The 72,089-nt window shown below is 44.0% G+C and overlaps 1 long non-coding RNA gene across 1 annotated transcript; it reads left to right on the top strand.

The window, feature by feature from the left end:
• Nucleotides 1-29,243: 29,243 nt before the first annotated feature.
• Nucleotides 29,244-48,560, top strand: LOC138511003 (uncharacterized). Its single transcript, XR_011280528.1, has 3 exons — nt 29,244-29,390; nt 48,090-48,184; nt 48,433-48,560. It is a non-coding gene; the product is annotated as an uncharacterized lncRNA (long non-coding RNA).
• The last annotated feature ends 23,529 nt before the right edge of the window (nt 48,561-72,089 follow it).

The raw sequence follows: 72,089 nt of genomic DNA, 5'->3' as shown, positions 1-72,089 counted from the left end.
GACCAACACCCGGGTCTCAAACTTGGACCGATCTGCTATTCTGTTTTGAAGTCTGTGATGCAATTGGACCACTAAGTCTATATATTCTGTGCATTCTTGGGGCGGATTTACAACTTGGGCCAGGACATCTTTAAGTTCTCCGCGTAGACCTCGATAAAATAACGTGATTCTTTTATCCTCTGGCCACCCAGTTTCCACAATTAGTCTATTAAAGGTTGCAATGTGGGATAGGAGGTCCTGATTGCCCTGTCGCAGGGATAGGAGTTCGTCATTCAGAGCCTGCCCCTGAGAGTGTCGAGCAAATAACCTTTTCATGCTTGCTTGAAATCCTTGAAAATCACGGAGAATCGGGTCATCTTGAGTAACCAGTGGAACTGACCAATCGGCAGCACAGCCGCTGAAATATGACAATACAAAGGCTACCTTGGTCTGGTCAGTAGGGAAGGCCCCAGGTCTGCATAGGAAGTGCAAACAAAACTGATTAATGAAATCGGCGAATCATTTGGGGTCCCCAGCAAAGCGTTCGGGTGGGGCCAGCGGCATGTTTCCAGGTAGATTAATCTGCACAGGGTCACTGGGAACCACAGGAGCAGGGTTCCCCCCGGAACCGGGTAGAGGAGTGTGTCCGGCTTGACCTTGCAAAAACTGTCTAGCCAGGTCATCAGTTCTTTCCTTTGATACAATCACTTCCCTCCTGAGAGCATTAGTCTCTTGGCGAGTGGGGTGTACTTTGGCCCGTGATTCCCCCAGTAGTTGGTCCAACTGATCAGTCTCAGAAGTTTCCCTAGCGCCTGGGTGGGAATTTGTAGGAAGGCTTTGCGTTCTGTAACGCTCACCTGACTCCCACGGAGGCGCTGGACTAGTCTGGGTTGCTGTGGCCTCTTCGAGCGTGATGTGCAGAACTCGGAACACCGACTGAACAGGTCCCTTAAATCTTGCTTGTCTGGCCCGTAGGAATATCCTTCTGCAGATGAGAAAGGGGATTAATAGTCTGCAGAATAGTGTGCTTGCTCCCCCCTTATCCCCTTCGTTCTTCTCTAACTTCCTCCGAAATCCCCGGTTGAAGCTCACCTTATGGTTTGAAAGGATGAACTCTCCATCCTGCTTCTGGTGCAGGGGCGCGTGTTTGTCCAGTTACTTCACTGGTTTTCAGAATGGCGCTGGCAAAATCCACTTGACTTTTCCGAGCGGAATGCCGTAAGTATGAAGATTACAAAAGTTCAAGTGTTGATCCTCCTTTTCTGTTGCCTTCCTAACCTGTGATCTGTCCTTTATTTCAGGTGCAGAATGAAGGCGATGCGTTGAGGGATTGACTTGCCGATGGTAAACTCAGGTGAGTTAGCAATGGGGGCGATCCCTCTTAATGTCTTTATATTCCTCCAGTAATGTCTTTTGTCCTTTCCCCATAGGGGCCGGGGTGCGGTACCTGCCAACGTAGCGGAGCCGACCCGAAATGAGGAATGATCCACCAACAGAAGACCGGTAAGTGTTATGGCGGAAAATTAGGCTTTCCTCATATGTTCCTTCTGCTCACCTTTTGTCTCTTCTTCTCTCCCCTAGGCGCAGAGATGTGGCGACCGGTGCAGACTGTCGCGGTGGAGCCAGAAGAACTCCTGAGGACAGGTGAGTGAAGCGCGGCGCTGCAGCGAGCAACGCGGTGCTTTTAAATGAAAGTCTTTTCTCAGGAACTCTGGCGTGAATGTTCCGGATGCAGGTAAGCAGTTTCATAAAATTCTTGGTTTTCACCTTTCTCTTCTCTTCTTTCCTTACAGGTTTTCCAGGATTGAGGCGGGCGTGGCTGGAGACCAGATGCAGGAGCAGACACGGTGAGCGTTCAGCTGCTTGGATGCAGAACAACGCGAAGAGTGAGCTACTGTCTGGGCGTGGCTTAAATAGCCCCCAAAGTAGTTCCAGGTAAGTATCCTTCCCTGGCCACGCCCGAGTGGCAAAATAGTCCCAATGAAAAAATAGTCCCTTTCAGGTCTCAGGGAGGCCTGAATCTTGCAGCATGGTCTGCATCAGTTAAGTGCACAAAACACCTTCCTTTATGAGCCTGGCGCCTATGGCGCCAGGACTGATGTCCAACATGAGCCTGGCGCCAAAGGCGCCAGAACAGAGTTCAAAGAGCCCCTATAAGGGGCCGCTCGGCTTTTACCCGGGGGCATGATGCCTGCTCCCGGGTGTGCTGGGCCTGGCCTGGTGCTCCGGGGGTAGGCATCATGACAAACATCAACCCTGGGTGTAACTAATACCTTGCCAGAGGAATACTGCGATTTCCAGGATGTATTGCAGAAGGACCAAGCAAACACCCTGCCGTCGCACAGGCCCTATGACTTTCAAATCGACCTTGTTCCTGGTGCTCAAGTCCCTTGTTGTAGAATCTATGCTCTTACGGAACCTGAAAATCTTCATCTGAGGTCTTATTTAGACCAATACCTTGCAAACAGATTCATCCGTCCATCGAAGTCCCCTGCAGCCAGTCCTTTGTTCTTCGTGCCGAAAAAAGAAGGGGACTTAAGGACCTGTATTGACTACCGCGCATTGAACCAGATCACTGTAAAGAACCGTTACCCCTTGCCACTTATCCCGGAAATGCTGGACCAGGTCAAAGATGCTCAGACTTACACCAAATTGGATCTTCGAGGAGCGTACCACCTGGGTCAGAAGCGGAGATGAATGGAAAACTGCTTTCCGTACCAAATATGGTTTATTCGAATATCAAGTCATGCCCTTTGGGTTATGCGACGCGCCGGCAGCATTCCAATATTTCATGAATGACGTCTTGAGAGAGTTAATTGATGCCTGCGCCCTAGTGTACATAGATGATATCCTAGTGTACTCAACCTCAAAACAGGATCATATCAAGCACATCCGTTCAGTAATCGCTAAACTCTGTGAAAATCATTTAGATGCAAAGCTTGAAAAGTGCTTGTTTCACGTAACCGAAGTAGAGTTTCTAGGCTTTATCCTTACTCCCAGAGGCATCAGGATGGACCTGCACAAAGTTGACGCCATTCTGAAGTGGCCATCACCACCGTCAGTAAAAGGAGTACAGAGTATGTTGGGCTTTGCGAACTTCTATCGCCGGTTCATACCAGACTTCTCCCAAGTTGTACACCCGATCACCGTATTGCTACGAAAAAATAACAAAAATAAAAATTTTCCTGGACCGAAGAAGCAGAAAAAGCTTTTCAGGAACTCAAGAAAAGGTTCACCTCAGCGCCAATCATGCAACATCCACGTCCAGATCTTCCTTATATCGTGGAAATGGACGCTTCCAGTACAGCAATGGGAGCTGTCCTCTCACAAAGAGATCCTGAAACCGGCCAGCTACATCCAGTGGCCTTCTTGTCGAAGAAGTTCTCACCTCCAGAAATGAATTACGCCATCACAGACAAAGAACTCTTGGCAATCAAATCCACCTTTAAAGCCTGGCGACACTACCTTCTGGTGGCCAGACACACCATTACAGTTATCACGTACCATGAAACCTGCAATATCTTAAAACAGGTAAAGCCCAGTCTTCACGCCAGTTGCGATGGGCTCTTTTCTTCACCGAATATGATTATGTCATTACATTTCGACCAGGGGTCAAGAATGGAAAAGCTGACGCACTCACTCGTACTGGCACTGATGACATAGTTTATGCGACCACAGACCCAGTCCCCATCATACCCGAAGACAAACTCTTGTCCTCAATATGGCCTTAACCCAAATGGATCTGAGAAAAGAAATTCAACAAACCATGAATCCGGATACCCTCCTTGCATGGCAAGCGCAGGGGGAACAATATTCCATCGAAGATCACTTACCCTTTTTTAAGGGTCGTCTGTACATACCCACCAAGGACTTACAACAACAAGTCATTTCAGGTTATCACGATTCTCTGATCGAAGGGCACCCTCGAATTACCAAGACCTTAGCCAAGGTGAAACAGAACTTCTGGTGGCCTACCTGGCGTAGAGATATCATCCAATACATTCAGTGTTGTGGAGTCTGCGCACAAAATAAGTCGCAAAAACAAAAAGCATCTGGCCTTCTGAAACCTTTGGACATACCTCCTGCACCATGGCACACTCTTTCCCTCGACTTCATCACTGATCTGCATTCCAGTCAAGGGTTTAACACCATTCTTGTAGTCGTAGACCTATTCTCAAAGATGGCACACTTTATTCCGCTCAAAGGCCACCCTGACGCATGCACTCTAGCCAATGTATTTCTGGACGGTATTGTTAAACTACATGGCTTCCCATCAGTCCATATCTCCGATCGAGGTAGCCAGTTCGTCTCCAACATTTGGAGAAAGTGTTGTGCAATGGCACAAATTGATGTCCGGCTATCGACTAGCCAATACCCCCAAACGGACGGTCAGACCGAGAGGACCAACCAGACCCTTGAGCAATACCTATGATGCATGTTGCACCATGAACTAAGAGAGTGGAAGGACTTACTCTGGATATCCGAGTACGCATATAACAACTCCTTGCACTCCAGTACCGGACAAACACCCCTTTAGACCCTATATGGTAGCCACCCACATACCTCAGAACTGGATCTCCCAACCAGCTTGGAAATGCCAGCAGTAAAAATCCTTCACACCAACATCACTCAGGCTTTCAAAAAGGCCAAAGAACATCTAATTCACACCAAAGACAAGCAAAAACAATTTGCCGACCATCAAAGGAAAAAGGCCCCAGACTATCAAGTAGGGGACAAGGTTTGGCTTGCCGTCAGCTTTATACCCATCAAAGGAACCCGGACCTTTCAACCAAGGTACTTAGGGCCCTACACCATCAAGGCTATTATTAATCCAGCGGCCGTCAAATTAGATTTACCATCCAATCTACACATCCACCCGGTATTTCATGTGTCCCTTTTAAAACCAATGCAGCCTGGTACACGGATTGGAACACCACCGAAACCCATACTTGTTGACGGAGAACCAGAATTCGAAGTTAAAGCCATACTGGATTCTAAGTACTCAAGGGGGAAGTTATACTATCTAATTGATTGGAAAGGATTTGGACCCCAAGATAGATCCTGGGTTACCCTGTGAAAATGTTCATGTGCCACGTCTGATCAAAAACTATCATCGAAACTTCCCAACTAAACCTGGGCCGGACAGAAGGAACACCTTGAGAGGGGCCTTGGGGGGAGTGCTGTCATGACCCACATCCAGAAGACCCCCTGGCAAGCCCATGGTCCAGGAAGGGTCTTGACTCGGGTCTCCACTAAACCCAGGCATCCTTGGCCTTGGCCTTCTTGGGGCAAGTCCTGGCACCTTTGGCGCCAGGCTCATACTTGATAAAGGACTTGTGTTGGGAACTACTTTACTTCAGTGCCAGTCAACATGGTGTGGTACCATAGGAACTATTTAACCGGGACTACTTTCTTGAAACTATTTAAACCACACCCGACTGGGATAACACGCTTTGCGTTACTTTGCATTCTGCAACGTGACCCTCACCCTGTTCAGATGTACCCGCGAACCTCGGAAGAACAGCATCTGTTAAGAAGGAAAGGAACATCGTTAGCAGCAGCAGCTTACCTGTAATTTCATCGTTAGCTGTCTAAACCTCTTGCAATCAGCATCCCGGAACCAGCGCTCCTCCCGGACCATCGGATCTGCAAAAAAAGGAAGAAACAAGGCATTAGACATTTTACAATTTAACAAACGGTGCCGAAAAGCTTACCTCGCAAGCTGCTCCTCGACCAGCATCGCCTCAGGAATTCCATGCACCGGGTGAACACCTCGACATGTGGGGAAGAAAAGACAACAGGTTAGCAAAAGGCAAGGCATCATAGCGCTGCGCATAGCGCCAACTCACCGCATCAAGGTGCTCTAAATACGCCATTACTTACCGGCGAGACCCAATTCAGTTTATGCCACATATTGGACTTCCGTGCACCAAAGAAGGAGAAAAAGACATTAGTTAGACCAAAAAAGGCATGCAAGGACAACAATATACCACAGCAATAAGACCAACCTGAAAGACTCAAAGCGGGCCGGCATCAGTGAAGTAACTTGATCGCAATCGCCCACCAAGCACAACGCGCGCCTGCCAGGAAGGCAGAACCCAGAGCACACCTGCATAAAAAACAAGGTGAGGAGAGGGCCAGAGAGGCCGCTGGTATACGGGGTGGTGGGGGGCTGTTTACCCCAGTTGCCCAGTCTTGAAAATTGCCCACCTGTATTCCAGGCTGAATCCTCCCGCTGGTCAACCTGGGAATCGCAGAGAAGGATACCTGAGTCCCAACTGCTGGGTGGCATCCCCGTGGAACCAGGTGAGCGTAACACACGTAGGCAGAATGGGACGGTGCAGAGCTTTGCTGGGGAAACAAAGACTGGGGGAAAGGCAGTTCATTTTTGCTGGGTTCGAGAGACAGATGATCTTGGTGTCGGCACTGGCTTGTAACTTTTGCCGTGCATATCAGACACCGAGATTACCGAGGCAACCCCTGCTGACTGGGCCTGCTCTTCTGAATGGAGGTCGTCTGGGGGAGAAAAACTACAAATCTTTGGTAAGCAGCCAAGTTGAAGTGAGGGGGTCGCTGTGTACTTTCGTGCAAATGAGCAATAGCAATCTAAAAATGTCATGTAGGCAGAATGGACAAAAGAAAGCCCTTGCATTTAATTTGTCATATGATAATGTTGCAAAGTGAATTTTGCTCTGTCTCTGTATTGTTTCTTTTCTTGTTTTTTATTACAGATAACAATGCGATGTACATGGTAAGATGTTTATTTTGAATTGGAACTGTTTATAATAGAAAAATATAAAAGCAGATCGTGTAGAAAGTTTCTTTTCTCGTCTTGGTGCATTTGGAATAGCATTTGTGACACGGGGAAGTTTTTTCTTTTACGTAGTACATTTGTCATTTTTCCCAGGTAGATAAAATAACAGACAGATTAAGTTGAGATAAAATAAGACATAGCAGTGATAAATAGATGTATGCGTGTTCTCCCCCAGTGCATGTTGTCTGGGGGGGATCTAATATAATATATAGATTACTGGGGTTCTATGAACCAGTAATGAGGCCCATGGACTCATAGTTCACTGGGGTAGATAAATCAGTGATAACGTCCACAGGTTATAGGTGGCACTCTACGTGAAAGTGTGGTGTCCCTGAATGTAGGTCCAAGGCTCTCTATAGATCACAAGAATATTATAAGAATAAGGAAGGTTTTGTGTATGATGGGGCTATAAATAGGGGAGGAAAATTATGCTCACTACTAAGTAATTTACCACCAGAAAATACTGCCAATAGTGTATATTACTAAATTCTCCAATATAGTGTATCAAAATATGGTCACTAGAACGAGGTAAGGCCAAACCCAATCTAAATGCAAGGATGTGTTATCACCAAATTACCACTCTTCTTTTGGCGGTAAGAAAATACTGCCAGACCCCAAATTTACACAAAATATCCTACAGTTACATTGAGAAAAAGTTGGGGCAGCAGCCTGGCAAATTAATTGTTTATAAATAACTCTCTGTAAGTGTCCATAAATGTACATATGTTAATTAATATTCTGTTTTCCAAAATAATGATATATTACATGACTTCTAGGTGTTATTACTTTGGTTATTTTAATGATTAGCTGGAGGACAATGTGTCCGTTGTTGGTGATTGGAGAGAGAACGTCCTGCACATATTTTCTCTGCCCATTATACTAAGCCAGCAGGAGCACAGTATATCACACTTTGTCTCAGGTCTAGCACCCTTTGAATGTTAAGATAAGTGCTAATCATATGTAAGTCAACGTTGCAGACATATGCTCTTTCAACTGTCACAAATCATTTAAGTACAGTGTAGGTCTCGATTGTTGAACACTTAGAGTGAGTGTGTTAATGTTATCATTGATGCTGGAACATAGCACTTGATTTGTAAACAGAAAAGTTGATATTAATTTCTTTAGATTTTGTGCAGATTGAGAAAATTCACTCTGATAGTGTGTAAGAGGATTCAATTCAGCACTACAGCCAAGTCAACGCCTAGTCTAGAATACTGAATGAAAACCCTTATTTATATATCTTTATATCCAGTTCATGCGTTCTGGATGACTACCCCTATATAACACCCCTCTCTCAGAATCCCCCTGACCCCACTGAGCCAAGAAGTAGTTCTGTTTTGCAAATTTAAAAGATTTATTTGATAAATTAAACAATATATATATATATATATATCACGTTTTATAATAAATTAATAATTGAATATCACACTTAATCTGATATGATAAAGATTAACAACAGAGAATCTGGCACTAGCACACTTCTTGATAATCACTAAGGAGTTGACATGAAATGGATGAGATAGCAACAATACTTTTATGGTTTCCAATGGATGCAATGTGGAATGAAATGCAGTAAAGAAAATAACTTGATAGGATTTCAGCAAAAGACAATGTAATCACTTTCTTGGACAATTCACCCCCCCCCTTTATGCTATGCAAGGAAATGGAAGGAAGGCACACAATTCTCAGAAATGCAATTCAAATGTAATTCAGTTCACCCAGCAACTTAGACTACAGAAGTTGAAAACACAGGCAAAATGCTTTGATATGTGCTGGCAATGGAGTGAAAATATGTTAAAATGCTTTTAATTCCCTCTAGAGGTTCAGGGTGAGTGGTATCTACTTAATATTAGTCCAGGCTCACACTAGCAATGATTCAGGGATAATTAGCAGGTTTAAACGAATTTCTGGCAAATGGAAGGCAAGCAGCAGCAGATTTTTACACGTGAAGAAATTTGCAAATCGCGGTAAAATGTCAAATCGCGGCTAAATTTGCGAATGCGCCGAGCGCGATTACAGAGGAACTACAAGGACGATCACTATCGTTTTGGGGTCCTAGGAAAGCCTAGGATCTCAGCTTCCTGATGAAAGTTACTGCAAGTCTCTAGCACAAACGGTCACGGAGATATGAGCGATTAAATAAAGGTTGTTTTTCAGATTTGAAATTTTAAAGTTCAAAAAGACAAGTGCAGCTTGCAACTAGAAAATGACAGGTGACCGCTTTACTCAAGTTAAAATAGCTTGCATTAGATTATTTTAACTAAGAGATTGGGTTCTGCACAGCTTTGCTATGTACTCACAATATATTTAGAAATATGCCTTCCCACGGATCTGGTCAGGTTTTGGACTGGACTCCGGTTCAGCTCTCTCTGGTTTTGGATACTGCTCTGCTTTCTCTGGGTCTTTCTGCACAGCTTTCTCTGGAGATTGATGGAGGTAAAGTATGGATTTTCCCGGCAGAGCTTCCAGCTGCAAATGGATTTGAAGGTCCCTATCTGTCCTGTCTCTCTGCTTTTATGTGTTTTTAAAATGGGTGTGTGTGAGCAGCATCACTAGCCAGCCCCTCTCCACTTATCATTGGCGAAGCTTTCATTTCTCCCCTGATTGGGGGAGCTAAGTTGTGTCAGAGTGATGTCATTTTACAGCCTGCAGAAAGTCCACTCCTCCTGTCAACTTACACACAAATCTAGATTTGAACCAAATACATATTTGCAGAGGTACATATTGTTTTAAAATCATATGCACCCCTCACATATCACAGGATGTATCTCCTGTTCAAACTCTGCTCTTCCTGGGAGCTTGCATTCAGAAATGGCAATATTTTGCACTTTTTAACTGGTTTGCAATACCGGACATTACCCCAAATTTACACACATGTGCGCAAGGAGTATGGACATTAGTTGATGAAGTGTCAGATTTTTCACATGCACACATTTTGAGCAATATCCTCTTTTCCGCTAAAACCCCCCTGAACATGCCACCGGTTCTAAAAACCTCTTAAAATGTGGGCAGAAAAATCACAAGAATTATGCTGTCATTTAAATAATTTTCACAAGTCCGTACTATGAGTTATTCATCTTTTTAGAGTTATGTTCTGGCCCCAAAGGGGTGTGGTTTTCCTCCAGCACAAGGTTGAATTTCTGGTTTTTCCAGTTCTGCCAAGCCAGCTTGCTCTCACAGGCAGTGCCCCTCCCCTTTGCTTCAGGAGGAAGCTACTTTTACGACATCTGCAATAAACCATCTGCCTGAGTCAGGAGAGGGCTTTGTTCAGAGCTCCTGTATTCTGTGGGGGCTCCCCTTAATTCAATTATCAGAGAGATGGCATATCCTTAGTGTGGCCAGTAAAAGGCAGATAGGCCTGGGAACACAGCTGTGACTCAAGTTTCACTCCTGATGGGGGGTAGATGCCAGGCAGAATTCAGTTCCTTAAGCCAGGTTTCAGATAAAATGTCACTTTTTGTTACCCAGTTTAAGTCAAGACAATGTTTACATATGCAGCTAAAATGCTGATTCTAAGTTTAAAACTATGACATTTAAACAATTGAAACCTATGTGACACACAGAAATAGGTCACTCATTTCTTTTAAACATTTAGATTTTTTTTAGTGTCTTTCAGTCCAAATTTACTTAAACTGCTGAAATCCACAGCTCAGCCAGTCTTGTTATAAACCTTCAAGTCACTTCAGAATATAACTTTACATTGGATCCACCTCTCAGTAAGTCTTTCTTTGGCATGTTTTGGGTTCATTTATTCAGTTTTCTACAAAAAAATCTGGTGTTGTTTTAAAACGCCGGCTTTTTGATAGTGGTGAGTACCGGTACTGCACCCCTTTTTGGGATTTAAGAAAATGAATTCCCAACAGTTATGGGTTGGCCTTTGGCAATCAGCATTGCCATTCCCAATGGTTTCAGACTACTGTGTGGGTAGTCCAATGGGGTTTTTAGGCAGTGTCCTTCTGTGCCCATAACATCGGCAAAAATGAGTGGCAGCCTATTCTTCATGCATTTCCCTGTGCATTTTCTGGGAAGCTCTGGCCATCATGATGTTTTCATGTCAGTACTGCACAGTTTTGAGGTAGGGCTCGGATGCATGGGTAAATACATCCCACAAGCCCCCCTTCTTGCGGTGGCCATCTGATCCTTCACTGGTGGGAACCGCAAGATCTGGGATGTAGTTCTCATCTTCTTCCGGTGGATGGCCAGTTCAGCATCTCTTCCTCCATCCGGTACTGGTCGATCGGTTCTCCTCGCCGGTCCTGATGGGAATATTGGGCGGTACCCCGGGCCCCCTTGCGTCATCCTCCCAGTCTCCGGATCATCCTCCTTCGCCCGTCTCCAGGTTTTCTTTCTCCTAGGACGACAAAGGAAGAGCGGCAATACCTATTCATAGACATTTTTCCACCACTGTTGAGATAGTGGGGCAGCATATGCATTTCATCATAACAAAACATTACATTCTTATTTTGAAAAAAAAACAGTATAACTAAGAGACAGTTTCATGCAAATCACAATATTTTAGAGACTAGATGTGGTATGTTTTATGGTTGGAACTGAATTAATCTGAGACAGTACCCGCTAGGATTCCAGAGGATTCCTCCAGTTGTTGCAGAGTGTGCCTGGGATGGCAACATTTCAACTGGTTTATGTGGACCCACTTGTCTTCCCCCACTGCCAAAGGACCTTTGGGGATGTGGATTTTGTAGGCCACAGGGGAGATTTTGTCGATGATCTCAAAGGGTCCCTTCCATGTAGGCAAGAATTTCCGCTGTTTTGCCTGGTTTCTTTGGAAGTTGTATAGATAGACCCGGTCCCCCTCCTGATATTCCTTCCTGGAAGTCTTCAGGTCATAATGGGTCTTCATGCTATCAGCCGATCTTTCTAGATTCCGCTGAGCATAAGCAAAAGCATGTTGGAGGTGTTTCCTTAAATTCTCCACATACTCATGAGTTGTGGAGGCATTTATCAGTGTCTGCTCTTGGGTCCTGTAGAGCAAATGCTGCGGAAGCACCATTTTGCGCCCAGTCATCAACTCAAATGGTGACATTTTGGTTGCAGATGAAGGGGTAGATCTGATGGCCATTAGGACCAGAGGTAATCGGATATCCCAACTTGGCCCAGAATCTGCCACAAACTTCTTTAATATGCTCACAATGGTTCATTTATATCTCTCTACTGCCCCAGAAGAAGCTGGCCTGTAAGCAATGTGTAGCTTTCTCTTGACCCCCAGTATCTCCCACATCTTTGTCATTACTTCACTGGTGAAGTGGCTACCCCTGTCTGACTCAATCCTTTGAGGTAGACCAAAACGGGAAAAGATGTGGTTAATCATCAGGGCAGCTGCTGTTTCTGCCTTGCAATTTGGGGCTGGGAGACATTCCACCCACTTGGTAAACAAGCATGTCACAGTCAAAATGTACTTATTCCCCCTAGCAGAGCGAATCACGGGGCCTACAAAGTCGATTTGTAAATCTGACCATGGCAGTGTCATCCCCCTCTTTTGGAGAGGCGCGCGGTGCGTGAGGGATGATGGCTGAAATTGTGCACACACAAGACACCCCTTCAAATATTGGTCGAGGTCCTGCCCCATGTGTGGCCAGTATGCAACCTCTCTTAAGATTTCCAGTGTTGTGTGAAACCCCCTATGACCGGCGGTGGCCGCATCATGGCCGTGACTTAACATCAGGCTTCGGAATGAGGTAGGAACCACCCACTGATCGTGGCCAGCTTTGGATTTCCTTACCAACAAACCATCTTGGATCCGGAACATTTTTGGACATTTCATCAACACTCTTAGGTCCTCTTTCCCAATGAATTCGGTATCCGTCAGGGGAAAGTTCTCAGGGTCCTCAAGGTGCTGGTAAAATTTACCAATTATTGGATCCCCCTTCTGAGCTGTAATCAAATCAGCATCAGGGGTCTCCTTACTCCATTGTGCAATTGAAAGGTCGTTGTGAGCATTTGTCTGGGACCTAGTGATAGCAGTGACCTGGATTTCCCCCCACAGGGACTCAATCTCAATTAGATCCCCTTGGATGGCCCCGGTTTTGGCCAGCTGATCAGCTAAGTCATTTCCAGTTTTGTCTGGTCCCTCTACTTTGGAATGACCCTTGATCTTTTTCCAATAGATGGTCATCTCATTCGAGGTGACCAGATCATCAATGTTTTGGATCAACTTCCCATGTTTCAAGGGTTTGTTGTTAGCACATGACATGCCTCTGGTTTTCCAATTAACCAGGTGCTCCACGAACCCGTTCCGTACATAATCCGAATCTGTGATTATGACCAGTTCGTGGAGTTGATGCTGGACAGCAGTGAGGATGGCCTGATGCACAGCCATCAATTCTGCCACCTGACTACGTCGGGGACCAATTTTGTATCCAGCGGAGCGTTCTGGGGACTCATTCACCCATGCATTCCCTACGCCAGCCACCAGTTCTTTTTCCCCGTTGTTGTCAACATGGTAAGAGCATCCATCCACATAGACAGTGGGCATTCCCTCACACTTGTCCTCTTCAAAGACTTTGTGTGGGGAATTAAGGTATGCCTCCGTGTTGTCCTTGATTTTTAGACTTTCGTCCTCGAGACAGTTTTCTCTGGCACAATCATGCAAGTCAGCCAGACCTTGCGCGAGGGGACTCTTCTTGTTTTGGCCATATCGGACCTCCACAGGAAAGCCTTGCATTGACAGAATCCAGGAAGTAATTCGGGAATTACTCACATTTCCGGTCCGGATTCTATCACTTTGGAGATATTGCAGAGGCTGGTGTGGAGTCTCCACTATGATGTGCTCCCCCTGGATAAACGGGCGGTAATTCTTCAATGCCCACACCGTTGCCAGGAGTGCCTTCTCACAATCGTTGAATTTTTCCTCCACAGAGGATAAAGTTTTGCTCGCATAGGAGATTACTTTATTGACCTTGTCATGCTTTTGGTATAATACTGCCGTCAAGCACGTATTAGAGAACCCCGTCTCCAGGAAGAACTCCTTGTTTCTGACACAGTAAGCTAGGCAAGGCGCTTGTGAGAGGCTTCTTTTGAGTTGTTTTACTGCCTCGGCTTGTTCTGGACCCCATTCCCACTTGACCCCCCCTTCAGGAGATGAATCAGGGGTCTGGTGATCTCTGCGTAGCCCTCAATGAACTTTCTGCTGTAATTAGTCAGTCCAAGGAGGCTCCTTAGTTCTCGCAGAGTTGTGGGGTCTTTCAGTTTCTGAAGTGCTTCCACTTTCTTTTCATGGGGACAGAGACCCTGAGGAGTAATCTCATGCCCCAAGAAATTAACACGGGTTCTACACCACTGTGCTTTCTGAAAGGAAAGTTTTGCTCCGGCGGCCCTCAACTGGGTCAGAACATAACGGATCTCCGCTATGTGTTCCTCCACAGATGAACTTTTGATGAGGACATCATCTACATAAGCCAGGTTACCCCTCGCACCCAGGTCGGGCATGGCCTTATGTAGAAAAATGTTGAATTCATTGCCGGAGTTAAGGTATCCGAAGGGAGTCCGGGTCCATGTGTACTGCTGGCCCCCAAAGGTAAAAGCCAGTTTGTATTGGTCCTCCCTGCTGACAGGCACAGTCCAGTATCCATTGGTCAGGTCTATTGCAGTGAATACCTGTGACCCCTGGATCTGGGCCAGCCCTTGGTCAATGTAGGGCAGAGGCCATCGGGAGGTATGGACCCGTTTGTTGAGCTCCCTAAGGTCAGCGCAGAGTCTCCACTGGCCGTTTGGCTTTAATATTCCCAGCACCGGATTATTGAAGGTGCTGTGGATGGGACGGATTATTCCCCTGGACTCAAGGTTCTTAATTATTTCAGTAAGGGACTCCATTGATGCGAGAGGCAAGCGATATTGCTTCACAAACACAGGAGTCATGCCCGGGTCTGTGGGGATTGTTGTTTTGTGGATGTCAGTGCGACCACAGTCATATGAGTCTACCGCAAAGAGATCTTGGAAATCCAAGAAAACTTGTTTCAACTTTTGCTTTTGTTCCAGAGTCACACAGGCATCAGCTAGGTTGACTCTCTCTTCCACCATCTGCCTGAAGCCTGGAAAGACTTCTGGTTTGGCTATTTCAGCGGCCTCCTCCAGCTGGGTGGAGAAGTCCCTGGTCAGAGTGCTGATTTGGACTGGAGGCTTCAGGTGGGAAAGGCAGCCCTCATGGACCTGGAAAATCACCTCATCCCTCCTGAAGTCACAAGTCACATCTTCCTTACCATAAGGGCAAGAAGTGTACACCAGGAAGTTCCCCCCATGCCGGGTAAAAATCCTGTCTGGTGTTGTATTGTCCTCACTGTCACTGTCAAAACAGTCCTTGGGGATTGGTCCTAACAGTTCATTTACTAAATCGATAGAAAAATGTCGGTCATCAACCGCCATTCCAATAATGGTGCCTGCGGCTAGAGTAATACTCTTTAAGTCGCTGTTATCCACCTGGTGTCATGTTCTATGTTGACTAATGGAGTTGGGTTTACCCCCAACCCTTGCTGTTGGAGAGAAGCGTTTAGATGTATGTAAGCATCAGGGTTTTTCAAATGTTGTCCTCTTTTAATTTTCACTTCCAGGGAGAATTGTCGGGTCCTTTCTGGGATGGTGACTTTCTCTTTAACCTGAATTTCAACTGCATAAGGTAGCAATTGAGCTGACCTAAATGCTTTTTCTGGATCATCAAAGCCCATGGGATTATCCGCTAATCGGGACCAAGCTTTGAAGTTTATTAGGTCCAAACTAATGGCAAAGCGATTGAGAAGGTCACTGCCTAAGTAAAAGGCGGCAGGGACGTCTCGCACGACCCAACAATTGTGGACTATGCTCTTGTTGCCAATGGAGATTTTGAGCATACACCTGCTTGTCAGGAGATGTTTGGAATTAGGTGCTTCCAGGTCTATTTCCCATTTGTCTATCAGTTTGAATGTGGGAACGGCTGGGTCTTTTGGGAGTTGGCGGAACATGGCTTTGCTGATGAAGCTCTTACCATTGTTCATGCACACTCGAGCGAGAACAGAGTCCTTCCCATCATTTAACTGAACAGGGATGAACAACTGCTCTCCAATTTGCAGAATATCAGCCAGGCTCTGAGCTGATTTCACATCTTTCTGGACTATAGGAGTGGGAGTTTCTGATTGTGGATTAGTAAAGAATCTCAGAGTGTTTCCTTCCAGCGTGGAGTACCACTTTAGACTGGAAGGAAGGTTGATTTTCAGAAATAGAGAGGACCTTCCATCACCAGTCTGTTGTCCTACTGCTATTACTGTCACGTCTGGAATTTGGCTGTTCTGGAAGTGGAATTCTACTTGGTCAGATTTTTGTTCAACCACGTGGCATGTGCCGTTTAAACTAACATGGTTGACACTCTGTTTTAATTTTATTGGTCGGCTATTCTGGGTCCAGAGGACCTTGTTTACGCAATCTATTAGGGGTGACAACCTTCTCAGGAGGTCATTCCCTAGTAAACAAGGGGTGCCCTCTTGGGTCACAACTATGACCGGGTATTTCAACTTGTGTCGCCCAATTTTAATGTCCAAGTCTGCAGTCCCCTCAACGGGAATTTCCTTCCCGTCAAAGTTCTGGAGTTGTCCAGGAAGAGAGGTGAGAGGAATTTGGTAATTCTCTCCCCTTCCTGCATTCAGTTCATCAAAGGCCCTTCTGGACAGAAGGGTAGCTTGAGATCCCGTGTCCACCAACGCTGAAATCGTACCCTGCCCCTGTACTTGCACCGGGGCATAATATCTTCCCTCCTTCTCCTCAAGGGGGCACAGATAATGCACATTTTTGGACAACTGGTGGGCTAACTTTCTGGTTTTGGACATCGCTAGCGAAGAGATTTGGGCAGAATTCTGTGGAGAGCCTTGGGAATCTGAAAGAAAAAGTTGGCAACTGGAGATCAGAGCCATTGTGGGTTCCCCTGGCTCCGGTTTTAGGCCGCCCCCCCCTTTTTGGAGGCAGTCACCAGGATGGGTTTGAACCAGGGGATTTTCTTGCTGTTGGTTCTGGGATGAGATGGTGGGCGGCGGTAGCTCAGTCTCCACATCTCCCCAGTCTGGATTTGCATCCCTAGGGACCCATTTTTCTTTGGGAGGAGTTCCCCCCTCTCTGAAGGAGAAGATCATTTTCCCAGGATCCTCTGAGGATCCCTCTCCCTCAAATTGGAAGATCTGTACCTCCTCCTCAAACTGAGTCTGTTTGGGTCTTTTGTTTCTCCTACCCCCCCTCTGCTCCTTAGGAGGCAGACTTTCAGGGGCAAGAGATTTTGTTTCCGGTTCCTGGGTTTCCAGGGGCTTTTTACAAGTGAGGAAGGAAGCTTCCTCCAAGGCTTTACACGCCCCTTCCCCTTGTGCCTCCTCCCTGGGAACCGGTGAGTTATCGGGGTGCTGCCCCCGTCATTGTTCTGGAGCACCAGGTCCAGAGTTGGGTGCATTCTGCGCCGGCATGCCGATCTGAGGGTTCTGCTGAGCCCTCAGTATGTGACCCAGATCCCGCGCCATGTTTTGAACCTGGCGCTCTAACTGGGAAACCCGCTCAGGCTGATACGGGGCCCTGTTTTCTCCCCTGGGCTGATCCCGGGAAGGGTAGCTGTCCCTCCTCTGGTAATACCCCGGGTTGGGAAGATTTGGGTACCCCTCCACCCTTGGCCTCCCCTCTCCCGGATTCAGTGGTCTGGGCTCAGGGAATTGGGGAAAGAAGGATGGATGGTTTTGGGGCTGAAAGTCGGGTGGATATCTGGGGAAAAAGTTCTGCCCAGGATTTGGAGAGTTTCTGCCCTCCGGTGGGAAGTTAGGAGGGAAGTTCCCTGGGTTAGGTGCTTGGCTGGATCCCCCCCTTGGGCTGGAGGAGTCCACACATAACCCAGGATGGGTCTGTTTCCCTTGTAACGGGGACTTACATAATCAGGAGAGCGAGGGACCCCATTTGTGGGGCTGCCTCCCTGGCTCCCTGTCTGTGACTGGCCCGAGGACCTTCTGGGCCTAGCATTATTAGGTGCAGGTAGGTTTTTAGGCCCCCCCATCTCCAAATCTAAAACGGGGGTGACCTTTACCTCTGCCACCTTGGCAGCAGCAGGGGTGCTGTTGGCTTTGGGGTTTTTCTGGGCATTACTTTTGCTATCTACCGGTTTCTGCACCTCATAGATCCGGGTAGCCTGTTCAATGACCCAGTCTAAAGATCTTTTCTCGTGAAAATCCCTCACGAGCTGGGTCATTATGTATTTGGGCAAGGCATGAAAAAATGTATTAATGAATTCTCTACTGTCTGCGCACCCTTCTGGTGGTCTGCGCAAAAGCACGTTTCAGTTCTTGCACAAATTCTTGTGGGGCCTGATCCTCCCCACATTGCAAATTGTAGGCTGCCTTGCGAGCCTCTTGAGGATTTCTATGAATGGAAAAATGTTTCAAGATGGCCGCCTTATAGGTGGACCATCTTAAATGATTTTGGTCCTCCAGCCCCGCAAAGAAACTGGAGTATTCCGGGGAGAAGGTCCACTTTACATATTGAATACAGCTTTGGCTGTCCTTCAAATGGAAAGTCTCCATCATTTGCTCAAACAACTCTAAGTGCTCCCAAACAGAATACTTAGCGTTCTTATGGTAAGGCGTGATGACGCTCCTGATCGCCTTAATCTGCTTTAAGGGGTCCTTAAGCAAGGCCCTTTTTGCCTTATTGGCCTTTTTGGTTCGGGTAACCCTTGTCCATTCATCCTCTGACTCAGAGGCACTGCTCCCAGAGGTTCCTGTCTGCTCTTCCAGGTTTTCCCGGATTCTGCGAGCCTGGGAATGGCTGGAAGAATGTGGGGACCTGGTCTCCTGTGTCCTGCGCAGTTCAGAGGAGTCTTCAGATTCCTCCTTGCTGCCAGGATTTGATGGGTACCCCCTCCACTGACCTAACTGGGCAGAGGTTTTCAGGATGCCCTTAATGGGCCTACTCTCCTGGGGTTCCCCATTAAATTGCACTGTGCTTGGGTGCCCATACCCGGATGCCCGCCCCTCCATTCCTGGGTGGTACTGGCCTATGAGCCCCATGCTTCTGGCTGGATAGTAATCTGCCATCCCTGTGGCCCTGTGCTCATGTGCGCCAGGGGACATGGGGGTGGCAGAGTCCAGGGACTGAAAGGTATGAGGGCCTCTGGTACTAGGGCTCCTGAGGTTATGCTCCGGAGTTTCCATTTCCCAGCGAACCTCATCTCTATCCGCCCCGGCTCCCTGTTGCAATGCATGAGCCTGCATTTGTGCCTTCAGTTCCTCAGTTAAGGCCTTACTAGACTCTATCAGTCTCTCCTGCATCGCTACCTGTTGTTGGAGCCTATCATTGTGTTGACAGAGGGCCTCATTTTCCCTCTGTGCTTCCTGATTGGTCCTGGAGCACTGGGCCAGTCTTTGCTGCAGGAGGGTTACCTCCTGATTCCCATCCCTACTGGCCTGCTCCTTTCTTGCCAGAGCATCTTCCACCCTTCTGGTGTGCTCTAACAAGTTTGCATGCTCTTTTTGGAGATCACCCAGCCCCTGGAGGGCCAAGTGATTTTCTTCCGTTTTTCTTTTTAACTGGCAGACTTCCTGGCCTAAGGTGTCCCTTTACTGACTAAGAGCCTGCATCTGTGCTGCCAGGTCATCCCTCTGCCTTTGAAGGGCACCAGCTTTCCGGCGCTCTTCATCAAACTCTGCCTGGGTATCCAGGTCTTTCAGAATCAGTTTATTGCTTTCTGCCTTTTCCCTATCTAGGTGGCCTTGCAGGGTAACTACCTGCTCAGCACATACCCTGTTGAAGTCCAGTTGTTGCTCCAGCTTTTTCTGGCGCTGCAGTAAGGAGTCCAAACTGTCTTGGTACTCCTTCTGCAGGGCCAGAAATCTGGTATCCTGGTCTGTCTTTTCCTGTTGTAGGATGCCCATATCCTCTTTTATTTTAATGATATATTGCCTACTATCATTTTCTGACTCCTGGCTCCTCTGCAGCCTCTGCTCAGAAGAGGCCAGATCAGATTGGGCCTTCTCTGCTGCCATCTGTTGCCTATTTGCCAGATCTTGGCTTTCAGTGCATTTATCCTGCATGTCTCCCATATATAGGTACAGGTATGCTGCTATCCTGGCAATCTTATTGTGTTCATCTTTGGCTTTAGGAGCCATATATAGTTCACTCAGGGCCACATGTAATGGACCCTGATCTCTCCATAGGTCTGACCCTGTTTCAGTGACCTGTCGCGTGATGGCCTGCAACCAGGCATCCTGGCCCTGTTCAGTCCATTCACCTCTCACAAATAGTTTATGTAAGAGGTGCTCTCTGGCTATTTTCATGTCTACTAAGGTCGTCATTCTAGAGATTGGTCTCTGTCCTGACTTACAGAAATTAGTATTTTATTTTTGCAAAACATACCTTTTTCTTAGAGCGTTCCTATGAGGAGTGCTTTACAGCGTAACACAGCGTGGTGATCCGACCGGATATGTGTATCTGGTCAGCTGGCATGCTGTATTAATCTGCACAAATGGTAGATCTAACCCAAACGTCCGGCATGAGCCCCCAATTTGTAAGAGGATTCAATTCAGCACTACAGCCAAGTCAACGCCTAGTCTAGAATACTGAATGAAAACCCTTATTTATATATCTTTATGTCCAGTTCATGCGTTCTGGATGACTACCCCTATATAACACCCCTCTCTCAGAATCCCCCTGACCCCACTGAGCCAAGAAGTAATTCTGTTTTGCAAATTTAAAAGATTTATTTGATAAATTAAACAATATATATATATATATATATATATCACGTTTTATAATAAATTAATAATTGAATATCACACTTAATCTGATATGATAAAGATTAACAACAGAGAATCTGGCACTAGCACACTTCTTGATAATCACTAAGGAGTTGACATGAAATGGATAAGATAGCAACAATACTTTTATGGTTTCCAATGGATGCAATGTGGAATGAAATGCAGTAAAGAAAATAACTTGATAGGATTTCAGCAAAAGACAATGTAATCACTTTCTTGGACAATTCACCCCCCCCCCCTTTTATGCTATGCAAGGAAATGGAAGGAAGGCACACAATTCTCAGAAATGCAATTCAAATGTAATTCAGTTCACCCAGCAACTTAGACTACAGAAGTTGAAAACACAGGCAAAATGCTTTGATATGTGCTGGCAATGGAGTGAAAATATGTTAAAATGCTTTTAATTCCCTCTAGAGGTTCAGGGTGAGTGGTATCTAGTTAATATTAGTCCAGGCTCACACTAGCAATGATTCAGGGATAATTAGCAGGTTAAAACGAATTTCTGGCAAATGGAAGGCAAGCAGCAGCAGATTTTTACACGTGAAGAAATTTGCAAATCGCGGTAAAATGTCAAATCGCGGCTAAATTTGCGAATGCGCCGAGCGCGATTACAGAGGAACTACAAGGACTATCACTATCGTTTTGGGGTCCTAGGAAAGCCTAGGATCTCAGCTTCCAGATGAAAGTTACTGCAAGTCTCTAGCACAAACGGTCACGGAGATATGAGCGATTAAATAAAGGTCGTTTTTCAGATTTGAAATTTTAAAGTTCAAAAAGACAAGTGCAGCTTGCAACTAGAAAATGACAGGTGACCGCTTTACTCAAGTTAAAATAGCTTGCATTAGATTATTTTAACTAAGAGATTGGGTTCTGCACAGCTTTGCTATGTACTCACAATATATTTAGAAATATGCCTTCCCACGGATCTGGTCAGGTTTTGGACTGGACTCCGGTTCAGCTCTCTCTGGTTTTGGATACTGCTCTGCTTTCTCTGGGTCTTTCTGCACAGCTTTCTCTGGAGATTGATGGAGGTAAAGTATGGATTTTCCCGGCAGAGCTTCCAGCTGCAAATGGATTTGAAGGTCCCTATCTGTCCTGTCTCTCTGCTTTTATGTGTTTTTAAAATGGGTGTGTGTGAGCAGCATCACTAGCCAGCCCCTCTCCACTTATCATTGGCCAAGCTTTCATTTCTCCCCTGATTGGGGGAGCTAAGTTGTGTCAGAGTGATGTCATTTTACAGCCTGCAGAAAGTCCACTCCTCCTGTCAACTTACACACAAATCTAGATTTGAACCAAATACATATTTGCAGAGGTACATATTGTTTTAAAATCATATGCACCCCTCACATATCACAGGAGGTATCTCCTGTTCAAACTCTGCTCTTCCTGGGAGCTTGCATTCAGAAATGGCAATATTTTGCACTTTTTAACTGGTTTGCAATACCGGACATTACCCCAAATTTACACACATGTGCGCAAGGAGTATGGACATTAGTTGATGAAGTGTCAGATTTTTCACATGCACACATTTTGAGTAATATCCTCTTTTCCGCTAAAACCCCCCTGAACATGCCACCGGTTCTAAAAACCTCTTAAAATGTGGGCAGAAAAATCACAAGAATTATGGTGTCATTTAAATAATGTTCACAAGTCCGTACTATGAGTTATTCATCTTTTTAGAGTTATGTTCTGGCCCCAAAGGGGTGTGGTTTTCCTCCAGCACAAGGTTGAATTTCTGGTTTTTCCAGTTCTGCCAAGCCAGCTTGCTCTCACAGGCAGTGCCCCTCCCCTTTGCTTCAGGAGGAAGCTACTTTTACGACATCTGCAATAAACCATCTGCCTGAGTCAGGAGAGGGCTTTGTTCAGAGCTCCTGTATTCTGTGGGGGCTCCCCTTAATTCAATTATCAGAGAGATGGCATATCCTTAGTGTGGCCAGTAAAAGGCAGATAGGCCTGGGAACACAGCTGTGACTCAAGTTTCACTCCTGATGGGGGGTAGTTGCCAGGCAGAATTCAGTTCCTTAAGCCAGGTTTCAGATAAAATGTCACTTTTTGTTACCCAGTTTAAGTCAAGACAATGGTTACATATGCAGCTAAAATGCTGATTCTAAGTTTAAAACTATGACATTTAAACAATTGAAACCTATGTGACACACAGAAATAGGTCACTCATTTCTTTTAAACATTTAGATTTTTTTTAGTGTCTTTCAGTCCAAATTTACTTAAATTGCTGAAATCCACAGCTCAGCCAGTCTTGTTATAAACCTTCAAGTCACTTCAGAATATAACTTTACATTGGATCCACCTCTCAGTAAGTCTTTCTTTGGCATGTTTTGGGTTCATTTATTCAGTTTTCTACAAAAAAATCTGGTGTTGTTTTAAAACGCCGGCTTTTTGATAGTGGTGAGTACTGGTACTGCACCCCTTTTTGGGATTTAAGAAAATGAATTCCCAACAGTTATGGGTTGGCCTTTGGCAATCAGCATTGCCATTCCCAATGGTTTCAGACTACTGTGTGGGTAGTCCAATGGGGTTTTTAGGCAGTGTCCTTCTGTGCCCATAACATCGGCAAAAATGAGTGGCAGCCTATTCTTCATGCATTTCCCTGTGCATTTTCTGGGAAGCTCTGGCCATCATGATGTTTTCATGTCAGTACTGCACAGTTTTGAGGTAGGGCTCGGATGCATGGGTAAATACATCCCACAAGCGTTAGTCTTCTTCAGAATATAAGGGATTGGGGAAGTAGGTAGTAAAGCTCTTTTTAGTTATAGAAAGAAGAACAAATAAACTGATAGATACAGAGAGGAGGACATTATGCTGGTCTATCAAAAACAGATGAAGATATATGTTTTATGCAGTAGAAGTGTACTGAAAAAAAGTCGGGAAACATGTGACTAGGTGTTGCACCCAGGGCATTGCAATAGTCTAAGTGACTAGTAACTAAGGCTCCTATTACAACTTTACACTTGCACAAGGACATGAATGGGCAAATTCTCTATATAGTATGTGAATAAGGTCGTAAAAATTAGAAAAATGGTAAACAGAAAAAAATAAAAAGTAGTGGAACACCGCTCCCGACCGTTCCCGCTCACTTTGATCACTGGCTTTATGTGTATCTTAATATATTATTCTATCAGATATCTCTGTTTGAATACTACTAGGATTTTAATTCAGCAGAGGAGTATTCCAGTATTACTGTATGTTTTATTTTTCCTCACCTAGTCAGTAATACATCTGAATTTTGTGTTACTTTTTTTTTATTATGATTGCTGCTTATTGTGTGTTTAACTTGGGTCGTTTTTAATGATGATCTCTATTTAATTTATCTTAGGGATGTATTGTATTGTATGATTTTGTTGGCTCTGTCTGAAAATAAATCTTTGAATTGAAAACAAAAAGAAATGTATATTTAAAGTGTCGATAACACCCGATCTGGCCCGCCGGGTCAGGTTTTAAGGCTATTGCAACCCGGGTTACCAAAGAGGCAACCCAGGGTACTAAAAAAAAAAACATTTTCTTTCATACAACGGGATTCCCTGCGCATCCCCTTCAACCATGGCGACCAACCAGAGTGATCATGACGCAGGGAGCAGCTGCGGGTGGCGGCCAGTGCGACAGCTTCTGCCAAAAGCTTAGTGGAGGGAAGGGGGTTTAGGGAATATATATATTTTTTTAAATGGCATCCCGCAGAGGTGACGCAGCATGCAGGTTCTGTAGAACACGTGCTGAGATCAGAGATTTCAGCCCACATTCTGCAGAGTCGGATTGGTTGGGCCCCCCCTGCCGTGGGTGCTAATGTAAAAAGAAAAGGGATGAACAAAAACAAAGTTGCAAAGCAAGGAGGTGAACAGGAATTCCAAGATGATAACAGAACAGATCATATAAGGGAATACAGAGTGCAGGGCCGTAACTCACAATTACACAGAAGAAGTTGTATACTCTTGGCTGCCTGAGTCGCACATACCTTGTGGATTGGAGCAAGAGATCCTATAGCCATATTTTAGCCATGTCCTCTGACAAAATTGGCCAGCTTCCCTAAGTTGAAAGAAGACTAAAGAGGTGTAAAGAATCAACAAACTCACTGTCACCTTTGTAAATAGACAGGTAATGCACTGAAATAGATTCAAGTCACAGAGGATGTGTTTCATAAAGCACAGAAAAATTGGAAAGGATAAGGAATCAAGGAAAGATCTCCAAGGAAAGAAAGACCAGCCCCATAACTCAGCAGAACAGGAACAAGGGAACATTATGGGTCTGGAAGTACAGGAACAAAGACATCTGAATCAGTACCTTGTTGGGACAGAGAGGTGCACTCTGGCAACCAATGCAAACAGAAAGCAATGCTAGAACATGAAGAGACAAGGAATCAAGAGGGAAGTGAAGAGATAATATATGAGTAGAGTAAAAGCCCCCCCCCCATAAGAAGTCTGGAGCATCACGTGGAAGGCTCGAAAAGACACCAGAATCAGCGATGGAGGAGAAGCCAGGTGCCCTTGAACAACAATCCAGGGCAAAAGCCAAATGTATAAGAACTTGAAATAGGATGGTTTTAGAGCAGCATGGTTACAGGAATAAAGACAGTTGTGAGAACACTGAAGGCTAGAACCAGATGTGCTGAAAACTAGGCAGGTGATTAGTAAGTCTTGGGAAGATTTATTGGCAGTAGAAAGTTCGAAGGATTTCTCCCGCTTCTCAATCAAGGTTCTGTGCAGAATTCAATGTCATTCTCTTGGACAAACATCTTGGAAAACCAAAACTAGGAGGGCCAAACATCAGACAAATCGTACATTCTGCAATTCAAATTCATCAGAAGCACACCGCTTTTAGGGGTGCGCTCTTCGAATTTGTGAAATGCACCCCTTCCATACCTCAAATTAGAGGTGGGAAAAAATAATAAATTACTATAACAAATGGAGCGTTTTGGATTGATACACTTGACTCAGAAATTCCCCATATCTTAATTGGGCAGTGTAATTTTCACTGTTTTATTTACTTTACCTGCAAAGCTCCTTTCTGACACCAGTTGTTGCCATTAAGAACACAGTATGCGCATGTACTTGATGGTATTCTGCAACTGCTGTCTGATATTGAGCTAATATGATTACGTAGCGTTTTATGGAATTTCGTTCAGTTACTTATTGGATAGCTTAGTGGATACTGTTCTCTCGTGCTTTACATCGACCTTTACGGTACCTATTCTGCTTCAAGCTAACTCTTTGTATATTTCATTTATTTGGTTTTTCAGTTTTCATTTATTTGTTCTTGTATTATTTCAATTTGTTTTGAATAGTGATCTAATTTTGATTAGGTCATTGGTTGCTTGGTATTTAATATTGTTTGTTCCAATTTTACTCAAGTTGAACATACTACATCACCTAAAGGTAAAATAATAGAAAGAGTTTTAATAGCTACTATTAAAAAGCTGCTCTTCCCTTCCACTTCCTCTGCTTTGACAAATACACCCATGGCCTGATCCTCTTTATCAGGTCTTCTTATTTCGTCATACTGACTGGCACACTCACTCTGTTCCTTCTTATTTCGTCATACTGACTGGCACACTCACTCTGTTCCTTCTTATTTCGTCATACTGACTGGCACACTCACTCTGTTCCTTCTTATTTCGTCATACTGACTGGCACACTCACTCTGTTCCTTCTTATTTCATCATACTGACTGGCACACTCACTCTGTTCACAATCTCTTTTTCTTCATACCGTCCCTCGGCCTCCATGTGCTCTGTTTCGCATTCATTCCTTCCCACTTCTTGCTCCAAAATCCTGGAACACACTACCTTTATCTTTTAGGTCATCTTCCACGTTCTCTGTCGTTCAATGTTCTCTAAAACAGCACTTTCCCTCGTCTTCTTGATGTATTTAAATGATCATTGCATTTCCATTTACATTGTCATGTAGTGTTAAACTCTGCACAGGGCTTAGGTAAAAGAGCTTTAAAAATTGAATAAAATACAAATACAAAATACAAATCCATTTTTTAGTAGTCATAGTTAAATTCCTGGTTATTGAGAGGGGTTCATCTTTTGGATATAAACCAGGGTTCAAAGGTCAAACTGTCAGGACGAATCAGATCTATTACCAATGTTTTTATCTGAATGCCCCCAATCCACTTGGAAGGCTCTTTAGACAATAACTGAGTTTGCATATGATAGTACAGTGCAGATCGCTGCTTGTAGAGTGCTCGCAAGACATACACCACACCACTTTAATGTGATCAAGTCATGAGGGTCGTGGTTGCTATTAGTTTTGAGATAAAGCCCTTATATCTATCGTTCCTCTATTGGGGCGGAAGGATAGTTCAGGGGCAACGTGTTTGTCTTAGAAGCAAGAAGCTGCAGCACAACAGAGGATCGAATCTCGATCCTGTGCTTAGAAGCCCTTGCTGGTATTAAGCACATTATAAAAGAACAATTATACTTATGAAATTATAATTATATCTCCAGGTAATTGCTCACACAAATGCAGCCTTTCTCCGTCCCTAGTGACCACAAATGACAGGATGAAAGGATTTATGCATGAACCACTGACGTTTATGTCTTGAAATTCTTGATTAATGAGGTGTCCTAACACAATTGATATTAAAATTCACAGGTGAACTCAGTGTTTAATTACAATTGTAATGATTGACGCAATAAAGTGTTAAACGTCCATCTGTGTTCTGCATGTCACATGTTAAATCTACTATTACAGAGATCAGTGAGTAATCTGATAGAACAATGGGGTGAACTGTTGAACATAGAATCGATTTATTTGAGCCTCTGTTTAGGAAAAGATAACCTAACCAAAATAAGGTTTATGGACTGGTGAATAAAGGGGCAGTCCAGTTTGACTGGGTGTTGTAACTTCCGGCAGTGAGCTGACTTAGTCCTATTGATCCTATTTTAACAGCTTTTGGAGGCCTTTCCAAGCAAAGCCTGCCACTGATTTTGCTTTCCAGTGCCCAGTGTACACTCTGGTGGTGGTCTCCTCCATCTACCCGACCTGGGCCTCGCTGCTCTAGAAGCAAAGCCTACATTGTTGTCCAGAAAGGCTGTCTTGTTTTGGTCAGGCATATATGCCATATTAGGAAGGGTATACCTGCAGTAAGCTATATGTTTGGAGGCCATTACCCACTTACCTGCTGAACCCCTTAATCGAGGAGTTTATATTTTAGTGCTGACCTTTCTACCGCGGCTGGCAATACGCCTCCAGCCTAATCTCGCTTCAGCTTACTCGAGGTTGTGAAAGAGTGATTTTTTTTAGTTAAACATGCTATTTACCTCTCTAACGTTGCAAGATATAACTGTGAGCCTCGTCATTACCGGCAGGCGCGGAGTTCATCTGGTCCCTCATTAGTGCATTAAACATATTTCCTAAATCTAGAGTAACCAAATTGCTGGGGGAGAGCCTATGCAGCCTGCTCCCTTTCTGAGTGTGGAACCCCGACAAGAGACAATCCTTGATTCCATCATTGAAGGGGATCCATGATAAGGGTAAAGAAGACGGGATGAAGCCAAATGAAAAGATGTAAAGCAGCAAGTAATAGAGCTACAGGGGACCATGGGTCAACACCGCCCCAGAAAGAACAGTGCGCCGTTCCTATTGCTGCTTCCCAACCATAACTTGGTCCAGTGAGCACCTTTTCGCCCCCCTCCCCCACCTACCCAGTGACAGTTCACTTCTTATATATACCTTCCTGCAGTCCCATTGTTGACACTATGCATCATATAAGAAATCGCACTTGTCCTGCATACGTGATGTTGTTTGGAAATGTAATTGGAAAGTAATTCACAATATGAATAGTACGACAATGTTTGTCAATATGTGATTATGATGACAATGTAATTCATAACATCGATATTCGACCCTGAACATCAGGGAGACACTTCGTATCGCTTGATTCAAGGCAACTGCAAACATACACGGCATTGCAAGGTAGTGGATTCGGGCGGCTTTCTAGCTGTCTGTCCGAGTAGACAGTGGAAAGCAGCACGGTGTGATGTCGCCCTTCTGCAGAAGGCGTGGCTTAATAGCCACACATCTGAGAAGGGTGCAGCTGCTCCCTCTTTGTGCAATCACCGTTCAGGGGGAAGCCATTAATCACGCAGGTTAGTCTGCAGCCTTGTGGCGACCGGGCGTGAAATCTGCTGATTAAGCATTCACGTTTCCCCGGTTGCACAGTCTTCATGTTATGCGAGATGTTCATTTTTTTCTTCATTTTGTCCTTTTTAGATATGAGACTAGCAGAACAGATGTTCTGCCACTGTACTGCATAACGCGACCGCCGCGCGTGCATGGACAGGTCTGTCTATATGTTACGCTGACTTAACTCGCATTCGCCGTTTGATGCTGGCGCTTTAGTAGAGATGTACGCTCTTACACTCTTAGTGAATTCATGTTTTGGTAAGCAGGTTTGTGTAATAAGAACACTTCGTTTGAGAATGTACATGTATTTAATTAATGTGTCTACAGGATGGTACAATAGGGAGGAAAGCTCAGGAGCAACGTGCTCGCCTTGAAACAAGATGACACGGAGCACCACAGGTTCCATCCCCGGGTCCGCGCTTAGAAACCTCTGGGTATTAACCGCGTTATAAATAACCAATCATCTCAGTTACAGACATCAGCGCGCGCCCGTGTGCAGCTGTCTGACAAACTGTCAGCAGTGGCGCTCAAGTGCATTCGGTGCCGGCTGAGAAAGCGAAGATGTGAACAGGAAGCGGGATAGTACAGAGATACGCAACACCCCCTATTTATTAATTTACAGCTGTGCACAAGTGAGTAGAGTGGAGGCAACATGGTGGATGTCACGTGACGCAATGGCACTACTGCATCTTTGTGCAGGTGAGGAGAAGGGTGAGGTTGATGGTTTGGCTCACGTGAGCTCCCTTGTGACTATGATGATGCTTGAGAGTGAGTATGATGGTGCTTGAGAGCAAATTCTAAATTATTTAGCATAGTGGTGATCTTGATTTCCGTGGTACTAAATTTCAATTGGTTGACGCACGCTCTGTAAAGGATTAGAGATGGGAGACAGCACAGAGGGGTTGTGGAATAGACAAAGGGAACGGTGCTTGTGATTATTGAGTGAAAGGTGGGAGTAATGGAGTGGGAGACTTTCACTTAGGCGGACAGGGAAAGTCCATGTGTAGATTGGATTCACGGAAGACATCTTTGAAGAGGGTCATGTCTGTCTTGCATGAAGGCAGTGAGCATTGGGTGGAGAGGAGTGTTGTGCATGATACAGAGTTTTCTATTTTATTAATGGGGCAAAAGAGTGGAGTCTAAGGCACAGGCAAAGCCGGAGTAGTAGTGGAGTCGTTAATAATTTTACTTTGAGTATGGCAGCCCACGGCGACATGATGGGATGGACTACTAACCTAATCTTCAACAAAGGCTCCTTTCCCTCCCACAATCAAAGCTACAAGGGCATCTGACCCGGTGTTATCATTGTCAAGAAGTGAGCTGGACGCGGTAACGCAAACGAAATGCAAAGCAAAAAATCTGCCAGAGTAATCACAGACCAAAATGATATCAATATCGAGTGCAGCTGCCAATGAGGGCTAAGTTCTTAAGGCAAGGTTTGTTTCCATGTCCCCCACCACTGTCTTTGAGGCCATGCTTCATTTGCCAAGGTTTTTTCCAATCCCTGTCAGCCTTGTCTTTTAGACGTTGCTTCATTTGGCAAGGTCTTATTTAATGCCACCCACCCCTGTCTTTGAGCCCTTGATTCATTTGGCAAAGTATTTTCCAATGCTGCCCACTGTTGTCTTTGAGCCCTTGCTTCATTTGGGCCTCCCTCTTCCTGCTGGCGGGAGCTCCACATAAGTGCTTGTGTTTGTTAGCCAATTGGGCTGCTTGTGTTTCATTTGTGATGGGCCTCCTCCTCCATCATGGCCTCCACTGAGCCCTGCGTATAAGGACTGCTCTCCCCTTCCCACCTGTGTTTGGCAATTCACTTCCTAGCACACCTCTAAGGAGCCTAAGGGTGAATTTGTGGCCAGGTGAGTTGGAGCGAGCATCACTCTTCTAGGAAGTCAGACCGCTGTGCTCAAAGCTGAGTTTCTCCTCACCCACAGCTGACTTTGATTGCTTGCTTCATCAAGTCCTCCCCCTCATCGTGCATCCAGTGAGTCATTGTTAAACAGTCGAACATGCAGACTGGCCTGCTCGTCTAACATGAAGTAGGTATCATACTCCCCTAATAAGCCGTGTAACAGGGCAGACTTGACTGGGCTCCTCAAAAAAGGGAGGTTCCGCAAAAAGGAGTTGCCACTTTGCCTCTCAGCTGAACTTGCCCTCTTGCCTCCCTGTTTATCCTCCTGCGCCTCATTATCTGGGCTACTAGCGACCTGTTAAATTTAATCTGCCACAACCCTACCTATCCTTTCTTTTGTCTCACCCCTATCTCATTCCACTGTCTCTTTTGTGTCTTATACTACTCTTCCTAGCCTCTGGCAAGCTCTTGCCCCATACCTTCTGCTCTCTCCTTCCATCCATTCTCCTGCCTACCTTCTCCCTTCCCAAGAGATCCCTTTGAGATGTTCAGCCCTGGCACCCCGTCTGCCTTTCTATACTTCCCGTTCCCCCCTCTTTATCCCGTTTCAGATCCACCTCCTTTTGTCCTCTGGCACTCTTTATCTCAATTCTCCCACCTGGCCTGACTCCAGTCATTGCCTCCCATTATGAGCCCCTTCAGGCGCTTTCTGTCTCACTCCTCCTTCTCCCCTACCATTTTAATAATCAGACTACTCCTTTGTTGCCTTCTCCCTCTACCACGGCTCAGGCAGCAATGGCACTCCTCCCTTTTGAGATGCACCTGCCACTACTAGTCCACCCTTGTGACCTACTCAATACTCTCCTAATGCATACCTTTTGAAATGCAGCAGGAATCAAGTTGGTATTGTGACCAATGTCCCATTGTATAAAATATTGTATACCATGTACTAGTACCTGGCGGGGCGAGGCTTAGGCCTCCCCGCCATTGAGGAAGCTCAGATTGGGGACTTTCCCAAATGGTAAAGACATCCCTCTGAGCCTCTTCAGAGCTGGAGGCCACCATCTTCCCCCGCTGGGTGTAAGGTAAATGATACCCTGTGCCCCCACGTCCTCATCCCCCACCACCATTTTCTACTTGTTTTGCCCCCCCCTGACCTTAGCCCCAATTGCCTTGCGCTTTCTTCTCTCTCGCCAGATCCAAGAACAGAAGTGTTCCTGACGCTTCCCGACACATGAATGGCCACCATGGACAGGGAGAAGACACTATGCTTTTTTACGTTGCGAGAAAGCAAATACGTTGTTTCACAACTTAAAGAAAAACACTATTAGTATCCCGATTCACTGTGCCAGGGTACTAATAGCAAATAACCCTTACAGGGGTGGGAGGGCATTACCGGGGCATGAAGTGCCCATGCTAAAATTAAAGCCCTTGCTTTGCTCTGGCTTCTGCCTGGCCCTGGGAATTACCTGGCCTGATAATGCCCTCCCTCTTGGGCGGTATTCATTTATAGGCTTAAAGAATTGTGGCTCTATGCCAATCCTTCGTCATCTTTTTCTGCAGTTCCATTCTTCTCCACTGCCACATTATGATTATAAATGTTATGTTATGTTATGTTATGGCCACTTGTAGAGCGCACGGTCACCCATAGGCATCATGGCGCTAGAGAGGTAGATAGCCACCCACAAAACAACACACCTTTACCAAGATTACTAACAGCTCAGAACAAATGAGTTTTTAATGCTTTCCGAAAGTCTAGATAATTTGACAGCAGTTTTATGAATAGTTGGAGAGTATTCCACAATTGTGCAAATGCGATCGAAAAGGCCTGCCCCCCCACCCGACTGAGGTGAAAAGAGGGCACACACAGCATGCCCACCGCAGCTGACCACAGGGGGTGATTTGGAACATAGTGCTCAAACTTGGTGCACAAATACTCTACTCCCTGATCTTGTAGAGCACGGTGAACAACGCAAAGAGCTTTAAATTGAATGCGCTGAGCCACTGGGAGCCATCGAAGGTAGCGCAGTACCGGGGATATATGGGACCCATGGGGGTACCCATTGCCACCCTGGCTGCCAGATTCTGGAGATGTTGTAAACGGCCTACCAGCCCCTTGGGCTGCACCAGGTACAGAGAGTTGCAGTAATGCCGCCTGCTCAGAATCATAGCAGCCACCACTGGGGGGACACTGTAACTGGGGGGTAGTCTACCCTCTGGAATTTAAATCTTTGCAATAATTGAATGCAAGTTGGTTCAAACCCTAGTGAAGACACATCTAAATGGGGCTTCAGGGATTTCCCATTAGCAAGATACGGTGTCCAGTAAAATGGTCGAAAACAAAGGATCGAATGACCATTCGATCGACAGTCAAATGGTCGGAAAAAAAAGGTCGATTTTATTCATTTATTTATTTCTATACATTTTTTTGTTTGGGTTGGTAGAAAAATGTTTTTAAGAAAGAAAATCAACCCTTTTTTTCGATCATTTTACTGTCGATCAAAAGGCATTTGATCCTTTTGTTTTCGACCATATGACCTACAACCGCAAGATACTTGTGAAGACACATGAACATTCAGATGAATTTACACAGCATTTTATTATTTAGCTGGTTATTTAACTTTTTTTCTTTTTAAAAGCAATTAGTCATATGAACAGTTGTGCCCAAAGTGCAATACACAAACGTAATTATTCCAAGGCATTATGACTGAGCATAAACATATGAGCAACACAACTCTTCAATAAGTGGAAGCATCAATAAAAACAATTAGATGAACACAGAGACTTAATGAGTTTTGTGAATGGGAGATCTTGGTTAAGGATCTCCTCTTCCCGGCTGGAATATGACCTTGTGCTTGGTCGAATATGACCTCATAATAGGTCTACGCCTAAATGTTATTTTAGAGTTATCGGTGCAGCCATTTATAAGTGCCCAGGGGGGTGGGCATAGGTGCTGCAGATGTTTCGAATGATATGATGGGAGCCTTCTTCTGGGGCCATGAGAGTCAAGTCACTCTGTGAAAGGAACACGTGAAAGAATGCAAAATGTGTTAAAAAAGCAGCTGGGTGCTTGAAGGGGTCAAAAGTAAATATATACACAAGGTGATAGAGCCAGTGCAGTTCCAGAATCCAAACCAACTCACCTAGAGCTGGGAAATACACTTGCTGCTAGCTTGGGTGGAGTTGCGGCGTAGCAGGTGGTAAAGTAGAAGTCCGAAGACGGACTGTAGGCTAAGTATAAGGCAATGCCTGGGGTGGATGGGGTGCCCTGGATAGGGCGGGGGTCCTCCGGGACGGTCTCAGACAATGTGAGCACTTAGATGGAGGCTGGAACCCTGAACAAATGGAAAACCACAATAAATGCTGGGTCCCTAATAGTAGGGTCAAACTGGGTGGAGTATTGTTGGGATCAGATGGAGCACCTCTCTTAAGATTTTCAACTGAAAATGCACCATCTGACATACCGCAGATACCTGGGCAGCCATAGACGGATTGGCAGACATAATTACCCCTTAGTCGAGGGTACAGGAAGCAAACCCATAGAAGAAGGCCAGAAAGAGGAGATCCAGAGTGAGGGGTCAGGAGGAGAACCCACCACCAACACCTCAGTATTGTCCCCATTACATTTCAATCAGTTGTGTCCCACCCACTCACCCACAGCCGTCAGGCACTTATGCAGGCACGCCAACACCTCAGACTGATCAAGATCGAGGCGGATCAGCAACCGGGTATCGTCGGCGTATGAATAGCACCTGACACTGAGGGAGCGGATAAGGCGCAGCAACAGAAAGATATAAATGTTGAAAAGTATGGGGTACAGGACAGAACCCTGGGGCACACCACAGCTAAGGAGACAAGATTTAGACGTGAACAGGGAAGAGAAAGAGTTTGGGATCTATAAGCCAGGAAAGAGCCGAACCAGGCCAATACCTGACCCGAAACACCAATCTGGCCCAGACGGGAGAGCAGGGTGGTATGATCCATGGTATTGAACGCCGCTGAGAGATTTAAAAGAATCAGGGCATTGGCGCCCCCCCTGTCAACCACCCTGGCCATATCGTCATGCACCGAGACAAGGATACTCTCAGTGCCCCTGCCTGGACGAAAACCAAACTGTGCATGGACAAGCATCCTGGAGGATTCCAAAAAGGACAACAGAATAGGAGAGAGCAGTGATTCCAGTATTTTCATCAGAAAAGGAAGGAGAGAAATAGGCCGAAAAATATAGGGAAGAGTAGGGTCCAAAGAGAAAAGGAATGACCAGGGTGGAACACCGATATGTTATGTCAAATATGATCCTCTTCTATATCGTTGGATCTTTAATTGGTAAAGAATGACTTACATTTAAGTTTCTACCTTGGAGGTGGCCATCTGACTCAGTGCTTTATTAGTATTGTGTTCATTAGCCCACTGGCTCAAATTCAAGGAAACACCTATGCACTACTCTGATAGTTATGCTGCCGCTGACCCTAGTTGTATGTTGCTTTCCCACTTGGACTGCCTTTTGCAGCACACTGTACCACACCATGTATGCGTGCCCTTTGACTGGCAGGGTGCATGGGTTGCGAGGCTGTGCACCACTATACAAAAGCATAGGCTGGACCCAGAGAGTTGCATGGGACACTCCCCAGGTCTCCCTGCCCAATTTCAGTTTAGAGGGTTGGGACTGTCTCTACCCATTCACCATGCTCATAACCCAAATGCAGAATAATGGTCCTCATCCAATAATTAGGGAACAACTAGAGATGCGTAAGCAGCGTGTTTTATGCAGAGTCTTGGCCATTTTATCTTAATAGTGCCCAGTGTGCTTGGCAGCATGCGGAAGAGAGCATACTAAAGATCGCCAGTGACTCTGGTTACCGAGGAGGCCCCCAAACCTCTAAAGGCAAGCCATGGAGCTACCGTGATAAAAGTGATAAAATAATGGGTTAAAATGGTGAATTTTACAGCACACTTTTTATGAAACAAATTGTTCAAAAAATTCAAGCAATTTTCAGTCGGTTCTGTAGTGTAACACATGAATACCTCTAATAGATGCAAAGTCACCAACAGTACACAGGAGGATTTTCCATGACACTTTCACGATGCCTTTGACAATAAAACATACCTGTGATTTCACTGTGAAACAAAATCCCCAATGTCTTCATTGTCCACAATGTAAGCATGCACTTTACTTCTGTAAGAAGAAATGTTAATGCATGATGTTCCAACATTTCACAGCATTGCCACTGTAAGAGCACACTCCTGTTGACTCTGCCCAATAATATCGGGAATGCAACGGTAAGAACACACTCATACTGCTGTGCCAAACATAATACCATATTACGAGGATAAGAAGAAATGTTCATGCGTTCTATGCCAATATATGCCAATACCGGCACTGTACAAATACACCCATTTTGGTTGTGACTAATGATAGCTGTTACCTCTTTAAGCAGGCATTTTCAGTTTGCTGTGCCATTAAATGCAGGTGTTGACCCAGAATACTTGCTCTTGCCGTCAGTGTTGCCTTGAAAATACTCACTGCCAGTTCATCCTGAACCATATTCACACAGCAGTCACTGATCAAAGCCCCTACACGGACACATATTCAATTTACATGAGCACTCGAGGCCACTTTCCAAAAGTTCAAGAGAAGGGGTCAGTGTAGAGAGGTCACAGTAATAGAAATAGAGAAATCTTTGTTCTACGGTTCGCCCGGTAATCCTGGGGACATGTACTGGTTTCCTCGGTTATGCAAGGAACTATCAGAGTCAGGGGCCCTTTTCCTGCATATGGCGAGGTCTGCTGTTCTGAGTAACCATGCAGGTACTGACAGTCCATTGCACACTGTGAAGTAAGACTCAATTGAATATGAGAGAGATATTTGCTATTAAGATCACAGCAAGTCATGGATTCAGAACTGCGGGTAGTATTTCAGAGGAGTCGTTTTATAGAACAAACATCTGTGTGGCTTCAGTTGGGTGGACACTTTGCAGCCCTACTCTGCCAACATTTGCAGGGCTCCACTAGTAAAATGTGCGACTGGAAGTGTGTGGTTCCATGATAAGAGCACTGATCACAGCACTCACTCAGGAAATTCCCACACCTGAAATCACTCAAACAGTTGAGCGCTCCATGGGACAGTCAGAGAATAAAAGGGGTGGGAGACACAGAGGGACGGAAGGAAGGAAGAAGCAGGAAGGTGTCTAAGGTGTCAATCAACAGCTCTTCCTGGGATCTGCATCCAGCACATTCCTTGAGTCATGCATCTGTTTTCCCATGGGGCATGGACACGCAGGATTGCACAGCCAGACGAAAATGGACTTGCAGTAATCCATCCACCATGCCCCATGGGTCGTGCCAGGCTACGGAAGCAAAATGCTCCAGGCTCTGCATGGAAAACTTGGCATGCATGGTTAGTGAAGAGGGACTACATTGAATACCTAATGCACCAGCCAATCAGGGAGTGCTCCCTTAAATGCTTGCTGCTTTCATTGAGCCTCATCCTCTAAGGTTCCTCCAAACTTAGTGGCTGGGAATAAATCTGTCATTCATTATGAGGACTAGTTTGTTCTTTGGAGCAGCGGAAAGGGCTGAAAGTATGAGTATGCATCGTGCGTGTTCTCCTCCCTCTCCGTAGCATGGCTTGCTGTTACTGGGCATCAAACAGATGCTCCGTTCACAACTCAGTTCCTGGGGGTGGAGGAGCAGTAAACTGAAAAAAGACAAAGGTTGCAGCAGAAGTGGCTTGGTGGTGGCAAGTGCAGCATAGACAGTCACAGAGTTATAGAAGTTTCTACTTAGCCACTGTGCAGAGTCACATCAACATTTTTACACCGTGGAGCTTGTCTGGGCAAAAAGTTGGTCCTGAGGGGCTGGAAGTCACAGATTGTGCCTACTTTTGATGATTGGGTTGAGGGGATGTCTGCCCTTGCATCCATGGAAAGGATGGTTTTCAAGAGGCAAGGGAAATTCAGTTTGCACCGAAAGGTGTGGGATGACTTTCTGAATATTTATTGATTTATTGCAAGTTATGTATATATAATATTCTGTTATTCTATATATTTTTGCTGAGTATTAATTGCTCTGATTGTTTGATTGATTATCTACATGTAAACTTTATAAATAAACAAATAAAAAAAAAATAAAAAAAAACATTTAGTAAGTGCCTGTGTTCCAATGCTATGCAGGAGTATAATGGATGGGTTTTGAAGCCCTCTGCGTAATACAGTGGTTAAGAGGCAATGAGAGTGAGGGTGTGAGAAGCCACTGCCTCTAGTGGATTCATACAACTATTTGGGATTACAATTTTCAAAGGATTGCCTCTGAAAGGAACATATTAAATATCAGGCAGATAGGGCTGAAATTAGCCTCAGGGTTTACAAAGGTTTTATTTTTAATATGGTGCCGGTTGGCATGACACATGCATAGAGATTTTTAAATTGAAGGTGGTAACCCAGATGCTGTATTGTAGCGAGATCTTGGCTTGCAGCTATTGTAAGTCTCTGGAGGTTGTCCAGTTGGATTTCTGGTGCCAAAGTTTTAGTGGTGCCTCTGGGTTTCCCGAGTAGTGCACTGAGAATAGAACTGGGGATACAGAGTATTGCATCTTTGGCACAAGCAAGAAAGCTGGATTACTTTACTGAACTGAAAACACACATTTACAGCTAGGATTGCAGTGAGTTACCTTTCAAACTAAAACCTGGTCCAGAGACAGATCATTGGCAGTTGACATTAAAAAAAAAAACATATCACCCTCTCTCTCAATATATGTGGAGTATAAGGGTTTCGTGTCTGCAACAGGCCCTATCCCTGACCTTGATTTAATGGAGGGGCGAAGACGTTTAATCAGGACCAGGCTGAATGTATTGTCACTGGCGAAAATAACTACTTGGCTAAATGCTTCCATAAAGTACCATTGTGACGTGGGTGTGGATGAAGATCTGGTACATTTTATTCTGATCTGCCCGTTTTACAGAAGGGCCAGGGTGAGATGGTTAAAACCTCACTTTTTAGTGCATAATATTAAAACCTGTAACAAAGCAATGGTTTTAATTTTTAACTGTATTGTACCACAGTTTCTTTTTTGATCTGATTAAGTATTTGGACCAGGCCATAAAGGCGAGGCTAGAAAAAACTAATCTGAGTACAGGTTCATAAGGAAAGTTATGATTTTCAATTTATTGTTCTTTAAATTAATGTATGGAATAGTATGTTGTTGGTTTATCTGGAATGGGCCATGTTTCTCCTTTTTACATTTGATTGACTGGAACATGTTTGATCATTTTGTAATCTGTGCTGATTTAATGTATTCATTGTTAATGGAGTACTCTGAATAAAGTTTAAGAAGCAGCACATCCAGACAAAAATGGACCCGCAGTACTTCAACCAGCATGCTCCATGGGCCGTGCCAGGGTAGGAAAGCAAAATGCTCCAGGCTCTGCTTGGGTCACTTGGCATGCATGGGCAGTGCAGAGTGAATACAATTAATACCTAAAGTACCAGCCAATCAAGGAGTGCTACCTCAAATGCTTGCTGCTTTATTTCACTCAGCTTGACCTTCTAAGGCTCCTCCAAACTTAGTGGCTGTGAATCAATCATTTATTATGGGAAATCGTTTTTTCTTTTTCTAATACAGTGAGCCCTATGGAGCAGCGGATGTGGCCGTAAGTATGTGTATGCATTGTGCGTGTTCTCTCCCTTCTCCGTAGCGTGGCTTGCTGTTAGTGGGAGAAAACAGACGCTTGGTTCGCAGCTCAGCTCCTGGGGGTGGAGTGGCACTAGATTAAAATGTGGCAAAGGTTGCAGCAGAAGTGGGTTTGGAGGTCACATGTCCAGCATGGAGAGTCACAGAGATATAGAAGTTTCTACCTAGCCACTGTGCAGAGTCAAAATAACTTTCAGTAAGTGCCTGTGTTCTTATGCTATGTACAAGCATGATGGAGGGGTTTTGTAGCTCTCTGAGTAATACTATAAGTGACCTCAATCCAGCACTCCCACTAAGTCAATGCATAGTCTGGGATGCCCAATGGAAGCCCTTATTTATATATTTTGATGTCAAAGGTCTTTAAATCTGGATGATGAACCCTTATATAACGCCCCTCTCTTTGAATACCCCTGACCTCACTGAGCCAAGAAGTAGGTTTGTTTTGCAAATTAAAAGGTTTATTTGAAGAATTGAACAATATATATATCACACGTTTATGAATAAAATAATATCTGAATAGCACACTTATGAAGATGGACGGTAATCAATAATGGGTAATATTACAAAATCAACAATCTCTTTAATCACTTAGGAGTAGGAATAGGAAGGATACTGTAGCAGAAAATACTTTATATGATTCAAGGAAATGCAAGATGGGAAAGAATGCAACACAGAAATAACTTGATATGATTTCAATCAAAAGATAATATGATCACTTTTTCCCCTGTGACTACTCACTCCCCCCTATGCAATATAAAGAGATAAAAATGAGGGCACACAGGTTTCAAGAATACAATCAATAATGCAGTTCAATCCCAGTTCCCCCAGCAAGCTTAGAGAAAAAAGGTATGATTTTAAACAGGCAAAACTACTTTTGAATGTGATTGCAATGAATGGGAAAATATGCCAAAATGATTTTAATTCACTAAATGTGATTCAGGATAAGTGATAGTTACTTTGGATTGGTACAGGTCAACACTAGCAATGGTCCATGGATGATTGCCAGATTGGAAATTAATTTTAGCAGTTGAAAACAAGAAACAGCTATTTTGGCAAGTGGTGAAATGGAGCTAAATTGCAATTCGCAGCAATTTTTCTGCGTTCGTGAAACGCGAATATGGAAAAATTATAATGAATGTGAATGTCGTTTTAGGATCTTAGCTTCAAAATGACAGTTAGATTTCGGTTCTAGCACGTGCGGTTCATAAGTTACGGAGGTTTTTGTGAAGGTAGATTTTCAGAAATAAAGTCAAGATTTCAAAATGACAGATTGCACTTTACAGATTTGAAATCAACAGGATGGACACAAGAATCTATAATGCAGTTCTGGACAGGTTGAAATGATGGATGGGATAAGATTACTTTAGACTAAGAGATGACTATGCACGGTTTTAGACTAGATACTCACTCCTAGGCTTTAGAATGGAGTGGGCCTCGTCAAAGATCTGGTCAAGGGTTTGGCTTCACTCTCGCCACCGGACAGGTCTCAGGCACTCTGGGTTCTGCTCTCAGCACTGCTCTGCGGTCTGCACGGCCTCTTGAATTGGATATGATGGGTTCAGGATACAGCGCTGCTTTCTGGGTCTGGATCTTGGTTCTAGCACAGGGTTCTTAGCTAGAAGCAAAACAGCTCAGCCCGGCTATTGAATGTGAGAGACCCTTGGCAGTTTAGGGGTTAGAATCAGGTTGCTAGATTCTGCAGGCCTGGTGAGAAGGGTTCAGCTTTTGGATTAGGCCTCTGCTTCAGGGTTCTAGAGTCTGGTCTCTGGATCTATCTGGAGTCTCAAGTCTTCCGTCAGGGTGCTTCGCCAAGAATAATTGAGTAGTGGAAAAGAGTGTGTCCTATCTGGGTCTCAGCAGTCCCTGTTTATGTGTTTCCAAAGGGGGTGGGGGGCTGACTCTTTATGCCCAACCCTCTAAGGATCCTGATAGGTCAGAGAATTTCCTGTCCCCTGATTTGAGACAGGAGCAGTGTGTCATATGTGTCGGAGTGATGCTGTGTTTTATGGCTTAACTGAAATCCCTCCCCTTTGTTTTTTCATAGAAACTCTATTTTTCCCCAAAAAAATATTTCCCAATACACAAGTTTTTCATAATACATATACACATCACAGATTAATTAAGGTATGTCTCTGTTCAAGTCCCATGTTCCTACGAGCTTGGGTTCAGAAATGACCACTTATTCACGCTTTTGGTGTGTTTCCCAATATTCATTCTGCTCCAAATTTGATACATGATTGCATATCCTCTCTGAGCATATTACTGTAATTTCTTAGGTTCATAGCAAAAATACTGCAGCTACAATATGAATGAATTCCGGGCTTTAGTCTCAGAACATCACACGGAGTCCAGCTTCGTCTTAAACTGCGAGTGAATTTTTCAATTTCACAATCTCAAAGTTTTACATTTTTGTCAGCTTGGTACAATTTGTGATAAGCATTTTTATAAAACATACATTTGCTTTCAATTCAATTCACACAATGGTTTGTCTCTGCCTCCAGGGTCCAGGCTGACTCAGAGGTCACATGGCCTGTCCTCCTGCCAGGAGTTGTTGGCAGTTACTCCCGAATTTAGCATATTCTATTCAGTTGAAAGACTCTATTGTCCCTTTCTCTTGCCAGCAGAGAAAATCTCCTCCCCATTTGATTAACATGTCCATGCAACTTCCTCCCTTTTGGTGGGAAGGCCCAAGGTGTGAAGGTTTCTCAGGGGAAGCAAGCCTTTTGGAGTTTTAACTGCATCAGGTTACTTTCTGATCAATTGCAACATAGTTCCTTGTATAAAAATGACATTATACATTTAAAATAAGCAACATATCTTTAAATCCAGTCTTTTTCCACATTAAATCAATGTGTGGCACTCTATATGGCATTTTGATGGAATTCTCTTCTTTGGCATATTTAACTTCTGAAACACAGATCGCCTGTCAGAATTATAAATCGCCAGCACTTGACAGAGGCGAGTAACGGTACTACACCCATTTTGACAGCTGTCTTTCCATCAAGTATCTTTAAAATAGGATTTTGCTCTGAGAACATATGGTTTTTGCTGACATTGTAGTGATGTGGATTCTTGCAGTAATAATGTGGAACACCCAACAAAGAGGTTGGATCTTTTAGGTGCTTTGTGAGCCATGATTTTAGCAATTTTTGACAATCAAGAAAACGGATTTTCAAACAGCTCTGTGTTTCTTTTTCAATCAGCATTGCTATTCCCAAGTGGTTTCAGGCTACTTTGTGGGTAGCCCAATGGCGGTTTTTGGCAGGGATCTCCTGTGCTCACTAAGATAGGCAAAAGTGGATGGTGGCCTATTTTTCAGGTTTTCACTGTGCATTTTCTGGTGATTTCTAGCGAGCAGCTTGCTTTCCGGCAGCCATTATGATGTTTCTGCTGCCAGCAATGCACAGTGATGTTGCAGGGCTTGGATGAGTGGGTTTATACATCCCACAATACAATGATTAAGGGGATATGAGAGTGAGGGTGTGAGAAGCCACTTCACAATATAGTCAAACAATAAATGAGTGTCATCAATTGCACCTGTGCCAGTGGTGACACATGCACTGGACTCAGGCTGATACACACACATGCTGACACTTGCCCTGTGAGTACACACAAAAGATGCATTTGAGAAGGTTGTCTGAATCCCTCCTTGCTATTGTTTATTGCGTTATGTTCAAATGTGCACCCCTTTTCAAACAATAGTGGTCACCTTTTTAGAGATGTCTCAAGATATAACCAGCAATGCAAGTGTCACTGACAGTAGTGCTGCTCCTCGTACCTGCAGCAAAAGGGACTTTCTGGAATGTTTCTGGGAAGGGGGCAGCCCCGCCCTACCCCCTTAGGCACTTTAGAATGAGGTGAGATGCATTTGAAGCACTATGATGGGTCAAGGAGGGAGGGGGATGGTGAGAGGACCAACTCCCAGTTTAACAGGACCCTACTTCAATATAACCAAATAGAGTCTATCCACATAGTACAGAATAAGGAGCACAAAGTATTGCCATTTTGCATAGATATTAGTCTCCATAAAGAAGGCCTGTACAGTAAATGATACATTGCACGCACTAGGCCCAAATTGCGAGACGAGGGAAATCTCCAGCTATGCCCGAGCTCCCATGAGGACAGCCAACACCCCCTACCGCCACAAAACCTCTTCATTTTTGTAACATGTTGCAAAGATGTTCATGAGGAATGTGCCCTACAAGGCTACGATCACAGACCAGTGCCTTGTGTGCATGGCATCTCACACTGGCCAAAGCATAACCTGGCCCATCCCCAGGCGACCACAAGTTATAGCCTATATAACTGACTAAAACTTAAGACCTCTGGATTCCATGGCACTAGGTGCCCTTTGACCACCAACCCCAAAGTAACAAGTCCTGAGATATTCAAAGAGGACGGACATGGCACATCGTGAAGTGACAATCGTGTGATTTGTATTGCAAGTTGCTGGGAGGGATACATTATAGTTCAAAACGAGGGTGGAGACCTTGGAGCCGGATGGCACGGAGGGTAGTGAGTGAATTGTGTGTGTGAAGGTTAGAGTGCCTCAGAACCTCCTTTGTGCCCGTCTTAAGGCCTGCCAAGTGAATAGTATGAGTGATAAAATAGTTGTATGGTAGGAGTATAAGTAATTTGTTTTCTGACCTTTGACGTGAGAAGAAGATGATCACAGCAGCACCCATGTGAAGGAAGACTGACGGAACAGGCTGGCACCAATGGCCTGGCATCCCTTATAGGGCAGCTGGATCTTGTATAGGCGCACACCAACCAGCCGTGCAGGATTTTATCCTATGTATTGCATCATGTATGATGATGTTTAGCTTTATAAGATTCTGCTTGTACTACTATTTTGCAGAATGTTCTTAGTAGCAGAGTCCTTTGCTGTTGCTCTCATCTGCGTGTGAGATGAAAACTTGTTATACTTACAAGACCGACTTGGGCCTTTCTTCCTTAGCGCGTTGTATTCTCTCTCTGGTGTGAGCGGTCAGGGACTTGCCTTCAATGTAACACATCTGAGTGTCAGATTCAGAGATTGATAAAGGATGTATCAAGTACATTGAATGATTAAAATGAGGTAGCCACCAGGGTTGGCCACTCAGGGCTCTGTGATTCTGATCAGATTAAGCCCCCTTTGGGAAAGAAGGGTGCCACTCCTTTCTCCTTGTTCCCTCAGTGTAACCCTATAAGGACGGATCACAACATGATCTCTAATTCACTCCTGCCTAGCAAAATTGTTCCATGTTCTGTAGCCAGAGCGGAAAGAGAGGTACGAATGAGACAACTTCAATAGTGCTTACGTTTGGCTAAAACAGCATCTAAAATAAGTGAGACAGACGATCATATGACCACACCTTTAAAATCTAAAAAAAACAGACTCAAATATCCATTGGTTAATACACTATCACAACTTCTAGCACACGCAGGAAGAGCACATCATAAACCTAGGGGTGGAGAGGCAACCAGGCCAGGTAGAGGCAGTCGATAATAAGCCATTCCTGTTCATTATTAAAGGAAACCATGAAAGGACTATGTGGTTTTAGCAATTTAATCTTCCAACATGGGAAACTGAGGTGGCCTTCTTCCTCTCCTTGAGCTTTAGCCAAAAACAGGTTCTCCAATTAGTGTCTGGTGAATTAGGGAATGAATGTGGAAAAAATGTTGATTGTGATGCAACTTTCCTAGCCCTCCAAGAACTGCCCATAAAACATAACTTTCAAAACACTAGTTCATTCATTATCCATCAAGCCCCACAGCGGGCAAAGGATCTAGAAGTTCAGCTCTTATCAGTAAAAAGCAATATCACCAATGTTTGGAAAGTTGACTGAGGTTCTAGTAGAACAGCTTTCTTTGATCAACGACATACAATCATATGTTTTTTTTTGTTACAACAGAGTGTGGCTATCAAAGTTATCTTTTCTGGTGACCAATGAGGAGATCAGGATCAATTATTAAGTCAACCTTCAGAAAGGAGGTGGGTTATGTGCAATGAAGTCAAGCAATATGGACCAGGAAAGACACAGATCAACTGTAAGTAAATGAACATAGCCTAAGAGTCAATCTGAACCTTACAGATTGACTGCAAGGGCTTAATGGTATGGCAACCTGTCTTCCCTAGAGTAGCCTTACCTGAAGAAATAAATCTATTTAAAAAGGTGAAAAATGTTCAACATGAGGGATATAAGTGCAATTATGGACCCACTGCATGATACAAGTAACATGATTCTTCCTAATATCCTGGACCATATTGAATTTCAAAATCGTTAAGTTTGCTTAACAAGACATATAAGTGGCTCAGAACCCATTTTGGCAAAGGAACATACCTGTGGTCTGACTTCAAAGTCACCAAAAGGATTTGATATAAGGAACAAGACAAGATCTGAAGTGCCTTTCTGATTGGCCGGTGAGAACCAAGGCTGATTCAGTTTAAAAGAAAAACAAATCCTTTCACAAACACTATGCCATGATAAAGCAAATTATCAGAATTTGAAGGGCATGAAAATAGCCTGGCACCCATGTTCTGTGGAAAAGGAAAAACAAAACCTTCAAAAGAGGTTTCTATAAAGGACTTGGCTGTTTTAGATTATATTAATTTCCAAAGCACCCCATGCAAATGTGCTACTTGGTCAAATCATTTTAATGTGACACCTGAAACCTAATGCAGGAAGCCAGCACTATACAATCCAAAGACACCCAAAGTGACATGCAAATACCATCAAAAAAGCAAAGCAACTCAATGACCACCAATAAGAGATGACCAAGGGACCCCCAACCTGCGCAGGTTACAGATTGGTTTACCCATTTTGAAATTTTCCAAAAAGCCTTACTTATATCCGTGAACATACAGAATCTGACATATAAGCCCTTATTTTGAAATATAATATTGTGATTATGCAGGAAACATGGATGATGGGAGTTTGGGATCTAGACAATTACTTTCTAAAAATTCACTGACGCGTGAGATCAACTGTGAAAGTCAGCAGGATTACATATTTCATGCAGGATTGAAACATGTTAGAAAGCTGCAAAGAACATGCTATTGCGATCGACATCGTCCTTTTCAAATGGGGACAAGCTTATCATTATAAACCTCTATGCTAACTGGCAAAATCCTGCTGAGCTTTTATCACTTCTGACAAACATTACTGAGGATCATGACTATTTCATCTACTGGAGCTGAATGTGAAGGTCTAAATAGCAGCTGCTAGCATCAACCAATTGACTACTTATCCCTCTTTGAATTTAAACATCTGCAGCACTCTGTTAACTTCTGAATTCATTATTAAGGCCTTTAACCACCTTTTCAATAAAAAGACCCTGGGCCAAATAAGATTCTAGCAGACACTTTTCAGTATGCCAAACATGGGTGGTTCGTGCTAGCAAAAGAATATGTTTAAATATTATTTTATTTTTGCAAGTGGCACCTAGCCATCCTCCTGGACACATTTGATTATTGTTCCATTGTACCAACAGGTTCCCACAAATACAGCATCTTCCAAAAGGCCATTTAGTTTAGCCTAATAGATCCAGATTGTAAGATCTTCAACCACATTACACTAATGGAAATAAATGACTGGATTAGATTCTGTATCCTGGAGTCATTCTTGAAGATGCTCCAGTCTATTTAGCGAATTACCTTTGTTCGCCTACCAGAGAAGTAGAAATCTAAGAGACGAACTAGTGTACACAAGACCAGCTCCCAAAGAACCAACCACGCAACGCACTGGCACATTCCCTTGCCTCCATTGTATCAACTGCAACTCAGTAATTAAAGGGAATGTTATTTATCATCCACGCACAGGCAGGAAGATCGTCCTCAAAACTTTTGGAACCTGCAATAGTGTCAAAATCATTTATGGCATTAAGTGCCCATGTGGGAAATATTATGTGGGCCAATCCACTAGAATGGCCAAAATACGGTGGAATGAACACCGGTCTTATATCCAAAATGCTAACCTGAATTCAGCTGTGGTTCGTCATTGGGTCGAAAACGGCCATAACCTTACACAAATAAGGTTTTTGATTCTCAAAGTCTTGACTAAGAACAACCCTCATGAAGACTTGGGTCTGCGGCTTAACCGCAGGGAAACTTTTTGGATTGACAAACTTGGCAGTCTGGTCCCAAACGGGCTCAATGAAGAAATTAACTACCATTGTTTTATTTAATGCAATGTTGAGCCTGTTTTTCTTTTTCTTTTTCCTATTACTGTGATTGCTTTCTATTCCAACAGTTGACCTCTTGTGGTGTCTCTATCTGTCTTCTGAGTATGATCTCCTTATACAACCTACCGGTTACTATTCTACACTGAGTACTACCATGCCGTAACTCCTTTAGCCTGGATGTATTACACCTGTGTTGCTTTTAGGTACAATTACCAAATGTGAGTTACCACTTAGTACTCTGACTTTACATTTAGTACAACATGCCGTAGCCACCGTCTGGGTCCCAAGGTGCTGCCTCTTGGCAACACCATCCTGCACCAAGGTTGCTGAGATTTGTTTGACTTATTGTTTCATTATGCATTCATATATTTGCACTTTCATGCATTTATAGTATTTTTTCCATTTTCATTGTTATTGTTTTTTTCACGTTTATATTATGACAATTAGTAATCTTTTTATATCAAGCCAGATAATTGTTTAGTTTGCATTTTTCTGAGCCCATTTACCCACATGCAGCAAAGCTTTATGACCGCTCGCCTCATTGAGAGGTGAAGAGGTCATGTGTCTATAAAAGACAGGAGAGATGCCGTTCCACCCGTGAGGCACTCGGTATGTTGACTGCCCTTATGTGGCCACTTAGATGCACTATGCAGACACTCCTACTCATCACTTTTTCACTTTATTTTATACTTAGCCACAAAAGCAACGGTATCTGCCTGTCCTGATTCCAATCGGATACATGTCACGAACGCCTTAATTGCTTCCACGACTTTTCTTACTTCTTACTAGGTATGTTTAAAGCCTGCCACACCACAGGTAATGGACTCCTATATTATAAGTTATGAGCAACGCATTGTAAACTCAATTCTATATTTATTTATTTTGTATATTTGTTCTTTTCTTTTCTACATATCACTCTTCATTGAAAACCTCCACTGAATGGTATGTTTTTTTGATTTATCATATCTTTGATATGTGTTTTTCTCTATGGAATGCTTATATTATTGAATTGTGTATTTGACTAAACTGCACTATAGCAGACCAGCCCTGATGAAGGAAATTGCTTTCCGAATGCATTGCCATACTGTGTCTGACTCATTAACAAGCTGTGGCAAATGCTTCCTCACTAAGAATGTATTAGTGATCTCTTTATTTTGAGATTCTTTCTTCGATAAATCATTATTTTTGAAAAACATCAAAAGACTCATGACTTAATTGGAACAAGTATTTATTTTTTGATACATGATTTAACTTTCATAATCTTTGGATAACTCCACACCCATTTTGGGCTTAACGGAGAGCGGCTGTGTGACTTCATATTCTAACTTGGTCTCCTGCTTTATATACTTTTATTTTGCTCCCCGTGTTCATTTCACTAGACCCATGTCATAAGGGCCTCCATTTCACAGGACAGGACATTTGGCACTCTCTCCAAGTCTTCCTGAAAATATACTGAGTGCTACTGCACCTTTTGAGACTTCCCTTTTTTCTTTCAGTGTGTGATGCTCCTAAAAAAAAAACACCTCATCATTTGTTTAGTCTTCTCTAAATATCGTGTCGTCAATGACGTCAATAAGCCCAGACCCTTCTTCAAGAGCTATCACTGTCCTCTATGGTCTACTCTCATTGTCCAGTCCTTTGAGAATTGCCATTTCCCCTCATACTAAGGCTGTGTTTAATTCTATGGGGATAGTCTGACCCTAGGTATCTGTAGTTCAAACAATAATTCATCAAATGTTCTCACCATTCTCTCCAAACAGTCATGTTAATAAAATGCTCACCCCATGAAAAGGAAAACCTCTGGCTCCACTGAAACAACTCACAGAGCCATTTGCCCTGTTTAATGCTAATATAAATTCATCTGTGTTTGAATAGTGTGGAACATGCTATCCCTTGTTCAATAAAATAAAATATTGATTGGTGGTTGTCACAAATATAACAAAGGATCAGTCATGTCACACTCTCCCATAGACACTGGCAATTCATCAATAAAAAAGGAACTTGACCCATAGCTCCAAAAAATCTTTGATTGCCCATGGCAATTCCCACCATTACACACCTTTCCTCTTTCGGTGATGGATGTGCAATCCCAGTGTCTACCAATAGAGCAAATATTGTGCCTCCTTCCATCAAATTAACCTTTGCCTCCTGTTGGGGCCTAGTGTCACTGATAATTCTGAATACATCAAGTCGTCCTGTGAGCTTCCCTATTGTGGGTGTATGCATACCCCTGTTCCTGTGAGAGGATTTCCTCCTACCATAGTGGCACCTCCGATCCTGGGTGTCAACACCTGTCCTGAGTTTGCATATTGCTGAATCTGCATGGGGGCTTGCTGCAATTGCCCCTGTAGAGAATTAATTTTGCACTTGCTCTAGCTACTGCACTTGTTCCACTCTCAGCGCTTATGTCTTATACAATGTCACATCCTGGGCAAACCCTTCCCTAGTTTGTGAGCTATACATGGGGGATATGCTGTCCCCCCTCTGAGAATTGTCCATCTTGTACATATCCTTGGCTCCTGCATGTGTGCGCAATGTGTTCTGTCATCCCACATATCCAATACAAAGGAGGAGCCCCTCTGTCTAGTCCCCCTTGGTTAAATGGTCCTTGTGCATTCTGATTATCATTCTGCATAGTCTGAAAACTGCCTTAGTTATTCTGCAAACCATCTCTTCCTCTATTTCCCATTCCTTTGCCTTTTGGCACAAACCCATTCCCTCCCTGATCCATTTTGTGCTGATTATTCGCCTGTGATATACCCACTGCTTGCTGTATTCCCAGTCCTTCTCCGCTTTGTCACTGCCGCCTCTTTTATGGCATTCTTTGACAATTACGTCTGAACTAACTTGACTTCCTCAAGTTTTCTAACATCGTTTTTTTGTTCCTGTTTTTCTCCTGCAACAACTGACAGTGATGCGCTATAGTCAACTGTTTATTAAGCCACAATTTCACTTCCATTCCCATTTGCTTTCCAAGTGCCTCTGTACCCGCACAGGCAGTCCTTGACATAAAATGTGGTAAAATACTGCCACTGTTTTACATCTCGGCTCGCGCATTTCAAGAATTCAGTGCTTCTGAATATAAACAAGCAGATCTTCATCCTCCTTAAAAATAATATAATATCCCTAACTGGTGTTCCCAATATAAGCAAAAGCACCCTGTATGTGTGTGTGTGTTTGTTCTTATTGCAGTATTACATTCCTTTGTCTGACTACCTGTGTATGTTTCATGTGCATTGAGCCTCAAATCAATTGATTGCCTAGACTTCCACAAGATCATATGTGCATGTGTGTATGTGTGCCTTTTCATGTGTGTGTATGCATGTGCATGTGTGTGTGTGCATGTATGCATGTATATGTGTGTGCATGCATGTGTGTGTGTGCATGTGCATGTGTGCTTGTGGGTGTGTGTGCCTATGGGCGTGTGTGTCTATGCATGTGTGTATGCATGTGCGTGTGTGTGGTTTTGTCACTCCCCCTCTTGTTGTAAGCATATTATGACAGACTTTCTAACCTCAATCTCTATTTCTTTCCCCAATAAATCAATTAATAACATATATAACACTTCATGCTGTGCACAATAATTGTGCTAAACCTTCCTCATTCTTCTTTGTCAGTGCCTCAGCCTGCTTGTACTGTTCTCATAAAAACATTTTACTTGAACAAACCCCACAAAAATCTAAATAATGTACTCCTTTTCTTGAAAATCATAGTAACCAGGTTGTGTGCTTCTATAAAAAAAACCTTTATATGCTCAGACCCTTTTAAAAATACTAGAGCACTTCCATGTGTGTTCTTCATAGCTTGATTCCTAAACTAGTATACATAATCTCATATTTATTAACTGAGGTCTCTCCTCAATACAATTATTAAATGAGGCATGCCCCTCATCCATAGTGTGTGTAACCTTAGTCCTGGTGCATTTGCAAGCACTTCCCCTCATTACTTACTGCTTCCCTAGTTTTAAATATAAAGTTTGCATCAATAAAAGCACTTCCAATATTTTTGCCAAATATTCTTGATATTCCCTATAAATATTCACTGTGCTAAGTGTAATGCCATTCACTATTACATCAGCCTACTTTATAATGTAATTTGCACTTATAATTGCATTTTTACTCTCGGCACTATGCTTCTCAATTTGTGTGATTTAAGACACATTTGTCCTTTTCTTCTTCAAATGCCCCTATATTACATAGTTATACTTTATCATGATGGAAACACTGTCCCCCTTCTTGGCACCTATCCAATCTGCTCTGGCCTTGGTGTACATGATTTAACCTTTATGACACACAATGCATCTACATTGTATTGTAGTGCATATCCCATGCCTTCTCTCTATTCCCATTTATCAATATTTTCACCATTCTGGTTACCTACTGCACTCTCCTGTGCTTTCATTTTTAATCTGTCTTTCTTTTCAAAGTGCAAAACCTCTTTAGCAAAACATTTTCCCTTTTTTCCTCATATGTGCAACTGGCCCAAAGTTGCATCCACCACCAATACCAGAAATAACCAACAACCCCCTTTACAATGGGAAGTTACGAGTGTGACCCTAAACAGTGACTCAATGGGGTCTCCTAAGCTCACACATATACAACAACTGGGAGCGACTTCCTAGTGCAAAATAATATATTCAAAAATAAAGTTCAAACACATGTAGCTCTCCTGGCAAAATGAACAATTCTTCAAAATATATACCCTTGCTTGACTTAAACAACCAGTGGTTTACCCCCACAATATTTTAATCAAATCCAGTGATTTTCTCAGCACCTGGTTTCAACACTTACACACTAATGCCATAAAAAATGCTGTTTCTCAAAACTTACTAATTTGTCAATTACTCAGTGAGGTTTCATGTGTTAATATCCCCAAAACAATATCGCCATACAAAAATATTTTTGCAGCAATATTAAGCCATGCAACCTGAGGAAGACACCCCTGCATCCCCCATAATTTTTTGAATAGAGCGGGGAACACCACCACATCCCCCGGTCCCAATAACCCCATAAATTATCCCCAATAATAATATTGCATATGGCCTTACCCCACAACCATATATATGGCTATATTATTGGTGGGGATAATATTACCTGATACCCTCAGTGGGTGTCAACCATATGAACTCATAATCAAGTGTCGCTACTACAGAGCACATACATTACATATATGTATCGTAAAACTGCCTAAAAATAACACATTGATTTAATGAGTTTGGGTTAAACTCTACATTTTCATAAGGGTCAATGACAGCCCTGGCTCAGTTTCAGCCTGGCACCAAAAACATTTTTATTTCTCAAAACTACACAACCAAATCACTAAACATGTTGCTAGCACACTTATTACATATATTAGCTTCATCGGTACTCATTTTTGTCACATTTCCATAAATCCACATTCCTTTTTCGGGTTTAATTGCTTAACACATACACATATATTTTGCCATTCCTTCCAACACAAGCAGCAAACTGCTCTTTTTGTATATAAAGCTTAGTTTACAGATGTTCTAATTCACAGGACCTATCCCATGTTTTGAACTTCAAAAGCAGCTTCTGTTTTTTCCTACAGCCATTAATTATTCTCCTGACTCTGCCAACTGTTATTTCTCAGCCTTGAACAAGAGTTTGTAACTTTTCTCAGTGCGGGTTTAACCATAAACCTTCATTGTGTACTGTCAGCACTAGCCTTTGTTAGCTGTGTATTGCATATAAAAGTGATCATAGCTCTATGAAGCTTTATTTTAAAACATGTCATATATCATATTAGCTTCACTTTTCCAAGCAGGAATGGAATCTGGTGTTGTTTTTTTGTTTCAATTTAGATTTTTTTTTTCTTACTGCATAGTTGCCTGTCTGAGGCAAGATTAATTTCTCTCACATGCCCTATCTTATCTGTTCTTCGTTGGTATTTTGCACTTGGTGGACTTCTATTGTGAAAGACATTTTGGTTTCTAAAAGCTGTCAACTATGTAGGTATATAAAAATTAACCCTCTAGCTACCATCACCCGCCCACCTAAGGATGCAAAGTAGCCACAATTTTTGATTGCAATACATTATTTAGATTGTTTTTTTCTCCATAGCATTTCAGACAGCAAATATGAGTGCCCTCATCAATGGCTTGCTCAAACCTCTACCTTTTTCACTGATCTCTGCCTATTTTTGGATTGGTACAAATCACCTTTTCTTAATTAAATAATATACTTTTTTGATTTTATCTCAATTTTGCAGGCTCATTGTCACTCTTCAACATCTTAATTTAAAACAGACACATAGACAGACTAGTCAACTTTTTTCCATTAATCCTCAGCGCCATTCGCTTTATTTCTCACCCTAAATATGCTCCGATTGGAGTGTTAGTCATTACCTATCACAAATCTATTTATCTGCCACCTATTTTAACCCGCTTGGGGTTTTGTAATAAATTCTTCTAATCCTTACTTAGGTAGGAAAACCAGGCTTTCAGATGCTTTTCGTCTTGGGGGTATAGCTCAGCGGCAACATGCTTGCCTTGGAAGCAAGACGACACAGAGCAACACAGGTTCGATCCCCGGGTCCGTGCTTAGAAACCTCTGGTTATTAAGCACGTTATAAACCTATCATATCATATTATAGACGCTCTTCGTCTTATGTAATTCACACCTGTTACTTTTCTAAATTACCATTAACCCCTTTATTTTATATATAATACAAGTTTTTTTTCTTCCTTTCTCTCTGTTCCCCACAATGCATACCATAATCCACAAATGTCAAAGTGTGCCATCATCATATGCTGACAGCAACGGGAAGACCCCTTCTGGTAAAAATGAGGGCACATTGCAGATTCATTCACTTACCCTCTCACCTTCCCCGGGTATCGCCCCATCCCTGTCAGCACATCAGCATGAAGCCTGGGTTCTTGTCCCTGAAAGATCTTTAGGGTCCCTTCGTACGGTCGCTATGTGTAAATGGGGACACTATGCACCAAATCAGCCTGGACATCTGTGGACTCTGGCACTGGAACAAGAACAAAAGAACGGGCCCCTGGATGCAAGTTCACAGTCATCTTTAATACAAGTTCAGACAGATACACTGGAAGCACACAAAGCTCCTACAATCAGCTAGCCTTTCATATGCTTTTTGAGAATGATGCAATACTTCATGCAAATTCAGGATACATTTCTAATTGTCTCACTTAACTAGAATATAAGCCCTCCTTGTCTTTGATTGGTTGGCTTATATGTCACCCACAAAGCCCACCTTTGCTCATTTTGGCAAACATTGGTTGACTGATACATAGACTGACACACTGATTTCAGACCTAGCCAGACACAATGACACATCCTATTAATGCCTGCCAAGAACCAGCCCTTATCTACTTCTTGTGGCCCTGTCAAATTTACATGGCAGCTTATACTGTGGGAAACCTCATGAGCCCATCTTATTTGTTGCTAAGCAAGCAGCTGTTCTGTCTAATTGGTAGCTTTCCCATGCTCTTATCTGATGTCTGCTTTTCTCGCCAAAAAATTCTAAATATACCATACCAGACGTGCTTATCTCACATTGAAATGCTGTCAAAGAATATTCAGTATCAGAATGATTCAGGCCTTCTGACACCTGTTCCCAAGACACCATTTGATCCCCGGCATCCATTTTAGAAAATATCTCACCTTTTCAACCGAGATGTTTGGCTACCAAACGGCAGACCAATCTACTTTTGTACATAACAAATTTTCTGTCCAGTTTCCAGAATATATGTTTTGATATTCATGATATGCGTGTAATACCTGAGACATCCTCCACTTCCTCGGTCATTCTGACCCTAAAAAATATAGCCTACCATACACCTTTTACCTTAGAATAAAAGCTCTATAATAAAAATGTTAGCAATAATGGAACCATTGATTAGCCTGTCATGTTATCTGCACTCAGTTTCAGGGGGGTGGGTGGGGGTCTGATACCTCTCTACAGTGCAATGTAATTTATATGGCGTGTTGCAAGGAATTTGTTGTATGATATGGCCTCTGTGTAGTTTAGGAATTTATATCAGAAATGTAATTTTTTAATGATTTATTTTAATCGTTTGCCTCCACAGTACCACCATTATTGTGGACTTTGTTGCTCAGGATTTGGACTTGTAAAGAGAAGAGAATCTTTTCATTTCTCTTTGCATAGTGTTCTCATTTACTTCATGTTAGGTGGCAAAGTTGCATGCATGTTTGTCTTGTCATGTGAACTTGGCTGGTGGCCTATAAAACCACCAGTTAACCTCTAGGTGACAGTTAACCTCTAGGTGAACAAGGAATGTCTTGTAGTGTCCATTACAGTAGAGTCTAAACTTGCTATGTGCCCCCTTGGGTGTTGGACACTGGTTTTGGACACCATTTTATTTGGTGGGATTTGGACATCTGGAAGTGGTAGGAGTTGGTGATGTGTAGGCAGTTTGGTGTGCGTTTTGCCTTTTGTTCAAGCATTAGGAACGCAAGGTTTTCTTGGGGTCCTTTTACCTTTTGCTTAGTCTATAGCATTTTCACCTTGCTTTCATTGGTTGTGGTGCAAATAAATATGTTGGATGGTGGTAGCCACATTCTGTTTTCGAAGTATTTATCAGACTTATCTGGAACTCTACATCTTTGCCGAACTCTGTGCATTTTTTCAGGTTACGCTCTTATCAGTTTAAGATGTTGCGTGTTGGACACCAGGTGTTCTGTTGGTGCATCATGGTCTGGGTGGTTGAGATGAAGATTGATGATTGAGTTAGATTTATTGTGGTTATACGGTTATTGTTTTAGCTGTTGGGACTGGTCCCCTGGTTGGAGTGTCCTGCTGTAGGTTCCACATGCGAGGACTGTGTGTTGGTTGGTGTGGTGTTGTCCTATTCATTTATGAGTAGGACAGTGAGGGGATGTCATTGAGTGGGAGATTTTCTTTATGTTCTGAGTAGGATTGGAGCAACTAAATTCGAGACCTGTTTCAGTGTCTATAGAGACGTTGGTCGGATTTTAGGATGGTTCTTTTGTTTTCTCTGTTCCTTTCCCATCCTCTTGTTCAGTTAAAAGAAAGGAGATGTGTTATGTTTTACCTTCTCTCCTGTCCGTGTGCTGTGAGTTGTGTGCCTTGAAATGCCTGTGGAATGCTTGCCTTTGGAATGTTGAGTCAGTGTTTTTGTTTGAGTGTTCCCTGAGTGTCAGTTGAAACTGAGATGCTTGACTGAGAGGGTGCCATTGCATGTCTCTAAATGTCTCCTACTTAATGTGCCTATCTAATACCTGCAATCCTGTCTACATGCGACTCAAGTAAAGCAGCTACTTACCGCAGCATGGTCTCTCTGTGTCTTGAGTGAATGACCAATCTTTTCATGGGCCTATATAATTTGATCAGTTTAGTATCTGTAGTGGCACTAAACATGTAAAACCATAAACAAGGCTTGTAAAGATAGTTCAGTAGATAACTTCTTTAGATGACTGGTTTTTCGAAATATGTAGGCTACCCTATTCACAAACCTGACCTGAGTATTTCAGGAAGGCTGTAAGCCAGCTCAAATGATGCACTGTCCAGCCCAGTCACACACATTGGTCTCAGACATATGTTGCAGCAATAAGATTGGCTTATGCATTCCACGCTGCCCCTCTAGTGGCTAGTCATTGTGTAATTTGAAGAAGAAATTGAAGAGAGAACGGAGTGGCTCATACAGCTGCTCTCCCACTAAAAAAGGAATCCATGATTACATTAAAACACCTGAAAACCCATCTCATGCATCTCATCTCATAGCAAATTCCCCTGCATATGTTCTAGACAACTTGGGAGGCACTACACATATATGTAAACATTCAACATTCAGTCCCCCGCTTCATGCAATTGGGCAAAGGAGGAGGAGTATATGACAGAGTGGATCTATGGTGCAAGAGCTCAAAGTTTTGTTTGAGGCAAGTGAAAAGGATAAGCTAGGGCATCCATTTAACCTCACCAAACATTTTGGGGAATTGGGCCCTAAGTCAGTCACATGCTGTGAGTGTAACCCCAACAGTGGGTCATATTAAGAAGTAATCTGTGTTCAGTTCTTCCCATTTTACTCAGGTCATGAGCCCAGCAGCACTCCAATCCACATTCTCTCTCACTTCCTGCCCACTGTGCTGATAAGGTGGTGGGTGCCTGCGTGATTTGAGCATGTTTGTGGGTTCATAACACTCTTTAGGAGACCTTTCCGGTTGGTCCAGTTGAAACTTCTCAGTCAGTATTTATTGTAACGAACAGTGGTTACACTTGCAGAAAACATGAATGGACTACACACTACACTAGATTAATTTCTGCAGCATTACAGTCTGATACCCACAAAGGCCTCAGCTCCGAAACAGCCATTTTTAGTGTCGTGTCAGTTTCACATTTAGCCACATCAGTCTTTCTTCTATAGAAGTGTCGTAATGGACTAGAACGTTTTTTTTATTGTTTTGTTTTTGCCATAGCAGCTGCCTTACAACAATTACAATTCCTGTATAATGTATATCAGAGGAAGCATTTCAGGTGATGGTAAGGGAGGTATGTCACTTCTCAGGACATGTTCAGCATTAGGAGCAGGCCGATATGTAAGGCAATTGCAAGGCTATGGTGCCCTCAATGAGCATAGCACAGGGTTCAGTTGCACATTAAGGTACGGATATTTAAGGTTTAATTTGGCCCAACAATGTATAAGGATCATGAGGAATGGTGTACCTGGCTTTACCCACATGCCCCTTTTCCTCCAGAGACCACCCTCACATGGCTTGGTATTGTTTTAATTGCATACATGTTCTCATGCTTACATTTGCTTTACATGCAACCCCGTGGATCAGAAGGGCGATGATGCTCACCTTGTTCTTCGGAGTCAGCATGTGCCACTACCGGGACCTGTTCTTCATTGAGCCAACTGATGATGATAGTTGCAGCCATGTGTTTGTTCCTCTTCATTTTCTGAAACTAACAACTTGGCATATCTGACAGTATTTTATCTTGAGTTGCACAGCACTTCTCGGGCCCTATGTCTCAGGGCATTCATGTCTTCAAATGTCTTGCCAGGTATTCTTCTGTTGCAATTGGCATGATACAGCAACGTGACATCAGCATTTATTTCATGGCCAATATCAGAATGTCATCATTGCTGAACCTTGTCATGTCCTTGCCCCTCTCCATGCTAAAGATCAACCAGTTGTAACGCTCACCTGATTCTCGCAGAGGCGCCGGTCTTGACTGGGCGACTACCGTATCTTCAAAGGTGATGTGTAGCACCCGGTTGGCTCTTTGGGCTGGACCTCTGTGCACTGTATGCCTGACGTGTAGAGTAAGATGTCTGCAGATAGAAAATATGGGGTTAATGAACTGGGGTTATTGGGGTGTCCCTATCTCTTTCCTCTTCTCCTCTCCTGTAGACCCCCAAAGGTTAACGCTCTCACCTTAGGTAAGTGAATGCCGAGCTCTCCATCTGCCTCGGGGCAGGGTGCTGTAACCAGTTTCTTCACTGGATAGGTAGCGCAGGCCTCTTGACTTCAGAGGACTGCTGTCCGTCGTTTACTGCACGAACGGTAAGTTTCGAGTCATTCAAATGTCTTTAAAGTCTTTAGTAATGATGTCTCTTGTTTTGCAGGGTTCCGGCGATGGCGGATGACGGGCTGAAGTGAGTTGAAGATGGAGCCCGTGTGATGAATAGAAGCGCCTGGAAGCACGTAAGTAAGCGCTTGTTGCCTGCTTCACTATGCGCTCTAACTGTCTTTTTATTTTGCAGGCACGAGTTCGGAGCGGCTGCAGGGTGCCGGAATACCCACTGGATTAGATGTGGAAAGGAGTCATGGCACGTGAGTATTAAAGTTCCCCAATGTCTTTAAACGCACCTTGTTTTGTCTTTCAGATGCGGGATGCAGCGCCGAAGAGTAGGTAAGCCTTTGCCTTTCAGATGCCGGAATGCTAACCTGTTCTTTCTTGTCTTTATAGGTGTTGCTGAAGACTGGATTCAGGATGGTAAGCCTTTGCCTTTCAGATGCCGGAATGCTAACCTGTTCTTTCTTGTCTTTATAGGTGTTGCTGAAGACTGGATTCAGGATGGTAAGCCTTTTTCCTTAGGCCCAGGACCAGATGCAGAAGACACGATGAGCGTTCTGCTGCAGAGGTTGCAGAATAACGCAAAGCAAGATTCATCCACCGGGTGTGGTTTAAATAGCCTCCTGTAGTGCTTAGGTGTCTCCTTCCACAGCCACGCCTAAGTAAGAAAAGAGTTCCTGGTAAGAAAAGAGTTCCTGCCTTCCAGAAGAGTTCCGGTGTTCTGAATCTAGGGAGTGGCTCCAGCCCCACCCAACAGGAAAAGTAGTTCCAAACAGAAGAGGATCAGAGGCTCAACTGGCAGGCAAGTAAGCAGCATGGTCTGCTGAAGGTAAGTCCACCCAAGCATTATGAGCCCGGCGCTTCCAGCGCTGGGACTGGGCATATTTATGAGCCTGGTGCCACTGGCGCCAGGACTGGGTCCAAAAGGTCCCAATTGGGACTGGTTGGCACTCGGAACCTGGGTTATGGATCTGCTTCCAAGGGAGTTGGGAAAACCCTGACCTTTTGGAAGCAGAGATCATGACACCAGTGTTGCATCATGAGAGATATTGGTAGAGTGCTTCTGTTGGTGGTGTCATCTACATCAATTGTAGATTTGTTGTCTCCTGAGGTATTGGGGCTATCACTCTGAAAATCTGTTGGGTTAGTTGGCTTGTCATACTCAGATGTCCTAGAAGGGTCTGGGGGGGTTTCATCCTCTGGTATTGTCATTTACACAAAGGGCCACTTACGCAAAGCTTTCTCATAGATGCTGAAAGCATTACATGTAGCCTTCTTTGAGGCTTCTCTGGGTCTCTTTATATCTGCATACATTACTGGTCTGAATGGACCAGCACTGGTCCACTGGCCAGAGCTTGTATCTGCTAGGGGTTTTGTATCACGTTAGGGGTGTTTGTGATGGTTTACAGTTTCTGATGGATTCTGAATGCACAGAACATGTTGTGGGTGGTTTCTGAGCAATTGGGCAGGTCTGTTGGATGTAGGCAGGGCCTTCATGTGGACTACATCAATGGTTAACTGTGGGGATGCATGCAGTTGTTTTGTTATGTACAGAGCCATTGCTGATTTGCAGGTGTCAGGGCTGGACATTGAGTAATGCACGATTTGAATGATTGCTTGACTGTGAAGGCATGGCTGAGGGACTGTATGACAATGTTTCAGTGTCCTCCATGAGTGTAGGCCAGCTGTCCCCGCTGGCTTTTGTGACTGGGGCTGTTGTGGATATTGGGCCTCATCATGAATATGGAGGCAGCCATGCCCTTAATAAGGGCAAGGCTGCCTCCATACCGTGTTCCAGTACCGGGTTCCTCCAATGAGGAGTTACCGGGCTATTCCAACCTTGGAGGACCCAGTAAATCCTCATTGGAAAACCCCATCCCCATTCCTATTTGAGCCCCCATAGGGCTCAATGACAATGGGGAGGGAGCTAATAACGGGCCCATTAATACCGGGCCCGTTATTACCTCCCTGGTCCCCTCGTGGGACCCGCTAAGGACACCTGGTTTTACCAGGCACCCTTACCGGGTCCCGCAAAGGGAACCTCGTAATAGAGCGTCCCGTAATGAAGGGTGCCAGTCCCGTACCGGCACCCTTTATTACGGGAGCGACAGCCTCGTAATGAGGCCCATTGTGATCATTGTACTGATGTAGCTAGCATGCTCTGTGTGCCAGAGTTGAGCAGATTACATTGTTGGTGAATGTCTCTATTGGCCTTCCTAGCTCTGTAGTTTAGATGCATGTGATGAGTGTCCGGATGAGTGTGAGGCGTGGGTGGTCAGTGATGGGAAGTTCATTCAGAGAGGCTGGCATTCCTGAGCACCAGAGTGGATATTGGTACGTGACATAATCGGATGTGTATAGAAGCACAAACTCTGTTTCACTCCATGATCTTTCAGGACCACCAGTAAGTGTATGTGTTGTGTTTTTGGCTTGTTCTCACTGTTAGTTCTAACTTTATCATATTTGTGCATGGGGCTTCCCCTTGTGTGTGCATAGTTTCTTTGTACCTCTGGCATGTAATCTTAATTGACTTGTTGTTTCAAAGGGTGGGGTCTACAATGGGTGTAGGGGATCACCACTGTATGTAGACACATGGCCTCCACTTCTACATATGCAACACATAGATTGTGCATACACTTTTGTCTGGGATGAGACCTTGGATCTTCTGACCACTCCTGGCACATGTAGGAGTGTGATTGCCATGAAAGGTTGTGTTTCTCGTTGTTTTATATCTGCAAGGTGTATTTATTATGTTGCAGTTCAATCTTTGTTTTAGTCCTTTGGTGAGCGGAAGTTGCCAATGGAAATGCCATTGCTCATATGTGTCATGTTGTGGTTTGTTCCCGCGTGTATTTGTGGAGATATGTTGGTAGATGGATCATTATGATGTCATCACCATATTCTTTCGAACTAAGGGCCTCATTTAGAGTTGTTAAGTAATTATTAATTATGCAATATTTTCCAAATACTATTGAATTTACCATCCACCCAATTTAGCTTTTGGTCAAATAACACCAGACGTATTCAATGAAAATACTACTGGCTGTATTTTAGGCGCACCTTTGCAGAAACGCTGCCATTTTCATCTCCGCACATCAGGGGAGGTAAACATGATAACTTGTCCGCAATATTGTTGCTACTTTTTTTGTTGTTCAATAGGGAGGCACAAGTGCTTCCTTTAAATACCTTAGAATTTATTTTCACAAAAGGCCACGGTAAGGGTTTAAACAGGTGGTGACATTTTTCGTGCATTTAATAAATGCACAGTAGTGGTGTAACCCAATACTGTACATTATCAATATTCCCCTCCCATTGAAGGGAATGGCTGAAAAATTACAAAAAAAGCTAACTGTAGGTTGCCACTGATCGAGGTGAATTTTTTGAAATACCCCATAGCTATTCTAAAGATATCACCCCATCAATGGTAAACTCTAAAGTGGGCATATTTTGTGAAATAGGTCAGTAAAAAAGCCACCCAACTTTAAATGACACCCTTATTTGTTTTGTTTGTTTGTTTATTTGGTAATGCGCACCGAACCCTTAGTTCGCTGAGCGCAGCAGTTTACAAGAATACATCAAGCTTAGTTACAACATGGCTAAGGTACAGATATGATATATGGGAGTGACAAGGGAACAAAATAACATACAAGGGGTGTCGGTACAGACAGCTGTTGTCATAGCTGGCTGAGGAGAAAAGAGGGTGGTCTGGAAATCAAATGCTCATATGTAAACTTCAAAGAACAGGCAGATCTTAATTGTCATTAGCGCAAAGCCAGTTTAACATATTATGTCTGAAACTAAGGTAAGGCTGTTCCATTCAGAATGCGGAGGGGAGTGCATTCTAGGATAGTGTCGCTCTGATTGGGAAACTGGATCCCCCAGATTTGGCGGGTTTAAATCTAGGGACTTCTAGACAGTGCGAATTGGATGATCTAGTGGGGTGGGTAGACACTCTTCTGGTCATTCTGTCTGAGAGATTGGGGGGTGCTGCATTGTTCAGGCATTTAAAGGTGAGGGAGACAGTTTTAACATGGATCCTGTTGCTGATTTTTAGCCAGTGATGGTTTCTTGTGATGTTGGAGATGTGCTCTCTGCTAGGAATGTTCAAAGCTGCTCGGAGGGCATTATTTTGTAGTGTTTGCATTTTATCTATGATGTGTTTGTTAGCCCCTACGTATAGTGCGTTACAGTAGTCCAGTTTGGACATTATTAGTGCATTGGCGAGTGTGATGCAGCTGGCTTTGGAGAGGAGGGGTCTACAGGCCCTAATAAATTTGCACGTGTAAGCACTTGAGGATGCCATGGCGTTAACTTGTTTTTTAGAGATAGGGTAGAATCAAGGTAAAATCCTAGTCTTTTTACCTCAGTTACTGCTTTGATTACATTGCCATCAATACTGAATGAGGAATAGCTGGGGCTGAGTTTTCTTTGGTTGGTGTCCGAGCCCAGAATCAGTATCTCTGTTTTATCGTCATTCAGGCAGAGGCCATGTGAAGCCATCCATGCCTGAATGAGGTGGTATATCTTGTTTACCAAGGCTGTGTCCACGTCAAAGTTGCCCGAAAGGGGGATCAGGATCTGGGTGTCGTCTGCATAGTTAGTGTAGGTTACACCCAGTCTGTCCAATATGTCGAAGAGAAGCTTGGTAAAGATGTTATACATAGTTGGTAATACACATGAACCCTGAGGAACACCACAGGTGATATGGATTGGGCCTGAGGATGCTGCAGCGGTGAAGACTCTCATCGTACGGTTGGCTAGGAAGGATTGTACCCAGGCTATGGTATCACTCAAGAAGTGGCCGACTGCCGCCAGATGTTTGCATGACACTGCATGATCCACCAGGTTATAAGCCGCCGATAGGTCGAGGAGGAGTAGCATAGCTTAGTTTGCAGTCTTTGATTGGGCCATAACATGAGTTAATACGTACAGTTTAGTCAGCACTCAGAGGATCTGAAGAAAGTGTCACCTCCATTAATCAAGTGCCTACTTTCATCACATTGTTTTTGAGAATTTGAGTTTGGTCATGTTTAGCTGCTTTCATTGCATGCATGAGAACAGATATGTGACAGTCCATTATCAGTGCAATGCTGTTCATGTGCAGTGGCGGCATCACATCAATTAGGCCCCATGTTGAAAAGCATCAGCTGATTGCTTTGGGAATGACATACTTGTCATATTTTTGTGTATCATAGTTCTGTAAGTGAGGTACGAATTTTAAGGTGCTGCACAATTGTCCATTTATATTTTGCAAAAAGTTTCCATTTTGTCAATAATTTTTAAGATCTGTATTTTATTTAGTATTATTGTTTAAAGTCTGGACTTTGATCGAGAGCAGCGGAGCGTTGTGCAGAGTGTGGGTAGCCGGCTTCAGGCAGTTGTCTTTTAACAGAAGCACAGTTCTGTTATTGGATTGCTTATTTCCATTTTTTTAATGTACCCATTCACCATAATGGTCAGTTTCATTGCTGTATATTTCTAAGACGTGTCTCATATGTGGCAGTCTACATGAAGGAGCGAATTTAATTTTGAAAAAATGGCAGTACTGTACTGTCTGTACAGTTTTTGTTAGCACTGCAAAATGCAAAATCGGCCTTTCAAAGCAGGTAAAATCATCTCAGCATTCGTTACTGCACTTTGTAGTGAAAACAAAAATGTAAATGCCTTCAGAAAGTTTCACATGCCAAATGTGTCTACAATGGATTCCTATGGGATCTGCCTGCTTCTAGCAGATGCCAAAAACACGATTCTATAGGTATCCAATGGTTTTACACCAGTATGAACACGTCATACAGACCAAAAACCATTTGCTTATTGCAAGTAGAATGGGAGAAATGGTTACATTGATCGCTACTTCCACTCCATCTGCAAACATGTAGAATATCCACTGGCGGTGTTAAATAAGCTTCGGTCGATACATTTATCCGACACTCAATCACCTGAATGTTCACTGTATTCCGGCGATTTGGGCTGGGACACAAATTAAAGGCATTCAGGTGGCAGAATTGAGTTAAGCTCATGACAATTCATTCTGGTAAAATGTAACATTGGGTTGAAGAAGTCCTATCTATTCCTGCCAGCACATGTTCAATGCAAATAAACTATAAAGTAAAAAAGCACATCAAACCTTCAGAAACCTTCCTTTCAGGGATGCTCTAACAAAGTAAAGAGTTAAAATGACTAATGGCTTACACCTGGTTATTCATTTAATATAGTAACTAAAATTAACTCTCTTTTTGGAGCTGACAAAAAAAAGAATCGTTAATAAAAGCACTTAGTGCAAAATTCACAAACAATATGCACAAAAATAAAAGGATGCTCTACAGAGGAAGTATCCTTTTTATTTGCATTGTTTTTTGAACAATGTGCAGATCAGTTTATTCATAAATGTGGTCTAGACATTCCACTGGTCAGCTCCCTTGAATACTTAGTGTCTGGAGCATGTGTGGCAAACCCCACACCCATGAACCTCTTACTGCAGATGTAAGTTATGTGTCTTTTCCCAGGAACAGAGCTCATGTCTCCCTACTACTGGACCATCCCTCCCAGGTCCAACTTGGGTCCTATCTCTCCACCACTGCTCTCTCCACATGTGGCGTTACCCAGGGATCTATCCTCTCACCCTCACTCTTCAATGTCTAGCTGGACCTTTGGCCCACCTGTTCTCTACTTTCTCCTCTATTGTTCAGTGTTATGCAGATGACACTCAGCTCTCCTTCAGGCTACCCTCAGCCTCCGCGCCTCTCTTGCTCATTCCTGACTGTCTATCCGTGATTCAGGAGTGGTGCGCATCCAACGATCTTTGCCTTAATGCCAGTAAGACGGAGATCTGTCTCATTGGGACCCCTTCTCCCGCTTTCCCTCTCTCACTCAGGCCGCCCTCCTTGGCCCCTCTTCCTTCGCCTTCCTGTGAGGCAAAAAACATTGGTGTCATCTTCAACTCCACTCTCTCCTTCTCTCCTCACATCACAAACCTTGCCATGAAGGCCCACTACCAGCTGTACCGCCTCAGCGGTATTCTTCCTTTTCTTACTTTCCCCCAAAAGCTAACTGTCACCAGAGCCCTGGTTCTCTCTAGTTTGGACTACTGCAACAGCATCTTTCTCAATCTGCCTTCCTCTAATCTCTGCCCTGTGCAACTAATCCAGAAGAGGACTGCAAGACTTATCCTTGCTCTCAATCCAAGGGACAGTATCACTCCAGCCCTGAAATCTCCCCACTGGCTCCCGGTGGCTGCAAAGATCAAGTTCAAGACCCTCTGCATCGTCCACAAGGCTTTCTGGGGCCGGGGCTTGCACTATATCTAACTCTCTCTTCTGAAATACCTTCCTTCTCTGGCACTTCGTTCAGCTACATCCAACTCTCATAGACAGACCCTTTGCCAGGCAGAGAGTTGGGGGTAGATATCTCTCCTCTGCAGGTGCCTCCCTATGGAATGGCTTCCCTGCCCCTCTCAAACTTGAGCTGGACCACCTAAAGTTCTGGAAGCTGCTCTTGACCTTCCCTTTCTCCTCTGAGTTCTCTCTCTCTCTGCCCTGCTGACCTACCTGCCTGCTGCACTGACTTGTTTCTTGGCTACCCCGGAGGCTCACTGGGTACCATGCTCATTCATGACCAGTCTCCCCTGCACTGCCTCCAGGCCTACCGCACACTTGGGGGCTGTAAATGTAATTTCTACCTCCCCCCGCCTCCTTGCACTTGTCCAGAGCCGCACTTCCCTGGCTGCACTCTCTCAGAGCATTGCTGCCCTGATTGCACTTCCCCTTCCCTCTCCCTGGCACTTCCCTCCTCTCCCTTCCCCCTGCACTTTTGCACTGTCGCACTTGCATGATCTAAATGACAAAAGGCCTAGTAAGTACATTTTTCTTGTCCTCCCTCTGTCTTCCCCCATTATCTTGTCATGCCTAGAAACACTTGTTATAAATTGCATATCATATCACATCATGACATTGCAATCCTACCTGCCTAAATGATAATCCATTAAAAAATGTCAGAATGTACATCATGAATGATTAACATGTGACTGACTACCTCAGCCAAACTAGTGTGTCTGAGCTCATTTACATGTACCCATGTACTTTCCCTATTAGCCCTCATAGACGCCAAAATTCCAGGATACAGCATTATTCACCCCTAATGCAAATTGAATCTTCTCCAGCACCATAGGGTTTTCAGCGGCTCATGCATGTTATGAATTCCTTAATTGTAATAATATAAACCTCAATAATACACACTTTGCTGTCCTCTAAAATATGCAAATCAGACAAATGCATGCTTGGGAATTTGTCTGGCGCTACTTGACTGACAAACAATCTTACAATTTCTTACTTCAACATGACTAATTTGTTCGACATCTAAGGGATGAAAGGATAAATTCTTCTTACCCAGATTCAAACTTGTGACCTGCAGATTACACATGGATCTCTGCAAAAGGTGCAATAATCTTCCACGATATCTTACTGCAGAGCTGAATGTGCTATTCTACTTGGATAACATTCACATATGTACATGACTCCATTTCCTCTTGATAAGCCCCCACCCACCCACTCAGCCTTATCCAAACCCTCCCCCAACATTTCTGTCATTCCCGAAGCCTTTTAAGTTATTTTGTTTATGTTCGTTTCCATTAAAAAATCCCAAACATTCCCAAACTTCTCCCAAACGTCCCTGAAGATGTATGGCTCTTAAAGGAGTTTGGGTCAGATTCAGGGTGGAAAAACAATCTGCAGGAACCTGCAACCCTACGTGAATTTCACTAGGAGATTTACGGGAGCCCATGGGCCACTTTTGAGAGAGTTCCCCTAGACTTAGTGTTTAACCTGGTGAAAGATTTTTAAACCAGGTTTTATCAACTTTTTTGCCCTTAAGGGATATCAAAACTGCGTCCTGAAGTACCCATTGTTAGATAATTTAAATGTTGTGCTTTGGTTGTAAAAAATTTACTTACTTCCTCCTCCTTACACAGAAGACAGCGCTTACCCACTGAAGCAGTGATTTCTTAACTTTTTCTTCAAACGCAGTATAGATGTGGAAATACACAGCAGTTTGCAAATTCAGCAAATGTTTTCAGTTCTTCAAGGAACTGCAGAGTTCAGAGAGTACCCACGGAATCATCAACCAAAATCGTAGAGCGCCCCTTTACTCCCTAGCTAGGTTTGCTCTGTAAAAGCCTGATTACAAATATTAAATCATCACTGTGAATACCATAGAAAATACATTTGGCCTTAAAAAATGGGTGAACAGCATAGCATTTGTTTTGTTACAAGCTTCAAAATATCATTACATGCTAATACATTGCTCTCCCTGATGAAGCTGGGGATGTCAACATAAGGCCACAGTTAAAGATACACCTGTTTATATCGATGCTGGTAGCAGTTAAATATGAGCAGACTACATTAGCTGGTATTAGGCCTCATTACAACCCAGGCGTTAAGGGTTTAACGGCGCCGCCTGATTACCATTTTAACGCCTGCTTTTAGCAGTAAACTTAACTTTGCAACAGTCTGTTTATAAAAAGTGTGATACTGGAAATGCCTTATGGAGGGACAGGACCTCTTAGTCCTAGTCCTACCACTTTTCTGAGTTTGTTTTCTCTCTCTTTTCTGCCACTGAAGTCCAGCATGGACCTCTGGCAGGGCAACTCTTTATATTTTCCTTTTGGTGAACAACACCCATGGGATACTCTTATGACACCTATGGGTGGGGGTACACTTTTGTACCCCGTATGTGTGTTTTTGGGCACCTGTGTGTTGCCCACAGAGCAGGGCATGGGCTGGTGGCAGCTACTTGCTGACTTGGCAGTGGCTCTGAGTGTCCTCCATTTTTGGGACACCCAGGCACTGCCATATACATCAATAGATTCCTGATAGAAGTCAAGATGGCCCCTGTAGCTTCTTGGTTTCTATTACCTTTGCCTTGTTTCCCAAAGTCCTGGGAAGGCCTGACTCTGTTGATTCCTCCTGAGTGGCTGTTGGATGGAAATACCATGTATGGCTCTGGGGCTGCCTCCTGCCAGACTGATGGGTGCCTTCCCAGAGGCTGTGTGTTGTGGGTAAACCCTATGGTTGGGACCTGTATGAGTGGAGTCTGAAGTGAACTCACATTCTGTGTTGTGCGTGTCTGGTTTCTATTTATGTCACATAATGAATGAGACAGCCCTGACTCAAACTGACATGAATGTAGTGTAGTGTGCTAAAAGGCTGTGTACTTTACCCAAACCATATTTTTGTTATGGGTGTCGGGGTGGAGTGAATGATCTGAATGCCTGTGAGCCTGATTGTCTGCCTGCCTGCCTGTATGAATGCCCTTCTGCGTGATTGGCTGTTCAGCCAGAGCCAGAGTTAATGGGGAACAAATGTGTATATCTTAGGATTACCACTTACCAATTTGTTCAGAAGCTGAAGTCGAAGCTGAAGCAAGAAAAAGCTGGTCCTTGAAGCCCAGCTGGAGGAGAAGTCTGCTGCAGCATTTCTTCATGTAATCCAAAAGTTGCCGTGTACTTCCAATGACTGATCTTAAGAGGACCTGAAAAGGAGACCTCTCCCTGAGCTACGAGGAACCATTGCGCAAACTGCTACTCTTCATACGAAGTATCCTGGAAGCCAGTACTGCTTGCCTGCTGTCCGGGGAAGGGGTCTTCATGAGTCCTGAAGAGGAGTGCCTGGACCTCTCCATTCGAAGAAGTCTATCAGTAACACCCAGGGTCCATAGGTGCATTTTGTGACTGCTGGAAGCCGTTGCTGTCTACCGCCCAGAAGAGGGGGTACCCTGGCATAGTGCTGCTGGACATCCAGAGTTACGAAAGTTCCAGACTGCCTACGAACATTTCAAAGGACAGCCTTGCCATCATCACTGAACTCTTTTCCCACCTTAGAGAGTCCAGAGTCGCTCAGTGCAGAGGAAGGACGTCAGTGGGTTTCCCACTACCAGAATCTAATGAAGAATTCCAGAGGGTCCAGACTTGGTGAGGGTCTGAGGTCCACTAGCGTGGTCGAGTCCAGCTCAGCAGAAGCTGTCCAGACATCCATGCTGCGGCTCCAGCACGAAGAACTGAAAGTCAGAAAAACACAATATTCCGAAATCAAAAGTGACCTATGCCCCTGTTTCCACTCAAAGCCATTGAAGGGCCCCGGGGTCTTACTCTCATCTACCAAGCCTTTAAGGAGCCCACAGCAAGCTTCATCTTTACAATACTTCTACAGTCTGAGAAATAATTGACCAAAGGAGAGCACAGCGAAGAGCAAAACCGCTGCACTTCAGAAAGACTTTGGTTCCATTGTTCTTCTTGGACTCAGCATCCCAGTGGCTCCTTCTTCCAAGGGGGGAAAATCCTTAGAGGGAATCGAGTGAAACTGAGGAACTCTGCCCCTTTACCAAGGCACCAAAGGTACTGTGACGAGGAAGATCATCTTCTAGCCTCAGGAGTTGTCCAGTGGTCCCAGATTCATCTTGAATTCTGTTCTCCTGTGGCCTCTCAGGAACTTTGGGGGTGGTAGAACCTTTTAAAGATAGCAGAAAGCTACTGAATATTATTGGACTGGGATGTAAAAGACAAGATAAGTTACTCCCTAACTTTTCCTTTACAGATTTCCTAGGTAGGGGGATCTTCACACAGAATCCATTAACCCTGCACTTGGCCCCCTGTAGCCCTAACCTGCACTTGCCCTTCCGGACTACCTCCCCCTGCACTAGCCTGGCTGGGCCTGCACCCCACTGGGCCCTTCCAGTCCATCCCTCACACTTAGCACATCGACCATCATTCCCCTGTGCATCTTATGAGCCAATTGCAAGCCGGCAGGTTTGGCCGGCCCTCCCACCAAATTCCATCTCTCAAGGCCCATGTCTGCTCCGTGTCCACTACCAGAACGCTACTATGGGTTCCTCTCTGCCCCCTTGCACCTTAACTACAATAATGCTACCACCTCACTCCTCTAAGAATTCCGGACTGCCTTGAGATTGTCCTCCTGAACTATGGATTAGTTCACTCCTTATGGACTCACTCTTACCAGCTTTGACTATCACTGTTTCTTTCTGCCTATCTCTCCCATGTTGTCTTTCCAATTCACAGTGCTACTTAAAATCCTTTGCTAACATCGGAGTCCAAATTGGAAAGTCAAATTTTGTTGCCTATTGCTAACGTCTCTGTACCTTGCTTGTAACTGTTACTTCTTTGTAACTTGCCGGCCCAGTGACCTCACCACTCTCTTTCTTTCCACTCCTACCTGCCTTAGCCCCTCCCTGTCTCACCCTCCTTTCCTCGCTTTCACTCCCGTGGTGCTTTCTGTTCTTCCTATCTTTTCTAAATGCTTCTCCATTGACTATCCTTCCCTTCTCACTAAGTCTGGTAGGAAAACATTCAAAAAGGATATCTTGTCCTCCAACCATGGTCTTCCTGTTGCCAACACCTACTCCAACTCTTCCTCCAGACAGACCCTCACTGACATCCTCTTTGGCGTTCTTTTGCCAGATCTATGGACTCTTCCTATGATCTCTGTACTCTGTCCTATCTCTTCCTCTCCCATTAATGGTGGCACTTGCTACGAATCACTCATGGCTTCCTTCGACTCCTCTAAAGTCATCATTAATGTCTACCTTAATGGCACTGTCATGGTCCATGGCCCTCGGCCAATCTCCCCCTCTTTGATAGGCGCTTTCCTCGCCTCATCATATCCTGCTGTTCCCTCCTTCCCCTCTTGGCTACCTTGCCTTCTCTTTCCTCCTCCTCTTTCCTCCTCCTTTGGCCCTCCTAGGGCTCCTTCTCCTCCGCAGGGCATGCCTCTCATCTGTTCCCCTCCCCGGAAGCTCTTTAAAGCTGGCAACCTTCTTCATCTTGCCACTCTCAAGTCTCGCTTTGCTGTCAAACACTCCTCTAACATCTGGCACCTCCTTGAAGAACTTGACCTTGATGTCCTTGGTCTTACTGAGACATGTTTCATGGCCAGCTCTGACATGAGCTTTGACACACTCCTCCCTCGTGGCTACAAGATCCTCTCTGCACCCAGATCCTCCCAGTCCGGTGGAGGTGTAGCCCTGATCTTTCCTGAGTGGATTCCTGCCTTTATCGTTCCCACTCAGACCTACTCCTCTTTTGAATGCCTTGTCTGTAGGCTATCTCTCTCTCCTAGCCATTCGCTTACCACAGCTACTATCT

The sequence above is a fragment of the Ambystoma mexicanum genome, chromosome 6p (assembly GCF_040938575.1).
Source record: "Ambystoma mexicanum isolate Mex_15411 chromosome 6p, UKY_AmexF1_1, whole genome shotgun sequence".
Taxonomy (NCBI): Eukaryota; Metazoa; Chordata; class Amphibia; order Caudata; family Ambystomatidae; genus Ambystoma; species Ambystoma mexicanum.
The sequence above is the reverse complement of the archived record's forward strand: the minus strand, read 5'-3'. Positions and strand labels throughout refer to the sequence as shown.